We start from the raw sequence: 72089 nt of genomic DNA on the forward strand, positions 1-72089 counted from the left end.
AGTGCTTCTTAGTACCGACCACGTATATATGAGATATTTAAATGCACACACATGTATCTGTGGTCTGATATTAGTGTACAACGAAACGTGGAAACAAAACATAAAACTAGTTGAAAGTGGCACATAATATTTCATTAAGAGTCTGGAAATACGTGCAGACTTCCGAAAAGTCTTTATGCAGATGAAGTATTTACTGCGGAACACATTTGTGGGATATACTGAACGTTAAACAACTCCATTTTAGTAATACATTATTACTCTTTCCGAGGAGAGTGATAATGTATTAAGACTTTACCTGTGAAAGAATCTCAAGGAATATGGCGTATCAAAACATCATCTAAGAACATGAATGACAGAGACAAGAAGGAAGTTGAATACCATGGAGAGCCGTCCTGGGAGTTTGACATACTCACAGCTCCGATATAATAACGCTGTTTCGTCGATACCACTTAAGATAGTGCTTGAGAAAGTCTTCTTAGGAAAGAACAGATTGACAGAAGCCTTATGTTAGAATATACAGACGCCTTATCGGCATTGGTAGCTGGGTGGAAAGAGAAGCAAAGTGACAGAGAGAGAGAGAGAGAGAGAGAGAGTAAGAGAGAGACAGAGAGAGAGAGAGAGAGAGAGAGAGTCTAGAAGGTAAGCAATGTCGGCCTGAAAGCCAATCAAGAACAGAAGTAAGAAACGATGTTTTCCAGAAAAGAACTGAGGAGTCTCTCAATACAAGATGGGGATTTGTGATTGCGTTGGATGGAGAATAATGGGTACCGTCATCTAGGCATTATTCAACGGCAATAATATGATGCTCGAGAATAGAAAACGAATTACTGCCACCAGTATGAAACACATCTTAACTTCAGTCGTTGCTATCAACAACTCTAAAACAAAATTATACATAATGAGTCTCGTGAGACGTAAGCCCTTTTATTTCGTGAACAGTTCAAGATGTCGAAAGGAGGTTGCTGGCAAATGATAGCAAGCACAGCTGCTAGTTACATTATTGCGTATTTAGTCCTCTCAACTCTTGTATCAATCGAGATACTGAAGCAAGTATGTTATGTTAAATGGAATGATATACTTTCTAATGGCAAATGGTTCAAACGGCTCTGAGCACTAAGGGACAACATCTGAGGTCATCAGTTCCCTAGACTTAGGACTACTTAAACCTACTAACCTAAGGACATCACACACATCCATGCCGGAGGCAGGATTCGAACCTGCTACCGTAGCAGCAGCGCATTTCCGGACTGAAGCCCCTAGAACCGCTCAGTCACAGCGGCCGGCTTTTAATGGCATTAGGAAGTCCTTGAAAAGACGAGAGCTGTGGCGACTTTGACGCATAGTTCAAGCGTCGACCGGTAGTTGGCACAGGACTCAACGAGAAATCTAATTTAAAGATCCAAAATTGAATTCGAGGGAAATTTAAAAATCCAAGAACGCATTGGCGGGAAATGTAAGAATCCAAGATAACTTTGGTAAGTAATTAAAAAATTCAGGATGGCCGAACTAACCCAGTTATGCTTTGTAACCACCCACTCCTCTGGTTTAACATCTCAAGGTAATGGCTCGTTCAAAATGTTTATGTCAAATACTGTACCTGTCAAATCACATGTAACAACACGTAAAAAAATCTGAAGAATGGCATTGAAAGTTGCCCATTAGTAGACTCTTCTTGTGTTGTTCATTCTTGACAGAAAACACAAATAAAGATGTGGCAGATGTCCAAGAGCAAGTAAACAATCTCAGTAAAACATGCGAGTCTGTAGTTGCTCAAATTAAAGCTTATCCAGTATTGCATGACAATATAAAAACGCGTATTGCCGATGTCGAAAACAAGGTTGGCACAATAGACAAACAGCTTTGTGATAATGTAAGACTAAGCACTGACAACCATTTCTCGTGCATCAATAGAGAATTTCACAGTTGGATACAGCAAAAATACAAATACTTTGACGAGTGCTTACAAGAAAAATTGCCTGCTGTTGTCCACGACACTGTCACGGATTTTATAAATAACAACAAATGCGTAATCCGTCAAGCACCACAATCTGTCGCTGCGCAATCAAAACAGTTACACAATTACGTACAACCAGTGTGCAATGACGGTAATAGCAACCAAAACACACAGTTTGACAATGAATACAAGTACATTTATGACGCATACACATCGCACACTACGTACTCACAACAACAACAGTACGCACCTCGACATGATACAATGCGTTGCAGTTGTGACAATTATCAACAACATTTTCCTTGCCATTCACCAGTTGAACCTTACAGTAATCATTCTGAAACTAAACATTACTATAATGCCAAGGAAGAAGAGAGCTTCACAAAACACAGACAATTTCAGCCATTCATACGTGAAAAAGAACCGTACATCCTGTCATCTTTCTTAAAGCCTTCATAAATGCATTTCCTCATATGTGGAATGACCGTAAGAGGATAGCTTATGTTTTCGGTCATATCCAAGGCGACGCAGCTGTATATGGGCGTATAATGAAGACGGCAGATGTGTCACATACGAACAATTTGAGAGAGCCTTTTTATCTAAATTTTGGTCACAATCTGTACAGGAACGACTTCGTAGGCAGATTGTGGATCCTGAACCATTCAATCCCAAGCACGGCAATTTGCGCCGGTATTTTGAGAAATATTTAAATGTGAGACATTTCTTTGATGAGATGGTTGCGACGCGCGACATCCTCCGCACATTTAAGGCAAGACTGCCGTTTAATATCAGATCAAAACTTCTGCACACACCATACAACGATGCAGAGTATTTTCTCACAGTGATCGATTCTGCTGATATGCTTTACGAGGACCAGCGTTCCGTACGGCAGAACAATTGCTACAATGTTTATACCAGCGCCATGCAAAATCTAGCCAACCCAATTCTGGCTCGTCGGCTGCTGTCGGACACGCAAGTCAACAGAATTAACCGCTTCAAATGGCAAATGTATATACACAACAGAACCAACATGCTCAACACAACACAAACAGCAATTATAACACTTCTTATTCTTAGTAAGAGACAGCACAACAACAACAACAACAACTACTACTACTGCTACAACGACAACGGTAATAATAATTATCAGAATGGTAACAAAAATTTTAAGAGAAACCAAAATAACTATCAGTCCCCACCAAACCAGCAAAGGACCTGGAGTAACAACATCCACGCAGCTCAGTATCAAAACACTGCAACACTACCGCAGCAAAACAATAACAAAGGCCAGTGGCATTTGCCACCGGCACAAATGCAAACTGAAAACTGGAATGCTTCTACGAACCCGCAGGTGAGGCAAAACATGAAAACGCAACGACCGCCATAGTTCGGAGAGTGAAATAAACAATACCAAAATGTAAATACTATCGAAGTAGCTAGTGATACTCCATCTCCGTCTGTGCCAGTTAGGGGGGGGGGGGGGGGACTTAAATTTAAATTTATTATTTTACACACCTAATTTGCAACAGCGCAATGATCATGCACCTGACAGTTGTATACAGGAACCATCATTATTCATAAGGTATAATAACGACGAAAACTTGTCTGATGAACAGTTACAAAATAACACACATGCAGTTCATCATCCAGTGAAATTGTTTTGGCCTCAATTACTGGTACTGTGGGTGGTATTCCCACTACTATTATTCTGGACACAGGAGAGGCTGTTAGTGTCTTGTCCTACGATTTTTACAAGAAAATGTGCAAGTTTGAGTCCACACCAGAGTATTCTGTCCAGAACTGTAAAATTTTAATTGCCATAGGCAATAATTCTTCTAGGGTTAAGAAACAGGTATTTGCGAAAGTCATGGTAGGTAATGGAATCGTACAACGGCCATTCCTCGTCATCCGAAACCTGATCACTAGTTGCATTTTGGGTTTAGACATATTGTGCGAGAAGGACAACACTATTGACTTGTTGTTGTTGTTGTGATCTTCAGTCCTGAGACTGGTTTGATGTAGCTCTCCATGCTACTCTATCCTGTGCAAGCTTCTTCATCTCCCAGTACCTACTGCAACCTACACCCGTCTGAATCTGCTTAGTGTGTTCATCTCTTGGTCTCCCTCTATAATTTTTACCCTCCACGCTGCCCTCCAATACTTAGTTGGTGATCACTTGATGCCTCACAACATGTCCTACAAACCGATCCCTTCTTCTAGTCAAGTCTTCTCCCCAATCCTATTCAATACTTCCTCATTAGTTACGTGATCTACCCGTCTAATCTTCAGCGTTCTTCTGTAGCACCACATTTCGAAAGCTTCTATTGTCTTCTTGTCTAAACTATTTATCATGCATGTTTCATTTCCATACATGGCTACTCTCCATACAAATACTTTCAGAAACGACTTCCTGACACTTAAATCTATACTCGATGTTAACAAATTTCTCATCCTCAGAAATGCTTTCCTTGCCATTGCCAGTCTACATTTTATATCCTCTCTACTTCGACCATCATCAGTTATTTTGCTCGCCAAATAGCAAAACTCCTTTACTACTTTAAGTGTCTCATTTCCTAATCTAATTCCCTCAGCATCACCCGACTTAATTCGACTACAGTCCATTATCCTCGTTTTGCTTTTGTTGATGTTTGTCTTATATCCTCCTTTCAAGACACTATTCATTCCATTCAACTGCTCTTCCAAGTCCTTTGCTGTCTCTGACAGAATTACAATGTCATCGGTGAACCTCAAAGTTTTTATTTCTTCTCGATGGATTTTGATACCTACTCCGAATTTTTCTTTTGTATCCTTCTCTGCTTGCTCAATATACAGATTGAATAACATCGGGGAGAGGCTACAACCCTGTCTCACTCTCTCCCCAACCACTCTTTCCCTTTCATCTCCCTCGACTCTTATAACTTCCATCTGGTTTCTGTACAAATTGTAAATAGCTTTTCGCTCCCTGTATTTTACTCCTGCCTCGTTCAGAATTTGAAAGAGAGTATTGTAGTCAACATCGTCAAAAGCTTTCTCTAAGTCTTCAAATGCTAGATACGTAGGTTTGCCTTTCCCTAATCTAGCTTCTAAGATATGTCGTAGGGTCAGTATTGCCTCACGTGTTCCGATATTTCTACGGAATCCAAACTGATCTTCCCCGATGTCGGCTTCTACTAGGTTTTCCATTCGTCTGTAAAGAATTCGCGTCAGTATTTTGCAGCCGTGACTTATTAAACTGATAGTTCTGTAATTTTCACATCTGTCAACACCTGCTTTCTTTGGGATTGGAATTATTATATTCTTCTTGCAATACGACGGTATTTCGCCGGTCTCATACATCTTGCTCACTAGATGGTAGAGTTTTGTCAGGACTGACACTCCCACGGCTGTCAGTAGTCCTAATGGAATGTTGTCTACTCCCGGGGCCTTGTTTCGACTCAGGTCTTTCAGTGTTCTGTCAAACTCTTCACGCAGTATCATATCTCTCATTTCATCTTCATCTACATCCTCTTCCATTTCCATAATATTGTCCTCCAGTACATCGCCCTTGTATAGAACCTCTATATACTCCTTCCACCTTTGTGCTTTCCCTTCTTTGCTTAGAACTGGGTTTCCATCTGAGCCTTTGATATTCATGCGAGTGGCTCTCTTTTCTTCAAAGGTCTCTTTAATTTTCCTTTGGCAGTATCTATCTTACCCCTAGTGTGATAAGCCTCTACATTCTTACATTTGTCCTCTAGCCATCCCTGCTTTGCCATTTGCACTTCCTGTCGATCTCGTTTTTTAGTCGTTTGTATTTCTTTTTGCCTGCTTCATTTACTGCATTTTTATGTTTTCTCCTTTCATCAATTAAATTCAATATTTCTTCTGTTATCCAAGGATTTCTACTAGCCCTCGTCCTTTTATCTACTTGATCCTTTGCTGCCTTCACTACTTCATCCCTCAAAGCTACCCATTCTTCTTCTACTGTATTTCTTTCCCCCATTCTTGTCAATTGTTCCCTTACGCTCTCCCTGAAACACTGTACAACCTCTAGTTTAGTCAGTTTATCCAGGTCCCATCTCCTTAAATTACCACCTTTTTGTAGTTTCTTCATTTTTAATCTACAGTTCATAACCAATAGATTGTGGCCAGAATCCGCATCTGCCCCTGGAAGTGTCTTATAATTTAAAACCTGGTTCCTAAATCTCTGTCTTACCATTATATAATCTATCTGAAACCTGTCAGTATCTCCAGGCTTCTTCCATGTATACAACCTTTTATGATTCTTGAACCAAGTGTTAGCTATGATTAAGTTGTGCTCTGTGCGGCTTCCTCTTTCATTTCTTACCCTCAATCCATATTCACCTACTACGTTTCCTTCTCTCCCTTTTCCTACTGACGAATTCCAGTCACCCATGACTATTAAATTTTCGTCTCCCTTCACTATCTGAATAATTTCTTTTATTTCTTCATGCATTTCTTCAATTTCTTCGTCATCTGCAGAGCTAGTTGGCATATAAACTTGTACTACTGTGGTAGGCATGGGCTTCGTATCCATCTTGGCCACAATAATGCGTTCACTATGCTGTTTGTAGTAGCTTACCCGCATTCCTATTTTGCTATTCATTATTAAACCTACTCCTGCATTACCCCTATTTGATTTTGTGTTTATAACCCTGTAGTCACCTGACCAGAAGTCTTGTTCCTCCTGCCATCGTACTTCACTAATTCCCACTATATCTAACTTTGACCTATCCATTTCCCTTTTTAAACTTTCTAACCTATCTGCCCGATTAAAGGATCTGACATTCCACGCTCCGATCCGTAGAACGCCAGTTTTCTTTCTCCTGATAACGACATCTTCTTGAGTAGTCCCCGCCCGGAGATCCGAATGGGGGACTATTTTACCTCCGGAATATTTTACCCAAGAGGATGCCATCATCATTTAACCATACAGTAAAGCTGCATGCCCTCGGGAAAAATTACGGCTGTAGTTTCCCCTTACTTTCAGCCGTTCGCAGTGCCAGCACAGTAATGCCGTTTTGGTCAGTGTTACAAGGCCAGATCAGTCGATCATTGACTTAGAGATATGATATTATACTTAGATATAAGGGCAGTGAACTTTCAATTGACCTGGATACCAGGGCTCTGAAGCACGATAAATATTCTACAGGGTACAATATTAAGTTATACAGGACACTGATGATGTTGACACACAGATACGCGCATCTGATGCCGAGTTTGAGAACTTGAAAACTTTAATTAGTAATAAGTTATCAGAAACCACAACTGTCACACATAATGAACGTAATGAAATTTATGATGTTTTTCCCCAAGTATACATAAATATTTAGCAAACGACCAGGTGTTTTCAACAAGCATGTGTATAAAATAGAAGTTAAGCCTTTGTTCTTTCTTTCGGCGATTTTTACCACACCAACTTTTAAACAGCAAAAATCTATGGAACCTACTCAAAAAGAATCACGTGTGGATATGGTCTGACCAGTGTCAGAAAGACTTTGATAATATTAAGCATGCTTTGGTTAATGCAAACATTTTGGATCAAAAAATGGTTCAAATGGCTCTGAGCACTATGCGACTTAACTTCTGAGGTCATCAGTCGCCTAGAACGTGGAACTAATTAAACCTAACTAACCTAAGGACATCACACACATCCATGCCCGAGGCAGGATTCGAACCTGCTACCGTAGCGGCAGCTGGGCTCCAGACTGTAGCGCCTAGAACCGCACGGCCACTCCGGACGGCATTTTGGATCACCCAGATTTTAATTTAGATTTTTGAATGACATGTGAGGCCTCATCCTACGCTGTTGTTTGTTACAAGTTGTAAAGAATGGAGAACAAGAACATATGAAAATTACTACTTTTGCAAGCCGCACACTTAGTGGATGTGAACGCAATTACTCTACCACAGAACTCGAAACACTCTCAATTTGTGTGGGCCTTCAAGAAATTCAATTATTGTTTGTATGGTAAGCACACTAAAATTTACACTGATCACCAAGGTCTCACATTTCTGTTAACTTGTAAGCTTGTACATCCCTGATTATCACGCTGGGCTTTATCTTTGCAAATCTATTCCTTTGAAATTGAATATATTAAGGGTAAAGACATCATCGCTGCCGACGCTTTGTCTCGTCTGCCTAAAGGCTTGAATAAGTGTAACTCCGACCTGGAGAACGTGAATGATTACCGAATACTTCTTACGCAGGATAGACTATATCACCAGTATTATATCGACTTATGTAGAAATATATTAACGTTGCAGAAATCTAATCCTCTGGAATAAGATAAGAGTTTTACTCACACACCAACCTGACCATCTTCTGTCTAACCGTTATTTGATACATGATGATGTGTTATCTTATCGCCGTCATCCTGAAGCCACTACTTGGTGGATTTGTATTCCTAAGGATTCTGAACACAACCTGATTTGGCACACACATTTGGTATGGGGTTATTATGGCACCAAAAAGTGCCTAGTAAAGCTTAGTACCTACTGTTAGTTTAGCAATATGAAACGTAAGATCCACAGTGTACTCGAGACATGTGTGATTTGTCAAAAATCTAAACCGCTGAAATTGTCTATGAAGACTGATTTGAATTATATTCTACCCAGTAAACCAACAGAAATTGTAAGTTTTCGCATAAGTGGTCCACATCCCACAAGTAGTTGTGGAGTGAAATATATTCTTACATTTCACGATTTATTCTCCAAGTATGTTAAACTGTATGTTATAAGATCTGCTACTGCCACTGCCATCATTTGTTGTTTCTAATGTGACTACATTCCTCATTTATCCGACAGTGCTGGTTACTATACTGGGGCCGGCCGCTATGGCCGAGCGGTCCTAGGCGCTTCAGTCTGGAATAATGCTGCTGCTACGGTCACAGGTTCGAATCCTGCCTCGGGCATGGATGTGTGTGATGTCCTTAGGTTAGTTAGGTTTAAGTAGTTCTAAGTTCTAGGGGACTGATGACCTTAGATGTTAAGTCCCATAGTGCTTAGAGCCATTTGAACCATTTTTTTTTTATACTATACTGGCTGCAAGTGGCGTAAATTTCTCAAAGAAGTGCACAGACACTTTTGAGTGCATCGCAAATTGACATTTACTGCACTGCATATCTGTATATCTGCATCTCTGCAAGTCTGAATGGCAAGAACTGTTTCACTACGGCACCTACGATCGCTTTGCTCCAAAACGATGAAGACCACTCGACGGGTGGAGGAATTTTGGAAGGATCCTCAGGGAGCAAAATGTTCTCGGAAATGACGGACACTCTTACCTGGTCTAAACGAGGATCAACTCCAGCATCGTGCCGTCCGCGGTCCTGATTCCATGCCTTCACGAGCTTATGCTGCGGAATGGAGATCCACCAGTCTTCTACCAGGCGATGTACGACCTAGGGCAAAAAAAGTGACATCATTCTAAATAAACTGTGTAACCAGTGCAAAAATATAAACTGTGGTACGAGTGAGCGCGCACACGCATCTGCAGATGTGTCCTATCGCCTCGAAACTCAGGGGGCAGTTTATAGGCACATTTTTTGCATGCTGAGCTTTTATTAGCAGAAAACGTAATTATAAGTAATGAAATAAAGAAATAATTTGAGCTATAGATACAGTCCACGGCTGTATAAATATTGTACGCAGCTGCTGGAAATATTTGAAGATTTTTGATCGTCAGATGAGTGGAAGATTAAGAGGCACCTTTTCTTTTACGGGTCTTGTCCAGATCGGACGTATTTTGGCACACCGCCATTAATACTACATTATTTTATTAATACATTCACTAGTTGCAACCGAAAGGCACTCGTAATTGCATGAAGCGAGATTCAATTTAAATTTCGTAATTTAATTGTGTTATATTTCAGAATATACTGTTACTAACCTATGTATGTTTTATTTTGTATCTTTAGTCATTGTAAGATTGTTGGGTGACTTGGCATGGCAAAAGGTTCAGTAATTCTAAGAAAAAGTCGTCCATCTGGATCTACCAACGTCTTCGGTTGCTGTCTTAATACGAAGACAGAGAGAAGAAACACGGTTAAAAATACATGAACGGACGTTAAAAAAAAAAAAGCCATGCTCAAGCGCCGAGAGTTTGTATGATACTTAATATTCGTTACTAATAATTCATTGTATTGTCTCGATCCAGAAACGAACGAGATAAAATAAAATTAAAATGCGTCACTGAAGGCTGTTTACTATATCATTTACAACTTAATTTACTTTCGTACAATCTTAAATTATCCAATGTTAGCTGTTCAAGGACTGTCAAATATCTTCTGTACTGATGATTTTGAATGGCATTCTCATTACAACTGACTTGGTTTCGTAATGATATGTGCAGATTATATATTGTGTATGAGTTTGTACATTGTGCTTACTGCTTTTCAAGTTAATACATTTTAAGGTCATGTGTTGCGACTTTATTTAATTGAAACGTATACTCTTGCATACAAACTTTACTTACATAAGCGATTTGCAAAACTGTCATTTGACTTGTGAAACTCAGTGATGTCGTGTCCCCCCCCCCCCCCCCCTGTCCCCAAATACAAATTTGTTCCTAGACAGACATTCAGGCACAGAGTGGTCACTGACTATTATTCTTATTCTCATTATTATTATTAGCAAATACTTCAGTCTCTTTGCATGGTAGTTAGTTTTGTGTAGTTAGAACTGTGTGAGATAAAGCTATGTCTAATCTGTGTTGCTGAATGCTGATATACTGCCCCACTGAACTGCTATCGTTATACGACCAATACACTTTCAGGCAGCTGTTAAATGATTTTTGAGCTAGTTAAAAATTTTCTACATTCTAAATTTATGTGTAAATAGCAGGAGAAACTGCCATAACGCGCTGTTGGAAACAGTAAGAGAAAGGCTAATACGTGCTCACATAATCTGTTGCTTTCACAAGACTGTTCATTCACGTATTAATACTGTCTTGCGATATGCACGCCCCTTTTCCCAATCAGTTGCGCAGGATTTATGAACGTGTGCGCTGTGACATTACCTCAAAGATGTTTCTCGACTAAGATAGCGTTAGGAACTTATTCTTTGCGCTTTAAGTATTTCATTCTGCATATCACCAAAATTTCAGGGCATTTTTATCAATACTTAATAGAGCAGTCTATGATTTTGCAAAAACGCACTACCTTACAACCTGAACTGTGCAAAATGGCACCAAGTTAAAAAAAATTTCCAGTACTACACTATTTCCATGTCAAAAGGACATAAGATTCGACTGAATTGTGCAAATTCATCTCTCTGTCTCTGTCTCTCTCTCTCTCCCTCTCTCTCTCTCTCTCTCTCTCACACACACACACACACACACACACACACACACACACACACACACACACACACATCTGTATTTAGTGCCACGTTCAAAACTATCCAAACGAACTGAATTATTTATCAAAAACCACGAAAAATAATTTCTCCTTCACACCTTCCATAAATATGCATAATGTTACTGCTACACCTTATGTTCACTCTTTCTTTTAAATTAACTGGTAAACCAAAACTGTGCATGTTAAAACCTAACAAACATGTTTTCTTTCATAGTCTGAAATTCTTTCCTCTAATACATCATATGAATTTTTTTCGACAGAATTAAACAACTATCTATGCAAAATGATTACAGCATTAGCATAATTACAGTGTAGTTTCAAAATAGTTTTGCAAGGTTTTTGGTCAGGCACTAAAATTTGTGCGTATAAGCAGGAAACTTTTACGTCACAACTGGGTGTTGCAAATATTATGTTGTTTGCACCATTACCACAAACTGGTATGTCAACAGGTTAACCCTTTTCATTTCCTCCAGCAACAAAGCAAGAAAACAGTTACCTTTTTTACCATCATTAAATACTTGACGAAAAACACTAACATCTTCCATTTCATTACATGAATTAGTTACATTTTCCTCGGTAATGATTATAATAGATATACCCAAGTTTTCAACACACGCTACAAAGTTAATGTCAGCTACTAAAAGTAAATTTGGGTTAGTCACATTTTTGATTACATCTTCATCTTTGTCTTCAGCATTATCAGCATAAACTACTTCATTCCTAAGTAATATTGATGTTCATTTTGCCAAAATCTCCCACGCTTCAGTTACTGATAGATCAAAAATACTTTTACTTTCCGCAGAAATAAAACTGATTGTCGAAGCAAAACTTTGTCTTTTTTTTCAAGTTTGTGAGCTTCACTGTGTGTTGTCTTTACATCTTGCCCCAATTTGCAAGGTATTGTATGGATTGTTTAACTAGTAGGCCTATTTCTTTAATCTTCCTTAATTTTTTTTTAGTACCAAAACTATTCAGCAGCCATCGCTTCTTGATTTTGAACCTGAAAATTTTCCAACAGTTCACTTATCCCTGCCAACGTGTTCTCCACTCCTGACGATCTGCCACCAACTGGATCTATCACGTTCTCCTCTTTTCTGAATACATTATGTACCTCTCTCAGTTCTCCTGGTGCAAAAAATTCATCCTCCTTGATTTTTACGTTTAAGTGTCCCATGTTCGACACTTCCTCACTATCTCCCACTAATTCTGATTCGAAATTTGGCTGTATAATCGTTGTTTTGGCTAAACTTGTCACATAACACAACAGAACAAAACTTTGAAACTAAAAGATATTTTCTGCTTAACTTGATATCTCTGTGTACACTGCCGTTGTTCATGAGACCAGTTCCTTTACTGTCTGTCGCATTTATTGTCCAGTGCTTCTGATTTTAAATGAGTATAAGTCCATACATAATTTTACTGGCGCTGGTTTTCATATAAACTGAAATATAATTTCTCCTTCATGAATGCAAAACATAAATTAAAAGCAGTAGCCCATTTAGTCTTGTAAAACGTCCCAGATCTGAGAGCACAAATTGAAGCTTACCTTACCTGCCATTGCTGCTCCTCGTCGAATCTGTGACTTGTTGAAAATTATGGCTTGCTGAAACATTAGCTATCACGTCTCGAACACTGTTGGTATCCGTTTCTTCATGTCTCGTTTTTATTTTCTTCGTCTCAAGAATATTACCATAAAATTGTGCTAATTAAACTCCATTCTAATATAAACATCATCCGTACATAATTAAATGCTTATTTTACTAATGTTTTCAAGATAAATTATACAATAGGAATAATCAAAATAATTCAAAAATATAGTTAGTATTTCGCGTTAAATTTGGAATAAATCTTGTGTCAATTTTATATATTATGCTTTTCATGAAAACTCTAAGATTGACTTTTGTTTTTTAATTTACAATTTTGATTCCGTTGGATCGCGTTATGAATTTAATGGGAGTATTAAATTCTACTGTATGTGTCGGTGATAGGAGTGCTGACCACTTCAATTACAGTATGCACATGTGAGATGTTAAGTACAGTATTTAAGATAAATATTTTGAACATGCCACCATCTTGGTGGGTTATAAAGCGCAACAGGACTATCTCCACTACCTCTGATTTTTTTAAACTTCCCATTAACACCATCCTGGATTTAAAATATTCCTCCAACGCCATCTGGGGTTTTTAAGTTTCCTATCAACGCCACCTTAGATTTTTTGGTGACTGCAACGCTAACTAGTGATGGACACTTGAACTATGCGCCAATTTTGCCAAAGCCGTATTAGTGAAAAGTACAATGACATAACGTTTCTTGATGGTGGAGTTGAAACTGTTCTCAAAAATGTCCGTGAAACGTGTTCTAATTGAAAGACAAGTCGGCCAGAATCGGTTATTCCGGTGCAAACCCCACCGTGTAGGGTCCTCATGCAAGACTCCATCGTTGTATCAAGCGTTCGACAGTTTCCGCAAAAGTGGTCAGTTTAGCAAAAAAATGGTTCAAGTGGCTCTGAGCACTATAGGACTTAACATCTGAGGTCATCAGTCCCCTAGAACTTCGTACTACTTAAACCTAACTAACCTAAGGACATCACACACATTCATGCCCGAAGCAGGATTCGAACCTGCGATCGTAGCGGTCGCGTAGTTCCAGGCTGAAGCGCCTAGAACCGCTCGCCCACAACGGCCGGCGGTCAGTTTAAGACGGCTACTGAGAAGATACATTTCAAATAGTGTTCCTACGCACGTTCTGATATCTAGAAGCTTTCATAAAGTTCTATTAAGAAAAATCATAGCTGATCCTTTATCTATGTTGCATAAAGTAGACCCAATAGGTAATACGTTTTTTCTCAGTAATCTAGGCGTGTCTCCTTGCTTTATACCAAGTCAAGTAAGAGCAGCCCACTTGGCGGTATTTGCACTGAAATAGCCGAGAGCTGTCGTCTTGCTTTTCAATTTGAGCACGTTTTTTTCGAAATTTTGGCTATCAATTTAAAATTCACAATTAAAAAGCGCTGTATGTCTTTAGAAGTATATCGTTCCATTCCTTCAAAATCACGTTTCATACAAGAGTTAGGAGGATTATCCCTACAACGAAATTACATATAGTGCATATTGTCATTCTTTGTAATAAAAGGCATATTACGTCTTACGCGACTCACAGTGTCTAGTAACATAACATTTCCAGCGGCACAGTAAGTAAATGAGATGATAAGCAGCCCTGCCACAAAGGTAGATGACGAGAAATCATTAGAAATGTGCGAAAAATGCTGATAAGAATTATAGGCGCAGTGCTAGATGTGAATATCTGGCAATGGGAGAGTAAGAGCTGTATGAATTTATGTGAAAACCTCATGTTCTATAGACATTGAAGGCAAGAAAATTTCGGCGGGTAGGACGTACAGATCATATGCATGGTTCGATCCAAAGCTGTGAGCGTGATCTAGTTCAATGGGAGATATACTCTTGGTCGACTCTGGAAACGGCGTGTGGATGAAATCGAGAAAGACGTAGGAGACAAAAATGGTGAAGATGCCTCGACGAGGCCAGAGCGCAGTTATAGTTTGTGTAGCAGGTACATGAGTTTCCGAGATGATCAGTTTGATAAACAAGCTAATAAATTTACAGGCACAAAGAGAAGGAGAAAACATCTCTGTCTGGAACTTCACGACTGTATTTTAGGTGTCAAATGCATTCTTTTTCGAATTGGCTCCTTTTAGGACAATGCACATCGTCCAACGATTTTTCAGTGAGCATAAGTCATACATAAATAGTGATTTTGAGCATGTATTCAAAAATGGACTGTCATAATCTCTTAATTCGAATAAGAACAATTTCCAGCCACAAACTTATTTTGACGTGAGAAAAGATGAGATTTAGCGGGTGCTATATCTGGTGATGGACCATCCACATTTCAGACACTTCAGATTCCCACCGCTGAAGGTTATTTGTGGGTTGGTGCAAAGCTGTGATGCAAGGTTCTCTCTCTCCTTTCATATGAGGTAACCACTGTACATGAGGAAAGTTTTCCTTATATCACATCGTTGGCCCCAGACTCTTAGAATGCGTCATCAGTCTCCCAGTGCCAGCATCCAACACCGCATCCTCACTGGGGTCATCAGGAGACATTTCTCCTGGAATGTTCGAGGAGAACACGGCTCGATTTGCGCGTCCGTAATCTGCCGCAGTTATTCAGCTGGGAAACGGAATCTGTATATGAACGTGGAACCCGAACCAAGTGTCGTTCTGATGACTCCTCACATCGATGAGAGGTGAACACAAGATGAAAGGCAGACTGAAAATTTACATGGTCTGACCGGGATTCGATAACTGACTTCTAGCTTTCCAGGTACGTGACTAACCCACCGCGACGGCACTGTACTAAAAGCTTCCTATAGTACGAGTAATATTCCATTCGGGATGTGACGCAGGTTGAATGTGATATGTTCTTGTGACTTTCTCTGCGAAACTGATGTTTCTATCAATATGGTACTGCAATATGCTTGAAACGCAGATATTGGTACTGGTATTCGTCTGTAAACAGCGGAACAATTTTCTGCCTAACGTCTGCATTTCCCTGATTAATTTTCGTAATATGTGCCAAGAAATTTCGTTACTCGTCGAGAATGACAAATATCTACATGTGTCACTTCTTAGAATGGGGATACCCTCCATGTTTAAAGAGGTATTTGTCACCAACTTGCCATAAAATAGGAATATACTGTCGTATTTTCAGCTACTGTAAGCTTCTGATGTGTGTACCATGTTTTAATCAAATGGAATACGTTAGAGGCTCGGCTTACCATCTTTTTACAGGATTTATGGAATGCAATCACTATATGACATCACCATATACACTTCCGGAAAAAAAATAGTACACTCTTTTAGAGGTTCCCAACACAATCAACATTTACTGTTGGAATAGTGCGTATGGAATGCATGAAATGATTACGTTTACAGATCGATAGCACAAGCGGTTCTGAAGTATCAGGTATCGACCCATGCTGAAACACCCATATTAGTATGTGATACAGCATCCGCGGGCGGCAATGCAGGCGCTCACTCGGGCATCCAGTCTATCGTAGAGATGGTGACTACTGTCCTGAGATACGTTATGCCAAGCATGCTTGACCTGTTCACATAGTTCTGTGAAAGTTGTTGGTTGAAAATCACACGAGTCACTTCTCGCCCCACATGTGCTCGATTAGAGACAAGTCCGAAGATTGTACTGGCCGCAGTTGTTGCTGCACGTCTTGCAGAGCATGTTGAGTTTCACGGGCGTTATATGGGTGAACATTATCCTGATGGAACAACACATCACCTTCGTATTGCAGGAACGGCAAAAGAACAGGTCTAACAACATTCTGCATGAACCGATCGCTGGTTAAGAGTCCCCTCCAGAAACACCAAAGGTGAACAAGAGCTGTAGTTACCACACCCCAAACATTTAGGCTTGGGGTGGGGCCTGTATGTCTTGGACGAATGCTTTCTACGAGATAGCGCTCATCAGGTGTACGTCGCACGCACAAACGACCATCGCTTGTGCACAGGCAGAATCTGCTTTCATCGCTGAAGACCACGGCGTGCTACTCCATCTCACAAGTGATCCTCTGACGGCAGCAGAAAAGCCGTGCACGTCGATGCTGTGGCGTGAGTGGAACATGGGCTAGAGCTGTGCGTGCCCGTAGTCCCACTGCTAAATACCTGTTCGCAACAATTCATGCTAACACGTCAGGATTCACAAGCCCTTTTATATGTGCTGCCCTTACAATACGACGATTCTGGCGCGCGTCTGCGTGGAAGTCGAGAACCTCGTCTGTGGGTGTGAGAATGTTCACGTTACAACTGAAAACAGCATCCACGCACAACTATAGCAGCATGTCCAACTTATGTGGCAGTTCTCCGAAAGGACCATCCCGCCATTCGCAAGGCAACAATTTGACCCCTTTCAGACTCATTCAGTTGGCTGTAGGAAGTATGAATGCGTCTCCCTGGCCTGGTTGCCTGCTTGTTTCACACATTTGCACAAGAATGAACCTTCTGGCTGCAAGCATTCCCTATTAAAGGGTAGACATAGATGACGCTCTGGTAGCTATTCCACTACGCTATCCGTAGGTGTACGACGTTCAAACCATTATCGGTACATCTTCTATCCGCCGGTCGGCATATGGCTTCATCGGGTCAAAATCGACGACTTCTTTCCAGGTGTACTAATTTTTTTCCGGCATCGTACAATGACGCCATCAGTGAATCGACTCCCTTGTAGCATATGTAACAACGGTCCGATTTTAATATTTAAAAAATCTTTAAATGTCCAGAATGAGATTTTCACTCTGCAGCGGAGTGTGCGTTGATATGAAACTTCCTGACAGATTAAAACTGGGTAGCTCAGATGGTAGAGCACTTGCCGCGCAAGGCAAAGGTCCCGAGTTCGACTCTCGGTCCGGCACACAGTCTTAATCTGCCAGGAAGTTTCAATCTTTAAATATGTTCAAATGTGTGTGAAATCTGATGGGACTTAACTGCTAAGGTCATCAGTCCCTAAGCTTACACACTACTTAACCTAAATTATCCTAAGGACAAACACACACACACCCATGCCCGAGGGAGGACTCGAACCTCCGCCGGGACCAGCCGCACAGTCCATGACTGCAGCGCTGAGACCGCTCGGCTAATCCCGCGCGGCTTTAAACATACACTAATCCCTGTAGGTATCCGTTAGAGCAGTGGTCATCATATTGCGACCCACGGGCCACATGCGGCCCGAATTAAGTATTCGTGTGGCCCGCGATTCTCAGCCGTATTTTACAACAATGTGCATCTGACAACTAACAGCGGAATACAAAACGTCAACTAACGTTAAGAGCTGTAGTTTTCCTGCTTAGTAACAAAAAAAAAATGCTTACACAGCCAGTTACTATTTTAAGATGTGATTAATTTTAATCGATGTTGATGAATTCGTCCATGTGCAAAGTATAGTTGGCCGCTTAACTCAGGGGTCTAGGGGTGAAGTAGCGGGGCCACTGCTGTGTTACAGCGGGAAACGTTTATTGTTTTGTCTTCTAGTAACGAAAACTCAAGTGTGCGAGCATCTCTCAGCGATCAGCTGCTACGGTATGAATTATGAGACGGAAGTAACATGGATTTGTGAATGCGTGTTACAGAGACGGTCGTCTTCAAATGTGGTATTTACTTGCACCGAGAACATTACATTGATGATCTTATAATACCGTGCAATGAGTAGAAGAAAACTGACTTTCAAATCATATGTCATAGTGTCTCCTATTGAATAATGCTTTGAAACGTAAGGACAGTTACTTTTATTAACCAATTAAGCATCCATTCACACAGAGAACACAAGACATAGTTAGGCAAAGCTGCGCTACAACTTTGGGGTCGCTGAGGGTGCAACAATCTGAAATAGAAAACAGCTGACACCAAGACTTGCGCCATAGGGTGGTGGGGTTTCGGGTTCCGCTGGATAGGTCAGGAGTCCACTACACGCAGCAAACGGCTACACGGGTAGCAGGGGTTGTGTGGCGTGGGCTGGGCGGTTTTTTAGGTTAGATGGCCTTGGGCAAGTACAGAAAGGGCAACAGCCTCAACGGGTGCGGGGCAAAGTCAGGACATGCGGGGACCAAGCAGCAATCGGAATTGTAATTGTCAACTGTCGAAGCTGCGTTGGTAAAGTACTAGAACTTCAAGCGCTGATAGAAAGCACCGAAGCTGAAATCGTTATAGGTACAGAAAGCTGGCTTAAGCCAGAGATAAATTCTGCCGAAATTTTTACAAAGGTACAGACGGTGTTTAGAAAGGATAGATTGCATGCAACCGGTGGTGGAGTGTTCGTCGCTGTTAGTAGTAGTTTATCCTGTAGTGAAGTAGAAGTGGATAGTTCCTGTGAATTATTATGGGTGGAGGCTACACTCAACAACCGAGCTAGGTTAATAATTGGCTCCTTTTACCGACCTCCCCACTCAGCAGCATTAGTGGCAGAACAACTGAGAGCAAATTTGGAATACATTTCACATAAATTTTCTCAGCATGTTATAGTCTTAGGTGGAGATTTCAATTTACCAGATATAGACTGGGACACTCAGATGTTTAGGACGGGTGGTAGGGACAGAGCATTGAGTGACATTATACTGAGTGCACTATCCGAAAATTACCTCGAGCAATTAAACAGAGAACCGACTCGTGGAGATAACATCTTGGACCTACTGATAACAAACAGACCCGAACTTTTCGACTCTGTATGTACAGAACAGGGAATCAGTGATCATAAGGCCGTTGCAGCATCCCTGAATATGGAAGTTGGTAGGAATATAAAAAAAGGGAGGAAGATTTATCTGTTTAGCAAGAGTAACAGAAGGCAGATTTCAGACTACCTAACAGATCAAAACGAAAATTTCTGTTCCGACACTGACAATGTTGAGTGTTTATGGAAAAAGTTCAAGGCAATCGTAAAATGGGTTTTAGACAGGTACGTGCCGAGTAAAACTGGGAGGGACGGGAAAAACCCACCGTGGTACAACAACAAAGTTAGGAAACTACTGCGAAAGCAAAGAGAGTTTCACTCCAAGTTTAAACGCAGCCAAAACCTCTCATACAAACAGAAGCTAAACGATGTCAAAGTTAGCGTAAGGAGGGCTATGCGTGAAGCGTTTAGTGAATTCGAAAGTAAAATTCTATGTACCGACTTGACAGAAAATCCTAGGAAGTTCTGGTCTTACGTTAAATGAGTAAGTGGCTCGAAACAGCATATCCAGACACTCCGGGATGATGATGGCATTGAAACAGAGGATGACACGCGTAAAGCTGAAATACTAAACACCTTTTTCCAAAGCTGTTTCACAGAGGAAGACTCGCACAAACGAAAAAAATGGCTGACATCGAAATAAGTGTCCAAGGAATAGAAAAGCAACTGGAATCACTCAATAGAGGAAAGTCCACTGGACCCGACGGGATACCAATTCGATTCTACACAGAGTACGCGAAAGAACTTGCCCCCCTTCTAACAGCCGTGTACCGCAAGTCTCTAGTGGAACGGAAGGTTCCAAATGATTGGAAAAGAGCACAGGTAGTCCCAGTCTTCAAGAAGGGTCGTCGAGCAGTTGCGCAAAACTATAGACCTATATCTCTGACGTCGATCTGTTGTAGAATTTTAGAACATGTTTTTTGCTCGAGTATCATGTCGTTTCTGGAAACCCAGAATCTACTATGTAGGAATCAACATGGATTCCTGAAACAGCGATCGTGTGAGACCCAACTCGCTTTATTTGTTCATGAGACCCAGAAAATATTAGATACAGGCTCCCAGGTAGATGCTGTTTTTCTTGACTTCCGGAAGGCGTTCGATACAGTTCCGCACTGTCGCCTGATAAACAAAGTAAGAGCCTATGGAATATCAGATCAGTTGTGTGGCTGGATTGAAGAGTTTTTAGCAAACAGAACACAGCATGTTGTTATTAATGGAGAGACGTCTACAGACGTTAAAGTAACCTCTGGCGTGCCGCAGGGGAGTGTTATGGGACCATTGCTTTTCACAATATGTATAAATGACCTAGTAGATAGTGTCGGAAATTCCATGCGGCTTTTCGCGGATGATGCTGTAATATACAGAGAAGTTGCAGCATTAGAAAATTGCAGCGAAATGCAGGAAGATCTGCAGCGGATAGGCACTTGGTGCAGGGAGTGGCAACTGTCCCTTAACATAGACAAATGTAATGTATTGCGAATACATAGAAAGAAGGATCCTTTATTGTATGATTATATGATAGCGGAACAAGCACTGGTAGCAGTTACTTCTGTAAAATATCTGGGAGTATGCGTGCGGAACGATTTGAAGTGGAATGATCATATAAAATTAATTGTTGGTAAAGCGGGTACCAGGTTGAGATTCATTGGGAGAGTGCTTAGAAAATGTAGTCCATCAACAAAGGAGGTGGCTTACAAAACTCTCGTTCGACCTATACTTGAGTATTGCTCATCAGTGTGGGATCCGTACCAGATCGGTTTGACGGAGGAGATAGAGAAGATCCAAAGAAGAGCGGCGCGTTTCGTCACAGGGTTATTTGGTAACCGTGATAGCGTTACGGAGATGTTTAATAAACTCAAGTGGCAGACTCTGCAAGAGAGGCGCTCTGCATCGCGGTGTAGATTGCTCGCCAGGTTTCGAGAGGGTGCGTTTCTGGATGAGGTATCGAATATATTGCTTCCCCCTACTTATACCTCCCGAGGAGATCACGAATGTAAAATTAGAGAGATTAGAGCGCGCACGGAGGCTTTCAGACAGTCGTTCTTCCCGCGAACCATACGCGACTGGAACAGGAAAGGTAGGTAATGACAGTGGCACGTAAAATGCCCTCCGCCACACACCTTTGGGTGGCTTGCGGAGTATAAATGTAGATGTAGATGTAGAAGTGGTCTGAATGGTACCGATTTTTAACGATCACTACTCGGGGAAGGTCAGTTTGGATTCCGTAGAAACACTGGAACACGTGAGGCAATACTGACCTTACGACTTATCTTAGAAGAAAGATTAAGGAAAGGCAAACCTACGTTTCTAGCATTTGTAGACTTAGAGAAAGCTTTCGACAATGTTGACTGGAATACTCTCTTTCAAATTCTAAAGGTGGCAGGGGTAAAATACAGGGAGCGAAAGGCTATTTACAATTTGTACAGAAACCAGATGGCAGTTATAAGAGTCGAGGGACATGAAAGGGAAGCAGTGGTTGGGAAGGGAGTAAGGGTTGTAGCCTCTCCCCGATGTTGTTCAATCTGTATATTCAGCAAGCAGTAAAGGAAACAAAAGAAAAATTCGGAGTAGGTATTAAAATTCATGGAGAAGAAATAAAAACTTTGAGGTTCGCCGACGACATTGTAATTCTGTCAGAGACAGCAAAGGACTTGGAAGAGCAGTTGAATGGAATGGACAGTGTCTTGAAAGGAGGATATAAGATGAACATCAACAAAAGCAAAACAAGGATAATGGAATGTAGTGTAATTAAGTCGGGTGATGCTGAGGGAATTAGATTAGGAAATGAGACACTTAAAGTAGTAAAGGAGTTTTGCTATTTGGGGAGCAAAATAACTGATGATGATCGAAGTAGAGAGGATATAAAATGTAGACTGGCAATGGCAAGGAAAGCGTTTCTGAAGAAGAGAAATTTGTTAACATCCAGTATTGATTTAAGTGTCAGGAAGTCATTTCTGAAAGTATTCGTATGGAGTGTAGCCATGTATGGAAGTGAAACATGGACGATAAATAGTTTGGACAAGAAGAGAATAGAAGCTTTCGAAATGTGGTGCTACAGAAGAATGCTGAAAATTAGATGGGTAGATCACGTAACTAATGAGGAAGTATTGAATAGGATTGGGGAGAAGGGAAGTTTGTGGCACAACTTGACCAGAAGAAGGGATCGGTTGGTAGGACATGTTCTGAGGCATCAAGGAATCACCAATTTAGTATTGGAGGGCAGCGTGGAGGGTAAAAATCGTAGAGGGAGACCAAGAGATGAATACACTAAGCAGATTCACAAGGATGTAGGTTGCAGTAGGTACTGGGAGATGAAGCTTGCACAGGATAGAGTAGCATGGAGAGCTGCATCAAACCAGTCTCAGGACTGAAGACCACAACAACAACAACAAACAACATGGGGGCCAGCTGCCAACTTATCGCGCCCTTAGCACAACTAGTCTACTGGACGCTTACAACCTACCGATTTGTATAGCTTACCAATTAATAATAAGATTGGCACATATGCGGTCCGACATGTCGGCTCTCGAGCAAAAAGCTTTGACGATCACTGCGTTAGAGGTTCTCCTTGTTGGGTTGGGTTGTTTGGGGGAGGAGACCAGACAGCGAGGTCATCGGTCTCATCGGATTAGAGAAGGACGGGGAAGGAAGTCGGCCGTGCCCTTTCAAAGTAACCATCCAGGCATTTGCTTGGAGCGATTTATGGAAATCACGGAAAACCTAAATCAGGATGGCCGGACGCGGGATTGAACCGTCGTCCTCCCGAATGCAAGCCCAGTGTGCTAACCACTGCGCCACCTCGCTCGGTGATTCTCCGTTTCATTTTTTCTGTGTCGATTTTCCTTTGCACTACACTGCCGTGGTAGTAGATCATAAAATTACTGTAGAGGGATCTAGGAATGTTCCTTTCCCAAGCCGCGCAAACAGAACAGGCCATCATAAATTATCTAATTCTACGATCAAATCTTTCACGATCTCAACAACAATTTTTACTTTGTGTTGTGGATAACAGTCGTAATGTAATTACTAATTTAGGTGGTGACAGAAACTCGCGTAAGGTGAATGACCAGTAACGACGTATAACGATGGTCTCACAGCAAGCAGCCAGGTGCCTACATAGCCACTGCAGTGGGAGACTCCTGCCATCGTACTGTAGAAGTATGTAGCAGCTTCGCTCTCTCCCGTCGCCACTTCACTGGTGAGACGCGGCTTCGCCTTTTGCGGAGCGGGGGCAGCGATGCTATGCCGACTCGCGGCAAAATTCCTCCAGAAAAGCTAAAGAGAAAGTTTTGCCTGTTTGTCAGTGTGAGTAGAGAGAGCACATCTGTGGAACGTGCGCCGCTGCCTACACAATCCGTGCACTGCAGTTTACTTCCTTTTATTGGTTTTATGTAATTGGCCTTTCACTTTCAAGCACCACTTCAATAGATAGTTAGTTATTTTAGTAAAACTGTGCAAGACATGGACTGGGGAGACAGTGGGCGAAGAAGGAACTGGAAGCTTCGAAAATGTATTAGGCAAACTAATGATGTACAAAATCGAACGATACTGGAAGAAATGGTCTAGGAAATCTGGTTTTGAAAAATCGTTACTAAAACTGGGTAACGTTTAGTAGCGATTCAGTTAAGACAGCCATGAATAGCCATGAATAACTACCTTGACACAGTAGGGAATACTAGAGGAGTGAACAAAACTTAAGCTACACTCTCTGATCTTTCTGTGGGGAAAGTTGAAAGATATTTGCTATCGTGATCCACTGACAACGCCTGACAACATGCGTCATGTCCGAACATTTCGGAAGGCGAACCACTCGCTGTTGAGAGGAATATCGTTTAACGTATTGCCAAATGCATTGAGGTTGACGGACATCATTTTGAGCATTTATTGCATTAATGTGGTATTTACAGGTAATCACGCAGAAATGATTAGTTCACAAAGGTACATGTATCACATTGGAACAACTGAAATAAAATGTTCAAACGTACCTACGTTCTGCATTTTAATTTAAAAATCCTACCTGTTACCAACAGTTCGTCTAAAATGGTGAGGCATATCTTTGTGACTATACAGCGCCATCTGTCACAAAGCGAAAACAGTGGTCCAACTAAAACATTCATATTTCTTTACGTACTTCACGAATATGTAATAAAAAATGGGGGTTCCTATTTAAAAAAACGCAGTTGATATCCGTTTGACCGATGGCAGCGCCATCTAGCGGGCCAACCATAGCGTCATCTCGTTTTCCCCTTCAAGCTGGACAAGTTTCGTTCTTTGTAGTTTTTTCGCTTGACGCTCATTTCGTGAGATATTTGGTCCGGCCACGATCAATGGACCAACCTCTCTCTCTCTCTCTCTCTCTCTCTCTCTCTCTCTCTCTCTCTATATATATATATATATATATATATATATATATATATATATATATATATTAAAAATCGTTTTGCATAACCTCGGTTTCCAAGAGTTGCGGAACCTGGACAGAAAATTGGATAAACATAAACATCATTTCCGCCCTTTTTATTGCCCATGAAACCACACATTGCATGTTGCACCACAATACAGCGAGACCTTCAGAGGTGGTGGTCCACATTGCTGTACACACTGGTACCTCTGATACCGTGCAGCACGTCCTCTTACATTTTGCATGCCTGTATTCGTCGTGGCATACTATCCACAAGTTTATCAAGGCACTGTTGGTGCAGATTGTCCCACTCCTCAGCGGCATTTCGGCGTAGATCCTTCAGAGTGGTTGGTGGGTCACGTCGTCCATAAACAGCGCTTTTCAATCTATCCGAGGCATGTTAGATGGGGTTCATCTCTGGAGAACACGCTGGCCACTCTAGACGAGCGATGTCTTTATCCTGAAGGAAGTCTTTCACAAGATGTCCACGATGGGGGCGCGAATTGTCTTCCATGAAGACGAACGCCTCGCCAATATGCTGCCGATATGGTTGCACTATCGGTCGGAGGATGGCATTCACATATCGTACAGCCGTTACGGCGCCTTCCATGACCACCAGCGGCGTACGTCGGCCCCATATACACCTCAAAACAGCAGGGAACCTCCACCTCGTTGCACTCGCTGGACAGTATGTCTAAGGTGTTCAGCGTGACCGGCTTGCCTCCAAACAAGTCTCCAACGATTGTCTGTTTGGAGGGGTATGCGACACCCATCGGGGAAGAGAACGTGATGTCAATCCTGAGCGGTCCCTTCGGCATATTGTTGGGCCCCTCTGTACCGCACTGCATAGTGTCGTGGTTGCAAAGGTAGACCTCGCCATGGACGTCGGGAGTGAAGTTGCGCATCATGCAGCCTATTGCGCACAGTTTGAGCCGTAACATGACGTCCTGTGGCTGCACGGAAAGCATTATTCAACATGGTGGCCTTGCTGTCAGGGTTCCTCCGAGCCATAATCCACAGGTAGCGGTCATCCATTGCAGTATTAGCCGTCGGGCGGCCTGAGCGACGCATGTCATCGAGAGTTCCTGTCTCTCTGTATATTCTACACGTCCGAACAATATCACTGTGGTTCATTCCGAGATGCCTGGACACTTCCCTTGTTGAGATCCCTTCCTGGCACAAAGTAACAATGAGGAGGCGATCGAACCGCGGTATTGACCGTCTGGGCATGGTTGAACTACAGACAACACGAGCTGTGTACCTCCTTCCTGGTGGAATGACTGGAACTGATCGGCTGTCGGACCCCCTCCGTCTAATAGGCTCTGCTCATGCATCTCTGGGTGGGTGCAGTGACATCTCTGAACAGTCAAAGGAACTGTGTCTGTGATACAATATCCACAGTCAACGTCTATCTTCAGGACTTCTGGTAACCAGGGTGATACGTACATATATATGCAGTTGCAGGGAACACAAACGCCTCCGTGAATCGCGTAAATGAACGGATTAATTTAGGTTTGTAGCCGGGAAAAATTCAGTGTCACAACTCCAAGGAACGCATATCCGATAAACAGTTAGGTTACCTTGTTTATCTGCAGCTGTTTCTGCCAGATCACGAATCACATAGACGGACCCCCCGACCATCGAGACTACAGCCTGGAGACCCATTCCACAAAGGAGCCAACATTACAAAAATTGAAAGTAAAAATTTCCTTTATTTTAATACTGTGGTGTAGGAATTTTTATAATCGTAAAATGTGTGAATCTATCAGTGATGCATGACTAAAAAAATGAAGCACCGAGAAGACATGATCGGATATTAATGTAACTTCGTACAGCGATCGGCGACTGCGTAAATGATTAGAGCTGCAATTCTTTGTGACAGGTAGAACGGTCTTAAGATTACATTAGTACTGTTTATTTCTGATGCTGATACCAGGCCTGGTGGGGTATCTGGTGGGGTATTTAAGGGATGTGACGGCACAAGGTGTTGATTCATTACTGTGAAGTAGGAGATATCACGTAGCAGTATCAGAAAGCGTTATCAGCACCTGATAAAGTTTGAAATGGGACTCATAGCGCGTCTCCATTTGGCCGTCTACAGATTGTGTGATATCCAGATTTGCGGGGCATTCGGATTGAGAATGGCCAGATGCCCGACTGCACAGCAATGGGAGCGCAGGCACGTTCGGCGTCAATGTTTCGGTACACCACATCTTACTGTAACGATGGAGGATCCCCGTATTGCCGACGAAGTAAAAGGGCTTGCTGAAACGTAATGCCTCCAATTTTTTTAATTCTTAAGAGTTTTTAAATACAACAAGCGCAATTGACATTCTATGTCTTTATTCTTCATATCTAGATATTTACTTCTCCACATAGACACCCTGGCGACGAACACATTTCTCCCAACGAGAGACCAGTTTGTTGATACTTTCACTGTAGAGTGTTTGACTTTGTTGACGGAGCCACAACCTCTCCATGGCTTGCACCACTTCGCCACTATCACAATTAAGTAATCGAAGACGTTTTCTTACTTTTGGAAGCAAATGAAAATCGAATGTAGTCATGTCGGAACTTTAGGAAGATGATGGACGAGACTGAAACCAGGGCGTCGGATTGTTACAGAAGTTGCAGCGCCCGTGTATGGTCTGGCATTGTCATGCTGTAGCAGAGGGTACGCCGTATGTGGACGAACTCTTCAAATTCGAAACTCGATTACAGCAAGCTGTTTCTCATGCACCGGCATAATTACGTTACAGAGCGCCAAGTCACATGCTACAATTTGGAGCCCTCTGACGACAGACGTCTGCAGATATTTAAGAACAAAGATGTAGAAAGTTAATAAAGTATGTTTTATTTAAAAAGCTTTAAGATTTTTCACTTAAAAAACTCGGAGGAATTATTTTTCAGCACCCCTTCGTACGTCATAACCTCCTCACATTTGCACCTGCCATCTGAAAACAAGTAACGGACTCCCTGCGACGTTCTGTGTCAGCCCGCACCATTGGTCGTAGACTGACAGTAGCAGCCACACTCCGGTATTACCGTCCCATGCGTAGGCTGCCATTAACACAATATAAACGACTGCGTCTGGAGAGGTGCTGAGACTGTGGAATATGCGCAGCTGACGTGTTTAGCGCTGAAACGCCGTTCCGCCCCATCCAAATGTAAGGCGACAGTTTTAGAACAGCTTCCATTCTTCCAAAGTTTCGGAGAGGCACAGCGGTGTTACTCCTGGCATCATGGTGTGTATGAATACCGCCTTGCAACCCTCATGGAAGTATAAAAAAAAAAAACGCCACACTACTATACAGGAACTCGAGACACTTGAACAATCTTTTCATCCTTACTCTGGGAAGCGGCCAAAGACACTATTACCTAGGGCATAACCCCCTGTGGCAAGCTAACATACACCAACAAGCTACAAAACGTCGGCAAGCCCCTGCATATCAGCAACGTGACTGGAAATACCAGGCGCTTTTAAAGCCGACCAACAGGCTACAGCAGGGAAATCGACAAGCTCGCCCATTGACGCACAAACAAATCGCCCATATCACCCTACAATGTGCATCCGATATATGACCTATCGGACACAAAAGATGATAAACCTAACTGTTGCAGGTTGCTGACGCTGACCGAGAGTTCAACACCGGCACCCAGCGGCAGCCGCCGAGCAACAGTACCGCACAACGTCAAAGGTGTCGACATACATGATACCCACTACTAACAAAGCCTACCATTGCATGACCTATCGCAGGCAGCAAGACATCCTCTTGTGCTCTTACCACCCTACCTAACTATCGCAGAGGTTTTTTCCCCTTGTCTCTTGCCTTGGCACTTTTTTTTCCTCTGCCCTTCAAACCGCTACCCTTCGTTCAACTTTCGACTCTATCTATCTCCAGATGAGCGAGTATTAATGGTTAACCTTAACAAATGGTTCAAATGGCTCTGAGCACTATGGGACTTAACTTCTGAGGTCATCAGTCCCCTAGAACTTAGAACTACTTAAACTTAACTAACCTAAGGACATCACACACATCCATACCCGAGGCAGAATTCGAACCTGCGACCATAGCGGTCGTGCGGTTCCAGACTGTAGCGCCTAGAACCGCTCGGCCACCCTGGCCGGCGGTTATCCTTAACCAGACACGTACGCAGACATCGCAGTACCCACATCCTGCGACACCTCACTTTAATGAAAACTAACCCTTATGCGGAGATGGCAGTAGACCTTTTGAGTTGGCCATGAAGCCGGTGTGGGCGTGGAGGGGCTCCACCTCTTTAAAAAAAAGTCATGGTGTGAGGAAAGCCATTGGGTATGACAGGTGACGACTGGTGTAATAACTGAGGGAACTTCGACGACACAGCTGTACATCACGGACATTCTGCATCATAATGCGTTATCTCTCTTGCGATAGTACCGTGGAGCCGTTTTTCAACAGGACAATTCTTGAGCCCCCATGACTCGTGTTTCTATGAACTTCCTGCCTTTATGTTGAGGTACTCCCGTGAGCAGCAAGATGCCCAGATCTGACCCCGATGGAATATGTGAGGGACCAAGTCGGACATCAGTTCCGATCCAGGCCAGTATCCAGTACATCAAGGAGTAGTTACAACAATTGTGGGCCAGTTTGCCTCAGGATAGGATAGAACGTCTTCATAACACCCTCACAGCCGAATTAGGGCGTGTATCCAGGCAGGAGGGGATACGAGGTCATATTTGTGAGTAGACTCAATCTGCAAACTTCTTTATAAATTTGACTCGACTCTGTAACTACTGAAATAACAACGCACACCCTCTCAGCCTACGACGTTTCATTTAGCTTTCTACTTCACTTTTTTCTCACACTGTATTTTGTGTGGACGTATTTGGCTGAAGTCTTTACTGGACAAGTGATAAAAGTTAATTCAGCAGCTGCTCCTCAAACCTACGCTCTGGTGCGTCAAATTCCGAGAGGCAACCAGTTAGACGCGTGGCACTTCAGTTGGCGAACTCACTGAGCTTTCTAATAGAATGGATAAAGGAATTTTGGTATCCTGAAGTGAGTTCAGTTTCGTAGAAAGCCGATATATTCCATATCTAAATCTACATCTACGTGATTACTCTGCTAGTCGCAATAAAGTGCCTGGCAGAGGATTCAATGAACCACCTTCAATCTCTCTACCGCTCCACTCTCGAACTGCGGGCGGGGAAAACGAGCACTTAAATTTTTCTGTACGAGCTCTGATTTCTCTTATTTTATCGTGATGATCATTTCTCCCTATGTAGGTGGGTGCCAACAGAAAGTTTTCGCAATCGGAGAAGAAAACTGGTGATTGAAATTTCATGAGAAGATCCCGTCGCAACGAAAAACGCCTTTGTTTAAATGACTACCACTCCAATTCACGTATTATGTCTGTGGCACTATCTCCCCTATTTCTCGATAATACAAAACGAGCTGCCCTTGTTTGAACTTTTTCGGTGTCATCCGTCAGTCCCACCTGATGCGGATCCCACACGGCATAGCAATACTCCTGAACAGGGCGGACAAGCGTGGTGTAAGCAGTGTCTTTTTAGTAGACCTGCTGCACCTTCTAAGTGTTCTGCCAATGAATCGCAGTATTTGGTTTGCTCTACCCAAAACATTATCTATGTGATCATTCCAATTTATGGTATTTGTAGTTGCAATCCCTAAGTATTTAATTGAATTTACAGCCTTCAGATTTGTATGACTTATCGCGTAATCGAAATTTAGCGGATTTCTTTTAGTACTCACGTGAATAACTTCACACTTTTCATTCTTCAGGGTCAATTGACACTTTTCGCATCATACAGATACCTTATCTAAATCATTTTGCAATTCGTTTTGGTCATCTGATGACTTTACAAGACGGTAAATGACAAAATCATCTGCAAACAATCTGACGGCTACTGAGATTGACTCCCATGTCGTTAATATCGATCAGGAACTATAGAGGGCCTATAACACTTCCTTGGGGAATGCCGGATATTATTTCTGTTTTACTCGATGACTTTCCGTCCATTACTACGAACTGTGACCTTTCTGACAGGAAATCATGAATCCAGTCGCACGACTGAGGCGATACTCCATAGCCACGCACTTTGTCTAGAAGACGCTTATGAGGAACGGTGTCGAAAGCCTTCTGGAAATCTAAAAATATGGAATCAATTTGACATCCCCTGTCGATAGCACTCATTATTTCATGAGTATAAAGAGCTAGTTGTGTTTCAGAAGAATGATATTTTCTGAAATCGAGCAGACTATGTGTCAATAAATCGTTTTTTTCGAGGTACTTCATAACGTTCGAATACAGTATATGTTCCAAAACTGTACTGCAGATCGACGTTAGTGATATAGGCCTGTAATTAAGCGGATTACTCCTACTTCCCTTTTTGGGTGTTAGTGTGACCTGAGCAATTTTCCAGCCTTTAGGTACGGATCTTTCTGTGAGCGAGTGGTTGTAGATAATTGCTAAATATGGAGCTATTTTATTAGCATACTCTGAGAGGAACCTGAATGGTATACATTCTGGACCGGAGGCTTTGCCTTTATTAAGTGATTTAATCTGCTTCGTTACTCCGAGGATATCTACTACGTTTCTCATCTTGGCAGTTGTTCTTGATTGGAAATCAGGAATGTTTACTTCGTCTTCTTCGGTGAAGGAGTTTCGGAAAACCTTGTTTAATAACTCTGCTTTAGTGGCACTGTCATCAGTGACTTCACCGTTGTTATCGCGCAGTGAAGGTATTGATTGCGTCTTGCCACTGATGTGCTTTATGTATGACCCGAATCTCTGTGGGTTTTCTGCCAGATTTCGAGACAGAGTTTCGTTGTGGAAATCACTGAAAGCATCTCGCATTGAAGTATTCACTATATTTCGAACTTCTACAAAACTTTGCTAGTTTTGGGGATTTTGCGTTCTTTTAAATTTGGCATGCTTTTTTCGCTGCTTCTGCAACAGCGATCTGACCCAGTTTGTGTACCATGGGGGATGAGTACCATCACTTATTAATTTATGTGGTATATATCTCTCAAAAGCTGTCGATACTATCTCTTTGAAATCATACCACAACTTTTCTACGCTTACATGATCAGATCAGAAGGAGTTCAGCCTGTACCTTAAAAAAGCGTTAAGAGCATTTTAATCAGCTTTTTTAAATAGATATACTTCACGTTTCTATTTGATGGTTGTAGGAGTTACAGTATTAAGCCTAGCAGCTACTGCCTTGTGGTCACTAATCCCTGTATTCGTCACGATACTCACTATTTGTCCAGGATTATTTATTGCAAAGAGGTCCAGTATGCTTTCGCAGCTATTTATGCTTCGAGTGGGCTCATGAACTAATTGCTCAAATTAATTTTCTGAGAAAGCATTCAGAACAATTTCGGATGACATTTGATGCCTGCTTCCGGCTTTAAACGTATAATTTTTCCAGCATATCGAGAATCGATTAAAGTCGCCACCGACTATAATTATATGTTTGGGGTACCTATTTGAACTGAGACTCAAGTTTTATTTGAACTGTTCAGCAACTATACCTTCTGAGTCGGGGGGTCGGTAAAACGACCTAATTAATAGTTTAGTTCGATTGTCAAGTGTGACATCTAGCCATACTATTTCGCAGGAAATATCTACTTCAATTTCACTACAAGGCAAACTACTTCTGACAGCAATAAATACTTCACCACCAATTATATTTAATCTATCCTTTCTGAGCATGTTAGATCGTTAGAAAAAAAATTTCTGCTGAGCTTATTTCCGGCTTTAGCCAGCTTTCTGTGCCTATAACTATTTGAGCTTTAGTGGTTTCTATTAGGGCTTGGAGCTCTGGTTCTTTCCCAACACAGCTACGACAATTTACAGCTACAATACCGATCGTTTATACAACTAACGTGCTGTGTTTTACCTGCTCCCTTTTAGACGGACGCCCTTTCTGTGGTTCATTGAGGCCCTCTAACCAAAAAACAAAAAAACAAAAGAAAAACACGCCCAGTCCCTTCCACACAGCCCCCACTACCCGTGTAGACCCTTCTGTGTGTAGTGGACTGCTGACCTATTAAGCAAAACCCTGAAACCCACCACCCAATGGCGCAAGGCAGCCTACAAGGTCACAGAAAAGCCTGAGCCTCTGATTCAGACCCTCCATTCGGCTCTGCACCAGAGGACCACAGTCGGTTCTATCGATGATGCTGCAGATGGTGAGCTCCACCTTAATCTCGCAAGCAAGAGTGGCAGTCCTTACCATTTCCACTAGCTGCCCGAAACCAGAGAGAGTCTCCTCCGATCCAAAGCGACATACGTCATTTGTAGCGACATGAGCCACCACCTGCAGGTGGCTGCAATCTGTACTCTTCATGGCATTCGGAATCACCCTTTCCACATCCAGAATGACTCCCCTCGGTATGCACATGGAGTGCACACTGGCTTCCTTCCCCTCCTTGGCATCCATGTTCCTAAGGGGCCCCATTACGTGTCTAACGTTGGAGCTCTCAGCTACCAGCAAACCTACCCCAGACTTTGCGGGCCAAGAAGCTTCTTCTGGAAGAGGGTGGACGACTGCATCCGGCTCAGAGACATAGTCAGCCACAGATAACCCCCGAAACCCGTTCATCAATCGAACTGGGGGCCCCTGCCCTACGATCGGCCCCTCGGGAAGTTTTTCGCTGTCTACCAGGCTTTGGAGTGATCTCCCACTCGACCACAGGTGAGGGGTCAACCTCAGTGCAGGCAGTACCCGGGGCGGCCACAGCAGTGGACCAAGCGGGGGAAACGTGGGACGTGCTCGGCGTCTCTCGCATCCCCGCGTCCGATCCCCCACAGTGAAGCCCCTTGGCAGAAGCCTCAAGCTGTGTATGGAAGCCAGTGCAGCCTGGAGCTATGAGCTAAGGGTGGCCAACTCAGCTCGCATCTGTACACAGCAATCACAGTTCCTATCGATTACTGCAGTCGCTCCCGTTTGAAGCTCGGAAAAATATAGAACAAACGAACGGTGTACTCGCCTTCTTAGCAGAAGGAACTCGAGGTGCTCTGTCATTCACGGTCCATCCAACACATTCATCCAAATCGACAGTCATATTTTTGTCTTAATTACTGACAACAGACCAGGGTAAACCATTTTCACATGACTACGTTCCTTAACTAGATACTTCGGAAGACGTAAATAAAGTCTTACAGATCCATAGTTTCAGGCAGATTGCTAACTGACTCTTCATGTGACAGAAAAGTCATGTGATCACAGTGAGCGTTTCATTATGAAGATTTTATAAGCAGCATAATTACAACGAAGTGTAAGTGGAAACCAATTAGCCAACAAAATTATTTGAAATTTTCATATTAAGGTTGATTGTTTGGGAAAGTACAGTATTCGAACTAAATACAGTATGTTTCACAGTTCTTACTACTGGCTTCTAGGGATTGCAGATGGGCTTAATGAAGTTTTGACAAGGAACCCATCTCAGGAAATGTATCGTTTGGATGTAAAATAATTTTGAATATCGTATCCCTTTCAAATTTCCAGTTTCGTGGTGTGCGTTATTGGCTACCATCGGATTTTTTTTTAATGCAAACCATTCGATCTGACCGTGCTATCGTGAAATGTAGAAGACTGGCTGTTCTCCTTATTGTACATATTTTTCTGTACTGTTGGATGGACTATCGACTGCAAGGTTGTTATTTGTAAGAACTGCACGATGATAAATGGCAAACATAAATTTTGCATCACAAATTCATTTCTTAACCAACGTAGGCAGCTTGACTACTTCACTCTTCTTAAATTAACGCGTCTTCATAGCGTAGATCACAATGAATGGTTGAGACGACTCGTCAGTAGCCCCAAGACATGTCGAGAGAGGGCAGAAGCAGTCACGCCGATCCCTTTTACGACCCATCCAGGACCATCACAACAGTGTTTCACTTTCGAGGCAAGTTAGCACTCCTAACAAGGACAATGTCTTCATTGTCAGTTTGTTTACGGAACATAATTAATGTATTCGGTATTACGTCCATGAAATGACTGGAAGGAAACCGAAATTTGTCAGTCAAACATTTAAGGGTCTCTTTTGGGTGCGTAAATTAAAAAAGTGTCACACTGTATGGCAGAAAGTGAGGATTTAATGAGAAAAATCACGATTTTCAAGGCAGGAGCTGAGAAACTGCATACAAAAATTACAAGTTTAATTTAAAAAATATGGATAACTTCAAAAACATGCTGTAAGGTCATCGGACGCTGATGACCGAAAAGAGCAGATTTTGTTCAAAAACTTGATGATAGTTTTGACAAACCGCATGCTGATGCACTAAATATCATTACTCTTTGTGCTGCCGTAAGATTTCGCCAGCACTCCGATCGGCAAAGACAGAGACGCAAACAACGCGGATCGCCGCCGCGGACCAGAGGGCCAGTCAGTCAGTCATCCAGTGAGTCATCGAGTCATCAATCGCAGTCGCAGTTAGCTCAATCTGTAGCTCAGAGTCAGTCAGTACCTAGCGACCAGAGTAGTGTGCGTAGCTGGACGTATATTTCACCATTAGTGAGACTAACGTGGTTTATCACGGAAGAGCTTGTACCACGACACCTGGACCCTCTTAAGTTAAGGAACTTCTTGTTCTGTTGATAAAGTACCCTGATAATACGTGCGTGCAGTTTGTGTTGTACGTGAGAATACCTGCCACCAAACGACATCTACTCCTCGCTTCTCTTGGTACAGCTCTACAGTGAGAACGAGGCGACACAAAACTCTTGGAGAAGAAAAACTGTTTTTGAGTGACCAGTGGTTGGAACGACGGTCAGAGTTCATGCGTAGGACGATTGACGGTTACATTAGAAAGAGAGAAAGAGAATCTAAACGAGAAGAGGCAGCTGGGGAGAGGCGAGAGTGAAGCGAATATGAAATCCGATAATTCGGTAAATCGTTTATCTACGAATTTATAACGTAAATGTTTCATAAATACATTTGAAAGTAAAATAAGAGAAAATACCAAAACCTATTCAGTGCTGTTAACTTTACCCATATTTCGGTCTCTTAAGTTGCTATCGTTAAAAATCATTCTTATCATATTATCTCAGACCGACTTGCCGAATTGGTGACCTCAAGTTCAATACGGTTGAATTAGAGTTACTTGATTTCCAGGAAGCGCAAGAAATCTTAACTGATAACATTTTCTCATAAATTCTATCGCTTCAAGTAAATAAAGAAAACAGGACGTCAAACACAACGACTACCAAGCGTCTTTCAGTATTTCAGGAGCTATCCATCACGCAAGACGGACGGCGAAAGCCACTTGCTGCAAGAAAATCTTTTCCATGACGAATATGAATTATCACCACAAGACGACAATGCAGTCTGTGATATTCATATTTTCGTTGTCAGTGTGGTTCTCTGCCCGTTCTGCAGCCAAAGCAACTTTTACGGATTTAAGCAATTTTTTTCCACAGTTTTATATTGTAGAGGATGTTTTGAGGAACAAACTGAGGACAGGAAATAGTGTCCGCAAACGTTATCCAACGACGCTATTGAACGTCGGAGCAATAGGTGTTACCGCATACCGTTGGATGCCCTTTCGGCACGAAGCGTGGCTTTGTACCTTGACGGACACATACCCATAACAAGTTCTCAGCATAGTCACCAAGTCTCTGTTAGCAACTGCCGGAACGTTTTACCAGTCTGAAGTTCTCCGGCAATATAAATTCGTTTCTTGGTCATGGAGCCATTCGAGAAATTTTGTGTGAACGTCCTCATGACTGGAAAATCAGTCTTCCTACAGCCTTTCCCTCAAATTACCAAAAAGGTGCAAGTCCCACGGTGCAAAACCTGGGCCCCCCGATCAGCATTACTCACGTCTGTTCCACCTAGGCCAAATTCTTGGCACCATTTCACTATGGCTGAACGTGACATTGGATTTCTTCCACACATCAGCAGAATTTCACAGTGAACCTATGTGCTATGTAGACGTTTTGTCGACGAGAATCACACTGTCCCGTGTACTTCAGTTGTGGAGTACGCTTCCAGTTACCCCGTCATTTCACACGCACACTGTGGTGCATCTGTTATCTGTACCACAGCAGAACAATGTTTACAGGAAACGCGGAATACAAGCTCTCTTCTGACAAAGCGCTAGTCTTCTTATGCAATGGTCATATCGTTGTACGACGTATGTAACTTACTTTCTGAAGTACTTATGTATTAATCCAGTTATCACATTTTTAGGTAGGCATTCCGCAATACTTTTTGTACGTTATGTGAACTTTCCCAAGCTTATTGCTTTGGCTAGGCACATTATTCAATATATAAGTTTACGCGTCGTGTATGACAGTACTGCGATTCCCTGATTCGTGCATAAAGGGATGTACTTTGTGTAACGTTGGCTAGTGTGGTGAAGATATGCTTGTATGCCAGTTCGTGTCGCTTTATCGCAAGTGTTCTCCCATTTATCGATGAATAACGTAATTCAGGCCTAGGCTACATCAAACATCATTTTAAATACCACGCTGTATGCATGTTTTCCAATTTAATTATTTCATTGCATGGCCTCGTATCATCATATGATAGTGAAACATCCTGTACAGTACTTCGTGTTTGTAGGATACGTTATTCGGAATATCATCACTCAAAAGTTATTTTCTGCAGTTAGTCGATACTATTCAGTATCATCGCCATCATCATCATATCATCTATATCATCACCGTTTTATAGCTACTGTACCTGGGCGCTGAAGACCTTGCTGTCGTGCGCCCCCAAAACCCATCTACTACTACTACTAAAGCTACTGTACCCTAAGGCTCTACGCAACAAATGGACTTTCCAATTAAAGTTCTTGGAGCTTTCATTAGATGGCTCTCTTAATGTCAATTTCTTCAGAGTGTCGAAATCGAAATTTGTGTAAACTCCTCTTTGTTGTACTAGACGTGGTTCCCCTGAACGTATTATGTCCTTGCCTTTTACTGCGCAGATAATGAGAAAGATGGTAGTGGGCTAAAAGGCCTCGCGTTTCTGCTCGCTAAAAATGTTGAAGGGTGAATGTGACGTAACATTTGAGGAGAAAATCTGCAAACTGAATCACGAAGCTCGAAATTAAATAATAGTGTGTGTAGACTATGATGCACATACAGGGTGTTTTTAAAGGAAATAGTTTTGATACTCTGTCAGATTGCGACCCACACTTCACTGTCAGTTCACTTCGACTGAAAAATGGAGAAAGGGGGTGCAATAAAATTTCATTAATAACATAGGCTCCCTCTCTACGTTGTAGAGAGTTCAGGACTCAAGTGGTGTTGCTAAAAGTTTTGGCAAACGTGAGGCCCTTGCGTCCTTGTCATCAACAGATTCATTTGGAAGTTGCCACTGTTCCTGCACTGAGGGGCGGCACACAGAAAGAATGACCTCATTGGAGAACCGCTCTGGGAAGTGGTGGTGGTTGTTGGATGTTTAAGGGGGACTAAACAGCGAAGGTCATCAGTCCCCCATTCCAAAATCAGGCGAGCCGAAAATCTACGAAGCAGATAAAAACCAAAGGGGGAGGAGACGTCCCCCCAGGCGCTAAAAGCACACAAATGCAGCAACAAACACTACAGACAAGAACAGGACAGAGGAACACCAGACAGAAAGAAACAGAAGAAAGGAAGATGGCCGGAGACTGGTTGACTGACCACGAGATCAAAAATGGGAAAGAGTCAACCATCTCACGGCACACCAGAACAGCAACAGACACAAGGACAATAGACACAGAAAGGGAAAGGCGCAGGACCTCCCTAAATCGAACCATAAAACGGACTACCACGGATAAAATTTAAAACGGTATCAGCCATGGAGGCATCGTCGGATAAAACCAAAGCCAAAGTGCCCGGGAGATCAAAAGATTGCCGGAGTGTGCGCAGTCGAGGACACTCCAGCAAAATGTGGCCGACCGTCAGCCGGGACCCACACTGACACAAGGGGGGATCCTCCTGACGTAACAGATGGCCGTGCGTCAGGTAGGTATGGCCGATGCGCAGCCGACACAGGACTACCGAGTCCCTGCGAGAAGCCCGCAGGGAGGAACGCCACACATTGGTCGTCCCCTTGACAGCCCGTAGTTTATTCGGGGCTGTCATGCCACGCCACTCAGCAGCCCACATCCCAAGTACCTTACGGCGCAACACCAGCTGCTGGTCGCGAGCCGTAAGGCCGATCTCCAAAGCTGGGGTGTCCATCGCCCCTTTGGCCAGCCTGTCAACACGTTCGTTCCCCGGGATGCCAACGTGACCTGGCGTCCAAACAAAAACCACCGAACGACCAGAGTGGGTAATGGTGGAAACAGACTCCTGAATAGAGGACACCAGAGGAGAAGAGGGATAGCAGCGGTCGATGGCCTGGAGGCTGCTCAGGGAGTCACTGCAGATGACGACGGACGCATCTGAGCAGGAACGCATATGCTCAAGAGCTCGCAAGATGGCCACCAGCTCTGCAGTAAGAATACTGCAGCCAGCCGGCAAGGAGCGTTGCTCAACATGGTCAGCGTGAGCAAAAGCGTAGGCAGTGCGACCATCAACCAGGGAACCATCAGTGTAGACAGGCTCACAGCCCGGAAATGAGTCGAGGAGCGCAAGAAAACGGCGACGGAGGGCCACAGGCGGAACCGAGGCCTTAGGTCCCTGTGCCAAATCCAGATGGACGGACGGCCGGGACAAACACCAGGGAGGCGTAGGTGTACGGACCCGGAAGGGAGGCAGAAGAGGGAATGACCCCAGTTCTGACAGCAGGGACTGGACACGGACAGCTACGGAAAGCCCAGACCGAGGTCGCCGTTCGGGCAGGTGGTGGACCATGGCAGGGAAAAGCAGGCGACGATTGGGATGGCCTGGCGAGCAATGTACGTGGACAGCATAGTCGGCGAGCAGACGATGGCGGCGAATCCGCAGCGAGGGAACCCCGGCCTCCACCAGTAGACTATCCACGGGGCTGGTGCGAAAAGCGCCAGTAGCAAGCCGAACCCCACAGTGATGTATGGGGTCTAACAACTTCAACACTGAGGGTGACGCAGACCCATAGGCCAGGCTCCCATAATCAAGCCGGGACTGCACAAGGGCTCTGTACAATTGCAGTAGCGTGCAGCGATCTGCACCCCAAGACGTGTGGCTAAGGCAGCGGAGGGCGTTGAGGTGCCGCCAGCATTGTTGCTTCAGCTGAGTAACATGAGGAACCCATGTGAGCCGGGCATCAAACACGAGTCCCAAGAAGCGGCAAGTGTCCACCACTTCAAGCAGGTGGCCGTCGAGGTAAAGGTCAGGATGAGGGTGGACCGTCCGACGCCTGCAGAAGTGCATAACCCGAGTCTTGGCAGCAGAGAACTGAAAACCATGAGCCAGAGCCCATGATGCTGCCTTGCGAACGGCGACTTGCAACCTGCGTTCGGCGACTCCCGTAGTCGTGGAGCTAAATGAGATGCAGAAGTCGTCGGCATACAAAGAAGGAGACACCGACGACCCCACTGCTGCAGCCAGACCATTAATGGCCACTAGAAATAATGAGACGCTCAACACCGAGCCCTGCGGGACCCCATTTTCCTGTATATAAGAGGAACTAGAGGTGGCACCGACTTGCACCCGGAAAGAGCGGCGCAATAAAAAGCTTTGAAGAAAAGCCGGGAGCCGACCACGAAGACCCCACCCATGCAACGTGGCGAGGATGTGATGCCTCCATGTGGTGTCATACGCCTTCCGCAGATCAAAAAATACAGCAACAAGGTGCTGACGTCGGGCAAAAGCCGTACGGACAGCAGATTCCAGCCGCACCAAATTGTCCACTGCAGACCGGCCCCGACGGAAGCCACCCTGGGATGGAGCGAGGAGACCGCGCGACTCAAGGACCCAACACAAACGCCGCCCCACCATACGTTCGAGCAATTTGCACAAAACGTTGGTGAGGGTAATGGGACGATAGCTGTCCACCGCCAGTGGGTCCGCACCGGGCTTCACGATGGGGACAATAAGACCCTCTCGCCATTGCGACGGGAACACGCCCTCGCTCCAAATGTGGTTAAAGATGGTGAGGATGTGTCTCTGGCAGTCCCTGGAGAGATGCTTCAGCATCTGCGCGTGGATGCAGTCCGGTCCTGGTGCTGTATCAGGGCAATCGGCGAGGGCAGCGAGGAGTTCCCTCTCGCTGAAAGGAGCATTGTATGTTTCATAATGACGCATGTGGAATGAGAACGGCGTCTGCTCGGCTCGCTCCTTTAGAGAGCGAAAGGCGGGGGGATAGGATGCAGTCGCAGAGCTCTGAGCAAAGTGCGCGGCTAGCCGTTCAGCAATGGCGGCAGCGTCCGTGCAGACAGCGCCGTCCAAGGAGAGCCCAGGGACACCCACAGGGGTCTGGGAGCCATAAATCCGCCGGATCCGGGACCACACGTGCGAGGACGAGACACGGGAGCCCAGGGAGGAGACGTACCTCTCCCAGCACTCCTGCTTACGCCGTGCAATAAGTCGACGGGCGAAGGCACGGAGCCTCTTAAAGGCGATGAGGGTCTCCAGAGACGGGTGCCGCCTATGACGCTGGAGAGCTCGCCTACGGTCGCGAATAGCCTCAGCAATCTCCGGCGACCACCAGGGCACAGCCTTCCGCCGAGGGAGGCCAGAGGAACGGGGGATGGTAGCCTCGGCCGCTGAAAGGATGGACGTGGTTAAAACACGGACCACCTCGTCAATGTCACCCTGTGGGGGAGACGCAATGGTTACAGCGGAAGTAAAAGCTGGCCAGTCAGCCCTGTGGAAAGCCCAGCGGGGCAAGCGCCCAGAAGAATGACACTGTGGCAGTGACAAATAGATGGGAAAATGGTCACTACCACACAGGTCAGGATGCACCCTCCAGTGGAGGGATGGGACAAGTCCAGGGCTGCAAATAGAGAGATCGATGACCGAGAACGAGCCATGGGCCACACTGAAATCCGTGGGAGCACCGGTGTTTAAGAGGCTAAGGTCGAGCTGAGCCAACACATGCTCCACGGCCCGACCACGATCATCGGAGACAGTCCCACCCCATAGAGGGTTGTGGGCATTGAAATCGCCCAGCAGCAAAAAAGGTGGCGGCAGTTGTGCTATCAGAGCAGCCAGGACATGCTGCGCGACAGTACCATCAGGTGGAAGGTAAATACTGCAGACGGTGATAGCCTGTGGCGTCCACACCCGAACAGCGACAGCCTCTAAAGCTGTTTGTAGAGGTACAAACTCGCTGTGAAGAGAGTTCAGGACATATATGCAGACGCCACCAGACACCCTTTCGTAAGTTGCCCGGTTCTTAAAATAACCCCGATAGCCACAGAGGGCGGGGGTTCGCATTGCTGGAAACCAAGTTTCCTGCAGAGCAATGCAAAGGAAAGGATGACGGCTGATAAGTTGGCGGAGCTCAGCTAAATGGTGGAAGAAACCGCTGCAGTTCCACTGGAGGATGGTACTGGCCATTGCTGGGAAAGGCGTGACGGGACGGGGAAGGCAGATTACGCCACTGGGTCACCTGCTGCCTCCAAGTGAGCACCTGTGCCAGTGCTTTCCATGGCGTCGGAGGGACTGGCGAGATCGAGGTCCTCAGCGGACGCCAGGATCTCCACTTCGTCCTCAGACGCAGAGGTTGAAGGTTGCGGTGGGACAGGTGCCACCGCAATGTCAGGATGCTTGGGAGCCTTTTTCTTCAACGGCTTCGCACGCTGTGCCTTGGGAGGGTCTGGCTGGGAGGGCCCCACTGGGTCAGTCTCAGGGACGGACGACGACCGTGAAGCCCTATGACCAGCGACCGGTTGTTGCTTCAAAACTTTGCGGGTATCCGCTTTGACACTGGGCAAAGCCTGGGAAGGGAGGGCCCCAAGGGACCCCTTCCTGGCTAGAGTAGCCGAAGAAGCCCTACGCTTCTCCGGCTGGGAAGGGGGGACGAATGTCCCCGATGGTTGGGGTGGTGTCGCTCCTGGAGTAGATGGAGCAACAGAGGGCGAAGTGCTCCCCACAACCAAGGGGGCCGGGTCATTTTGACATAGCTGAGAGGCAACAGTACGTGACGACACGGGAGAGGATCGGACCGCTGTTGCAGCAGTGGCATAGGTGGATGTCATGGGCACAGGATGTAGCCGCTCATATTTCCGCCTTGCCTCTGTGTAGGTCAGGCGGTCCAGGGTCTTATATTCCATTATCTTCCTTTCCTTCTGGAAGATCCGACAGTCCGGTGAGCAGGGGGAATGGTGTTCTCCACAGTTAACACAGACGGGAGGCGGAGCACATGGAGTATCAGGATGCGAAGGACGTCCGCAATCCCGACACGTGATGCTGGAAGTACAGCGAGATGACATGTGCCCGAACTTCCAGCATTTAAAACACCGCATCGGAGGAGGGATATATGGTTTCACATCACAACGGTAAACCATCACCTTAACCCTTTCGGGTAGGACATCACCCTCAAAGGCCAAGATGAAGGCACCGGTGGCTACCTGATTATCCCTCGGACCCCGATGGACGCGCCGGACGAAGTGAACACCTCGTCGTTCGAGGTTGGCGCGTAATTCATCGTCGGACTGCAGAAGAAGATCCCTATGGAATATAATACCCTGGACCATGTTGAGACTCTTATGCGGCGTGATGGTTACTGAAACATTCCCCAACTTGTCACAATTGAGCAACCTCCGTGACTGGGCAGAGGATGCCGTTTTGATGAGCACAGAGCCAGAGCGCATCTTGGACAAGCCCTCCACCTCCCCGAACTTGTCCTCTAAATGCTCCACAAAAAACTGGGGCTTGGTCGACACGAACGATTCTCCATCAACCCGCGTACACACAAGGTACCGGGGTGAATATTCGCCACTGCCTTCTTTAGCAAGACGTTCCTCCCATGGAGTAGCTAGGGAGGGAAACGATCTCTGATCCAATTTCTTCCCGTTGAGGTTAGACCTCGATCGCTTAGAGACTGCTGGTGGAGGCCCACCAGCGAGAGATGATGTACCACGCTTCATTGCGGGTCATCCGCCCTGATGCCACCTACTCCGACCAAGGGCCCTCCCCACGGGCGCCACCCAGCCACAGCAAAGGCCACCTGGCAGGATGGCCATTGCTGGGAGTCCCGATGCCCCAGGGAGATGGGCATCTACTCCTTGGCATACGTGGGGAGTGAACGGCGCAGGCATCAGTAGAGCGATCCCTGTGTTGTCAGGGGGCTACAACCAAGAGGGTACATGGCGGCCCCACCACAACGGACTGGCTACCGTGCTGGATGTTAGGTGACATGCGGTCCATGGGCGTCGTCAGTGCAGAAAATGGCCCTGCACAGTGCTTGGCAGAAAGTGCACGCAGGGGCGCATCGATGCCCAAGAGATGGAGAGCGGGCAAGACTGCAATGCAACGACGAATAAGATGGCGAAAGTTCTCAACACAACACGGACACAATGCACCAAGTAAGGCGCCCTTCCCCAATCGGCTCGCTCTTCGGAAAAATTTTGAGGTATGGAGGTCAAACCCGACAGGGGACCATCACATAAGGCCGAAACGTTTGAGACTCCTTTTAGTCGCCTCTTACGACAGGCAGGAATACCGCGGGCCTATTCTAACCCCCGAACCCGCAGGGGGCGCTCTGGGAAGTGGATATCTTTGTTGTCGACAAGTACCACTAGTCATCCCTTCCCCTCAAGACTCCTTGTAATTGGTAAATGTTACATTACGCTAGTCGAAGAGTGTAACTATGTGTTTCCTTTTCCTGTTGTAGTATGACGCCATAGACAAACGCTCTTAATGAATTCGTCACACGTATTCCATTATCCTTCATCCTTTGCTGAGACTATAGTGCACAAAATGTTCAGTGGAGTGTTTATGGTCACGCCGTATGCTAAATGTCGCCTGGGAAACTTTCTGTGTGGGATAGGAGACAGGAGTATGGAAACCCACTCTGGAAAACCTTCGGGGGGGCCCCATTCATGATCCGAGACTTAAGAGATAATCGCAGAAGTAAGTGGGGTATCAGGTTGTAATCAAAAGAGGACGCAACCTTCTACAGTAGATTTGCTCAGTTAGTTTTTGATAAACGCTTAGCAGAACAGTGTTAATAAACTACAAGTAGAATACAGTAAGATAATAAAAATATGGAACCACAGACGTTGGGGTTATTATTGGGAAGCAGCCAAGGAGTCCGGAACGTTTGCGTACAGACTTGTCTTGTTACTTCTCACCAGTGCATTTTCACTCGAGTAGGCGCTCGGCATGCGAAAATGTGAATATGTTGCCTAAAGTCTTACCACTTATTAGTTCTGTCGTTTTCGAATTGCAATTTCTGCTTCAGGGATGAAAACAACTTAAATATGGAGACAGTCATATCCTTTCCAGCGCCAGCTCGCCGGTAATTCTAAAACATACGTAATAAGCACATTCTGGTATTTCATAGATTTTTGAATCCCTTCTCATTGCTGAATCTCACACTTCGCTATAACTTTTACCACCTCCTCTTTAATAAACTACTACACTTGAAGAAACTGCTTTTTCTATGAGTTCTCTTCCAACTCTACGTAGACTATACAGGGTCCTGTGGGAAACCTCCGGGGAGGGGTAGGGGGGGTGGGGGGGGGGCGTAAAGTGGATAAAGGACTTACAACGACGCAAAAAAATTCATATGCACATATGGACAATTTTGTATTGTTTTAGTTACCGAGATTTGTTGTTATTACTTGTTTGTTTCATTTCTGCCTTGCTGTTATCAAATTTCCAGCTTGGTTCTATGAATATCTTTTTCTTTTCATAGGTTGTCTTCTGATGGCTAACAGAATTGCTCAAAATGTCTACCATTAGTTCTAACATAAGCTTAAAAGCCGCGTCATGGATTGTCTAACTCGCTTCCACATTACGGGTGTCTGCTGTATCTTCTGAAATCCTTCTTGAACACTCTGACGAAGAGTGTCAATATTCGCAATGTGCCTTGAATACACCATACACATACATGTACAAAACATCAAATTATTGCAGTACTATCAGAGCATTAATGAGACACTGAGATTAACTGCACACAAAGTAAAAATTACAGAAAAAATTAAGTGAAATAAAGAAAGTAATAACAGTAAAAGTACAAGGATTAACGTATAAAAATAGAATTTGTAAAATACATACATGAAGGTAACAAAAACCGCAAGATAATTCTCTTCATCTTCAACACTTCTGACCGATGTTTTGATAGGTACAGTAAGATTCCACAGATTCCTGCAGACTAGCAGTGAGTAGTGGACAGTGGTCATGTGTTACAGCACACTATAAATATCACACTAAAATTATACCATTTCCCTTCGAATGCAAGCTGGAAATCGCTCTAAAATTATGCCAGTTCTGTTCAAATGCATGCTGGGATGCAAATAAAACAGACAAAAGCAGCGCTCTTTCCACGATAACTACGAACCAGTGTCGATTGCTAAAATGATGGTCAGCCGCACTAGTAACAACTCAGAGAAGAAACACTGCTGACCGTTTTCAACTGTGCCTGCTCTGATCTGACGTCATTTCTGCTGGCATTGAAGGTGCTACGTTGCTCACAGCACCAGGTCATTACTTTTCCTTGAGCAGTGCCTGTGAAGTATTGCGTAAGTGTAGAGTATGAGAGATTTTAGAGGACCAGCTGACACACAGGTGCCATAACCCAGGATCAAATGCACTAATTGGAATTGGTTGGGTCAGTTTCTATTTTTTTCCATTTTATGTTATTTCTCGCAGTGTTAAACTATGGATTATAATATTTAATTCTGAGTGCTACAGATGTCCTCTACTATTCCGCTAGCCTAATGCTGCTACTTTTGCAGAGAGAGGCAGCGTTCCAGCCGCATGAAATACTTATCATACGATTTTAGGAAAAATATTTAGTAAAAGACTTGATTTTGCAAATCTTACAAGCTGGTATCCTTGCTCAATAAAAGACTTGAATTTCTTTGTGTTATTCGACATATTTACTGTGCTGCATCAAACTGAGTAAAGCACAATACGAAAATTTAAAGATTTTTTCAGAGGTGAAAACGCACTGCATACGGTTGATTTTAGCCAATACGCTGCTGAGTATGAAATGTAGATACGATATTAAAATCTTATTCAAAATTGAAAGAAAACTGCATCTCATTTCGTTTTCAAGTCATTGATTTTATATGTTGTGGATGGTCAGCTGCGACGCATACATTTCCGTCCCTGTGTAACGGAAATCATGTGGTCATAAAAATCGTCATATTTCATACGGGGTTCAAGATATCGAAACGAGGGTTTCTTTCAAATGATAGCACACAAAGAGGGCACGTATGTTACATATTAAATACTCGAAACGTTTTTATTCACCGAGATATGGAAATAGCTGACAGCAGAAATGAGAGGTTCGGCAGGACAGTACGCATAAACAAGTCAATAGCACTCGAGTTATCTAAAGATTTACACCTAGAATATGAGGGATTTTTGAGCAGCGGTTTCTGTATGAGTTCCGCAGCTCAGAGGTCAAGTGCGCCGACTCAATTCAAAAAATGTCTCTGAGCACTATGGGACTTAACATCTGAGGTCATTAGTCCCCTAGAACTTAGAACTACTTAAAACTAACTAACCTAAGGACATCACACACATCCATGCCCAAGGCAGGATTCGAACCTGTGACCGAAGCGGTCTCGCGGTTCCAGACTGAAGCGCCTAGAACCGCTCGGCCACAGTGACGGGCGACTCCATCCACTGACTTACTTTCGATTCCCGCTGTTACCTCTGTTTCTTTATTTCATTCCCACACGTCACAGTTGTAAACGATTAATGATAAAATTTGAATATATTCAGACATTTCAATCTAACATTTCAGTCCAGTTTCAGCCAATTTCTCCCTTTTCTACAACAATACACTTCCATTAAGACAACTTTTACCAACACATTTAAAATTATAACTTCTCCATTATTTCTTTTTTACCAAGCGCCTTAAAAACTGCGAATTCTAGCATTTCCAACTAACAGCTCCTGTTAACCCTCTTCGTCTTCATGCATTACTTGAACACAGATTGTATTTAACCCTAAGTGAGGGTAGTACGTCATAATTATTTTACAATTAAGTCGATCAGTAAACATCATCTAATCAGAACAGTTACACAGGCCTGCAAAAATATATTTTTTTAAAGTTGTTTGAAATTTGATAACTGATAACTTTTCAGCGCTGATTTTAAAAATGCAACCCATTTTTTCTTTAACGTCAGGTTTTCTCACAACAAAGGGAGTATTTTTGAGTATAATAACAAAATTTAAGCAATTTATCACATTTTTTCCAATGTTATAAAATTTTATTTTATTTATAAATCATGTTCTATACCACATTTCCAGTACACTTCCATTTCTCTTTAAGCTCATGAGTCCTTATAATAACGCTTTCGCTTTCTGTCGAAGCTTCTTTTATTGCTTTTCCGGCTGTGGACTCGTTGAGGATCATATCTTTTCATCATCCAGCAGTAGTCCGCTGTCATGTTGACGTTCCATCTTCCTTGATATCTTCTTTCCATTTCTTTGATGTCTTGGTGGAATCTTTCGCCCCGCTCTTCGCTTACATCACCAAGGTTTGCAGGGAAGTAGTCAAGATGTGAGTGAAGAAAATGAACTTTAATGCTCATGTTACAGCCCAGCTTCTTAAAATTGTCGAGCATGTCTGCCACGATTGTCTTTTAGTTTGGATCTCTTTTGTTTCCTAGGAAACCGGTAACAACTAATTTAAAAGATGTCCATGCTGCCTTTTCTTTTGTTTCCATTTTGTCCACAAAGTTGGGATCTGTCATTAGTTTTCTAATGTCTGGTCCGACAAAGATTCCTTCCTTTAGCTTTGCCTTGGATAAACCAGGAAACTGTCCACAAAGATATCTGAAACACTCCCCTTCTTTTGGCAATGCCTTAACAAATTGTTTCATCAGCTCCAACTTAATGTGAAGTGGTGGAAGTACCACCTTTTTGGCATCCACAAGGCTTTTCCTCTCAACATTCTTAACCGCTACCTGTAAGGTTTGTCTCAAGGGCCAAGCTTTTTTTTATGTAGTGTTGCTTTCTGTCTCTACTGTCCCATTCACAGAAAAAACAAGGGAGCTTTGTATAGCCACTTTGTTGACGAAGCAGCATTGAAATCACTTTCAAATCACTACATAGTGTCCACTTGTGGACTGGATAGCAGAGTTTGCTTAAAACCAGTTCAAGGTTTTCGTAACATTTTTTAAGTGAACCTAGTGTCCAACTGGTATAGAAGCATACTTATTGCCATTATGTAGAAGTACTGCTTTAAGGCTTCTTTTTGAAGAAACAATAAAAAATCTCCACTTATCAGGAGCATATTCTTTTTTTAAACATGTCATAAGTCCAGGAACATCACTGCAAAACACCAGGTCACCCTCTTGAGAGAAGAAAGAAACAAATTCCTTTTCCCTCGAACGATACCAAGAAGAGACGTACCCGGAGCCAACATATGTTTATCTTTCAATCTAGATCCTAAAACCTCTGTCGATTCGTTAGAAAAGCCTATGTCTCTAACCAAATCGTTGTGAGAATAGAATGGGATCGGTCGTGCCAGGATCGTAGCAATCTCTGTCTTCTTCGTTATCACCTTGCTGAGCCAATGGATCGTGATCGTCTATATCATCCGAAGAATTTGGAGGAGAGGGTATTTGAACTTCAGGTCCATGAGGAACAGGGCGAATGGTTGATTTAATGTTAGGGTAAGAAATATCATTATTGTTTTTCAAATTGAAATCTCGTACGTTTCAAGGATAAAAATTGCAGTCATCACTATGATTTTTGGGCTCCCTCCAAACCATTGGTATTCCAAAACGTTAAGGACTGCTTTTTACGTTGAAACCATTGCCTTAGTTCTTCAACACACACTGAAGAAACTTTGTGTGGGGCCCAAGGCTTATCTTGATCGCCTAACTTTATACCAAAATAGGCGAAATATCCTTTTTCAACAAAATCGGAAATGTTTCTTTGTTGCTTCTTAACGGTATAGTTACCACAAATGTAGCAGAAGCAATCTGGCGAGTTTATAAATCCTCTGGTAGCCATTGTCCATTGTCCATTGTCCATAAAACAACTTCACAACACAAGAAAGCAGTCACTACTTTAAAGCAGTAGTAACAACAACACGTGAACAGCACAGAGTGAAGAGGTACTGTGAACTGAAAGACAATAGCAGAAGCTCACTGCTTGGTGATGGCGGGGAAAGGAGCAGCTCGGCAGACAGGCACTGACATTATAATACTGCTGGTTTCTCCTAATTACTCTTTATTTTACGTATATCTAATATAAAGACGGCTAAATAGCAGTTTATGGAGATCCTGAAAACCGAAATTCAAACTCACTATAGTGCTGAAATATCGAAAAAGCTCAAACTAGACAAGCAGTTTGTGAAATAACTGTACGTGATGGAACTTTTTGACTATTTTTCCCGAAATCAGCGTTGAAATCACTATAAAAATCACTCAATAAATTTGAAACAATTTTTATGTCGCAGAGGTGTGTTATTTATCTGTTAACAAAATATCTCTCTCGACACAAACAGGTGTGCATTATCACATGCGACCTCACGTCATGAGAATCCGCCAGGCAGGTGCCACAGGGATGTAAGCACCCCCAACGGATGTGTGCTGCCGTTTCACTGAAAACAGTCGTCCATAGATCGAGATAAAACCTGATACACAGATATAATATATCGCGTGAACATCTGTACTGTACATACTGTTGGTATGATACATGATATAAATGTTAATAAAGACTACCACAGCCGTATTTCAGGTACATTTATTACACCACAACTAGTTTCGTGTTAGATGCACGTCTGCAGGGGCCCCTGAAGTTCACCAACACTCTTCGTAACTTATTTTCACAAAGTGGATAAACTAGATCTGTCTCATGACTCAAAATGACTAATACGCTGCCTAACAAATAAAGCGAAGCACCCAAAAGACGTAGTCGAATGTCAATGTAACTTAGTACACGTACACGGCATTGGCAGATGTGTAAATACTTAGAATTGCACTTCTTTGTAGCAGATAGGAAGGCCACCAGAGCGTACTAGGGCTGTTTGTGTTTAGTGTTGTTACGTGGTAGGTTAGATAAGGTGCGTTAACATCATCAGATTATGAGTGATCACTATGAAGGACACGGAGATGCAGCGTACTCGTTTGAGACAACGTTACCAGCACCTCATACAGATTGAATTAGCCGGCCGCGGTGGTCTAGCGGTTCTAGGCGCTCAGTCCGGAGCCGCGCGACCGCTACGGTCGCAGGTTCGAATCCTGCCTCGGGCATGGATGTGTGTGATGTCCTTAGGTTAGTTAGGTTTAAGTAGTTCTAAGTTCTAGGGGACTGATGACCACAGCTGTTAAGTCCCATAGTGCTCAGAGCCATTTGAACCATTTTTTTTTTAAGATTGGAATACGCCTCATTGTTGGTCTCCATTTGACAGTCTGGTCAATATCCAGATTAATGACGCATCAGGTTGTGGCTGCGGCAAGATGTTGGATGCATGGGAACATAAGGGCAAGCACATTCATCAGCAGGATTCCAGTCGACCATTGACCACCACAAGGAAGGATCGCCGAATTGTGCACATCGTAACAACTTCACATCTGAATCTGCCATCCGAGACCAGATAATGGACTGCCTGTAACATTCTGTATCATCCCGCACCGCTGGTTGGAGACTAACAGCAGCCGGACTAGGGAATTACCGCACCACAGGCAGGCTGCCGTTTTCACCACAACACAAGCGGATGCATGTGGAGTGGCGCATTGATCGAGAATCTTTGCCTCCTGATGAATGGCTTTCCACTGTGTTCAGCGAAGGTGCAGACCACCCAAGATCACAGTCCTCGGCAAGTGTGGCGGCGAGGCATAGTGCTGCCACTCCTGGGGGATAGTAGTGGCTGGTAGTGACTGAGGGAAGCATCCGCCCGTCCTCATGTATTAGCTCTCCTGCGACCGTATCATGGTGCCATTTATCAACAGCACAATGCTCGCCTACACATGGCACGTGTCTATGGACTGCATGCGTGATGTTGAGGTACTCCTGCTACCAACAAGGTCCCCAGGTCTGCCCCGGTAGAACTCCTGTAGGTCCAGCTCGGATGTCAACACTCTCTCATTTCCAGTAACGAGAATGCCAAGAAAGAGTTAGAACAGTTGCGGACCATCTCGCTTCAGGGGATACAACAGCTTTGTGACACCCTTCCCAACCAAATCAGCCATACATCCAGCCCACAGGAGGTGCAACGTCATACCAATAAGTGGGCTAATTCCGGCAAATACTTTGTAAATTTGACCTGAATTTGTAATTACTGAAATAACGTTACATATCCTGTCAACCGAAAAGTTCTGCTTCTGGGTACTTCATTTTGTTTCTCTCAGGCAGTATATCATATTATTATTCTCTGCGTGTACTGAAGACTGTGCTTGTGACGGACGGTCGGTGAAGTGATTGGGTGAGCTCATCGCGCTCCAGGAAGTGCCTGTTAGCGTTGTGTATGTCGATTACACAGTTCTGAGTAATGACACAGGCACATTCCTGCCACTTGTCAGATTTAGTTACTGAGACTGTTATTGAACTGTTGGTGTCACCTGCAGACGTTTATTTACCGCGAAACCGACTGTGGTGTAATAAACCTAACTGAAATGCGGCTGTGGCGATTTTATCATCATTTATATTATTCAGTTATGGAGTACAGAACTATCAAGATTATTTCGTGATACATGATATCTATTTTTCCAGTTTTGTTTTATTTATTTGATTTTGATGACAGGTAAGGCCAAGAAGATTCATAATAAATGAGAAACACACTGCGAACGAGATAAATATTTTGTCGAAGTATACGCGTCAATTGTTTATCTACAGCCACAGTTGCGCGAAGCGCGTGCGCACAACGCCGCTGATGCATCCATCTGAAAGTCTTCAATCCACCCAAAAGATCACGTGTTCTAGGAAAAGTGCCCTACTGCAATCAAAGGCAGGCATGTGGCTCTGTGAACGATCAAATGCAGGACGGCAGCGAAGTAACACCGCAGGCCTTCGTGTAGCGTGCGCAGAATGCTATCGAATTATTAAGGAGAATAAGTAGATGTTTGAGATGTGAATTCGTGGAAAACGTACCAGAAGTTCCAAGATAATGCATTAGGTCGTTAGACGAGGTGCCAGACGCCTAGTTACTGCTGTAATGAAGAATAGCTGCTGCTACAGGAACCAGCGAATCATTTATTTATTAAACGTGGCAAGATTAGCAACACCATGTCCTCCCTTACATCTAACCGTGAGTTCTAAATATTTTATAATGCATGTGTTACGATAAGCATACTATAATTTAGATTTAATGTAGAGCACTTAATTCAGAAATTGCTGCAGGCATAAAAAAGGAGTTTACATTCTTTAATGAGAACTACAACAACATTAGGAATTACATGAAGGTAGATTTAAGCTATGAACGCTAGCATGAATAGACATAAGAGAAATGTTGGAGAAGGGAGGAAGAGGAACATGATGAAAACACAATTAATGAAGATCGGGGAAAGAAAGTGCCTTGACTTATTAAAAGAAAATAAAAGAGGAAGAAGCATAACTGAGAAAAGATGGGAGCATTTGGTTCACTCTTTGACGGAGGGAAAAACTTTCTATGCACTTTAGTTTTTGGGGAAATGTATGACAGACGGAAGTGCTTCTACTTCTTAAAAGCAACAAAGCACAGAGATGTTGGCATAGTGCAAGGCAACTTGATACAGGCACAGACGTCAACAGCAGAGAAGGGGTCTGTAACCTTTCTGTTTTGTGAATGGCTATGGTAGTAGGTTAATAAGACCTTGTGTTTAGATTATGGTGAGGTGAGGGGTAATTAATATCTTGAATGATATTTTCACTCTGCAGCAGAGTGTGAGATAATACGAAACTTCCTGGCAGATTAAAACTGTGTGCCGGACTGAGACGAACTCGGGACCTTTGCCTTTCGCGGGCAAGTGCTCTACCAACTGAGCTACCCAAGCACGACTCACGCCCCGTCCTCGCAGCTTTACTTCCACCAGTACTTCGTCTCTTACCTTCCAAACTTTACAGATGCACTCCTGCGAACCATGCAGAACTAGCACCCCTGAAAGAAAGGATATTGCGGAGACATGGCTTAGCCACAGCCTAGGAGTGTTTCCAGAATGAGATTTTCTCTCTGCAGTGGAGTGTGCGCTGATATGAAACTTCCTGCCAGATTAAAACTGTGTGCCCGATTTAGACTCGAACTCGGAACCTTTGCCTTTGCCTTTGCCAGGTCCCGAGTTTGAGTCTGGGTCCGGCACACAATTTTAATCTGCCAGGAAGTTTCAATTAATGTCTTATGCGACCTACTGCGGTGCATACTAGGCCAGTTGATATTTTTAAAAACATCGGGTCCGCAGCTCGTGGTCGTGCGGTAGCGTCCTCGCTTCCCATGCCCGGGTTCCCGGGTTCGATTTCTGACGGGGTCAGGGATTTTCTCTGCCTTGTGATGACTGGGTGTTGTGTGATGTCCTTAGGTTAGTTAGGTTAAAGTAGTTCTGGGGAACTGATGACCATAGATGTTAAGTCCCATAGTGCTCAGAGCCATTTGAACCAAAAACATCGGAATACCGATATATCGATATTTACAGAATTACACTATGGACCATCGACATATCAAAGGAACTATTGTTTTTGCTATATATTGACGGAAAATATATCAGCGTGCCGGTCAAAAAATATCGACTGCATATTGTAAATATACTGCCAGTTTTAGAGCAGTATATTCAAGTATTGAGTTATTAATAGATATTCTGTACATCAACAACCTAGAAGTCTGCTTATCCCCGTTAGAGCAAGAATTGAAAGGAAAAAGATGCACGTTCACGCTTGTTGATAACCACTTTGCTAACAATGGTAATTTCAGGTGAATGGCGCAATACAAGGTCTCCGATGGGTCCGTCGTTCGGTTTCGTTACCTGTCAGATTTGTCTGAATTACTTCATGTCGGCTTCCCTGTTTTCTTTCATTTCTGCAAATGCGAGCGACCCAGCAGTTTAGTGTCAAAATTGCTTCGTGAATTTAAACGTCGTAGTTTCTGTTGGTAGTGCCGAGCGCCGATTACATCAGCATTTCCCCTCACACGTCTCCGCCCACCGCAAAGAGCAATCTTCACGTTAAGATTTTATTCAACAGTTTTAGTAATTATTTTTGAAGGATGCCGATGTGAAGAAATAGCAAAATCCTTGCGCTAAAAATTGGTTTTTAACGCAAAGGGCGTGCTATTTCTTCACATCGGATATCTTGTTATTACAGCAACATTGCCACCCCCCCCCCCTCCCCCCAGAGGAATCGGACTTATTCTTTGTGCCCTCTACATTTGCTTCACACAGTCAAAGACAAAGACTGGACGTGATGAAAGCTCAAAAAGTAGTATAACTCCTTCACACAATGAAAGTATAATTAAGTTGTACTACAATTTCGAAACAACAACTTCAAATATTTATCTAAAACTGCAAAAAAGTGTAATATAAAATAGAAGTATCGGCACTCGATATCGCCATTTCGATAATGATATGTAGATATATCGATGAAAAAAATATCGCCGATACATATGGACACCTTTTCAAAAAATATACATACAGAATATTTTATCAACGGGCCTAGTCCATAGCCTACTCTCCTATGTAGCATTTTGCTGAAGCGACCGCCACAATGAGGCGTAACAGTCTGCCTTCACAGAGCTAAATCCTAAAAACGAAGCAGTTACTGCAGTCGCTGTTGTTTCTTTCTAAATCTACATCTACATCTACTCTGCAATTCACACTTAAGTGCTTGGCAGAGGGTTCATCGAACCATTTTCATACTACTTCTCCACCAGTCCACTCTCGAATGGCGCTTGGGAAAAAGGAACACCTAAATCTTTCCGTTCGAGCTCTGATTTCACTTATTTTAGTATGATGATCATTTCTCCCTACGTAGGTGGGTGTCAACAAAATATTTTCGCATTCGGAAGAGAAAGTTGGTGATTGAAATTTCGGAAATAGATCTCGCTGCAAAGAAAACCGCCTTTGGCCTTTGTTTCAGTGACTGACACACCAACTCGCGTATTATATGTCCGCATCTCGTGGTCGTGCGGTAGCGTTCTCGCTTCGCACGCCCGGGTTCCCGGGTTCGATTCCCGGCGGGGTCAGGGATTTTCTCTGCCTCGTGATGACTGGGTGTTGTGTGCTGTCCTTAGGTTAGTTAGGTTTAAGTAGTTCTAAGTTCTAGGGGACTGATGACCATAGATGTTAAGTCCCATAGTGCTCAGAGCCGAGCGTATTATATCAGTGACACTCTCACCCCTATTGCGCGATGACACGAAACGAGCTGTCCTTATTTGCACTTTTTCGATGTCCTCCGTCAATCCTACCCGGTAAGGATTCCACACCGCGCAGCAATATTCCAGCAGAGGACGGACAAGTACGATGTAGGTTCTCTCTTTAGTGGGTTTGTCGCGTCTTCTAAGTGTTCTGTCAACAAAGCGCAGTCTCTTTTTCGCCTTCCCCACAATATTATCTATGCGGTATTTCCAATTTAAGTTGCTCGTAATTGTAATTCCTAGGTATTTAGTCGAACTGACAGCCCTTAGATTTGTGCGATTTATCGCATACCCAAAATTTATCGGCTTTCTTTTAGTACCCATGTGGATGACCTCGCACTTTTCTTTGTTTAGTGCTAATTGCCACTTTTCGCACCATACAGAAATTCTCTCTAGATCATTTTGTAATTGGAATTGATCTTATGATGATTTTACAAGACGGTAAATTACAGCATCATCTGCAAACAATCTAAGAGGGCTGCTCAGGTTATCACCTAGATCATTTGTGTAAATCAGGAACAGCAGAGGGCCTATGACACTACCTTGCGGAACGCCAGGTATCATTTCTGTTCTAATCGATGATTTGCCGTCTATCACTACGAACTGTGACCTCTCGGAGAGGAAATCACGAATCCAGTCACACAACTAAGACGATACTCCATATGCACGCAATTTGATTAATTATTATTCTCGAATCAGAAACATACAAATTTACAGTAGCCATACACATCAATAAATATGTACGTATATATACACAAATTGTATTTATATTACATGTGCCCAGTACTTTGCAACCTCCAAGGCGTTTGGAGTGGCTTGCAGGAGATCAGTCTTCGTGCAGGATGTAGGGCACAAAAGGCACTGGAGCATGTGGCTTGTGGTTTGTTCTTGTCCACAATCACAGGACGTATCTTCTGTTATGAAGCCCCATCTCTTCAGGTTGTCTCTGGATCGTCCAACTCCTGATCGTAATTTGTTTAAAAGATTTCCACACCAGCCAGCTCTCGTTGTGTCCAGGTGGTAGTTCTTCAGCTTCTGGTGTCTGCAGGTGAGGCGTCGACTTCTTCCATAACTCCAGCCTTGCCTTCTCTGGTGAAATGGTGAGCTCCTCGGATGTTCTCAGGAAGCTCTTTCGCGATCTCAGGCGTTGCTGTGGTGGATTATGTCCGTGCAGTGGATGGGCACTGTCCTGTTCCACTTTCAGTCTCTCCTTTTTGGCAGCCACTGTTCTGCGTATCCATGGTTGCGCTATTCCAGCCAGGCAGTAGAGCTTATCAGTTGGGGTAGGTCTTAAGCAACCTGTGATCAACTTGCAGGTTCCGTTGAGAGCAATGTCTACTTGTCTGGCATGAGATGACCTGTACCAGACTGGAGAAGCATATTCAGCAGTAGAAATGCACAGTGCCATTGCAGAACAGCGAATAGTTTGTGGATGTGATCCCCGCTGTGTCCCCGCTAGTTTGCGAATTAGGTTGTTTCGAGCGGAGATTTTCATTTTGGTGTTCTTGCAGTGAGTTTTGAATGTCAGAGTTCTATCGAGAGTGACTCCCAAGTATTTAGGTGCATGATGATGCTGGAGTTGGATTCCTGACCATGCAATATGTAGCTCACGATTAGCTTCCCTGTGCCTTAAATGAAAGGCACACACTTGTGTTTTCGAAGGGTTTGGTCTGAGTTGGTTCCTATTGTAGTAGCTTGACAGTGTTCTAAGTGCTGTTGTCAGGTTTCCTTCCACTCTTTGAAAGCGTGAGCTCTGCGTAGCAAGGGCTAGGTCATCTGCATATAAGAATCTCCTTGTGCCTGGGGTCAATGGCTGGTCGTTGGTATAGATGTTGAAGAGAAGTGGAGCCAAGACGCTTCCCTGAGGTAGACCATTTTTCTGCGCTCTCCAGCGACTGCGTTGTCCTTGAAATTCAACAAATAACCTGCGGTTGTCGAGGAGGGTGCCGAGTAGTCTAACGAGGTGGGCGTTGTTGATCGTATTGTATAGTTTTGCATGGAGTAACCGATGATGGACGGTATCATACGCTGCTGTGAGATCCACGAAGGCCACGCCCGTTACTTGACGGGTTTCAAAACCATCCTCTATATACAGAGTGAGATTCAAAAGTTGCCCTGTGCAGCTTCTGTTTGGTCGAAATCCTGCTTGTTCGGGTATGAGAAGAGGGTCATTACTGGTAGGATTCTATTCAGAATCATACGTTCGAACAGTTTATAAAGGTGACTCAAAAGGCTAACTGGTCTGAAATTATGGGATGATTTGCTTCCTTTCCAGGTTTCCGACCAAGATAAGACTTGAATCGGGCGTAACCTGGGCGTCAGGTTTCTCTGGCGGCTGATCCTTTCACACCAGAAACATCATCTTGGTCCTTTTCAGGACCACAGTTGACCATCATATCGATGAATATAGAAGGTATATCATCACCAAAAGAAGATCTGTTACAAGAGCTGTGCAGACAAACCAAGTGCGATGTACTCTGCACACAGGAGCCCACAGAAGCTGTGAAATGCGCAGACCAAAAGTAAACGGAATGCGACTGGCTACGGAAAGACCCCACCCAAAATATGGAAGTGCTATATTTGTACAACCAGATACACAGATAATATCATCAGCCTTTACTGAAGCAAATGATATTGAATTTGATTAATAGTCGCTTGTGACGAAGGATATCAAAAGCCTTCTGGAAATCTAGGAATATGGAATCGATCTGAGATCCCTTGTCGACAGCACTCATTACTTCATGGGAATAAAGAGCTAGCCGCGTTGCACAAGAACAATACTTTCTGAATCCGTGTTGGTTATGTATCAATAAGTCATTTTCTTCAAGGTGATTAATAATGTTCGAGTACAGTATATACTCCAAAATCCTACTGCAAATTGAGGTCAGTGATATGGGTCTGTAATTCAATGGGTTGCTCCTATTTCCTTTTTTGAAAATTGGTGTGATCTGTGCTACTTTCCAGTCTTTAGGAACAGACCTTTCGTCAAGTGAGCGGTTGTATATGATTGCTAAGAAAGGCGCTATTGTGTCTGCATACTCTGAAAGGAACCTGATTGGTGTACCATCTGGACCGGAAGACTTGCCTTTCTTAAGTGATTTGAGCAGTTTCGCAACACCTAAGATATCTACTTTTACGTCAGTCATGCTAACAGCTGTTCTGGGTTCGAATTCTGGAGTATTTACTTCGTCATCTTTCATGAAGGTATTACGGAAAACTACATTTAGTAACTCCGCTTTAGTGACACCATCATCGGTAACATTTCCATCGCTATCGCGCAGTGACGGTATTGACTGTTTTTTGCCACGGGTGTACTTTACATACAACCAGAATCTCTTTGGGTTTTCTACCATATTTAGAGACAATGTTTCATTGTGGAATCTATTAAAAGCATCTCGTATTGACGTCCGCACTAAATTTCGAGCTTCCGTGAAACTTAGCCAGTCTTGGGGATTTTGCGTTCTTCTGAATTTGGCATGCTTTTTTCGTTGCTTCTGCAACAGTGTTCTGACGTGTTTAGTGTACCATGGTGGATCAGTCCCGTCTCTTATTAACTTGTGCGGTGTGAATCTATCTATTTCTGTTCCGTGAGAAAGCTTGATGTGCCATTGTCTGCAGCCCATGCATCAAGATGAGGACACAATAAAGTCTATTACATCATGTTGTAGTACCCTACAGGAAGCGCTAAGAAAATCCTTGTGCTGTTCAACACGATATAGACTCTGGTAGGAATGCGCTCCTAGTACCTGTCCTGAAACCTTGGCAAAACTATAGTCTTTGTCGTACTATTGCTCTCAACAGCCGCGTAGGAAAGATCTTGGACAAATTGTGAACAGTCATCTCATCCTGTTTCTCGAGAGGTGGCGCTGATTCAAAAATTTCATTGCAAGTTGCGAGGTAAATACATTTGTGTAAGTGACAACTGAACAGATATTTCTCATTGTGATTTGCAGCTTTACTTTCCTGGTGACTCAACCACAAATCATGATAAAAACGCTAAAAGACAACTGCATTTCCACTAGACTGCTCCCATTCCTGTGGTCGGCTACTTGCGCGGTGCAAGGCCTCGGCCTCAGATCAGATGCTGCAACCTATCCAGCGTCTCCGCTGGACGTGACGGACTATTACCTGCCTTACATATTTAATGCAAGGAGTGTAGGCAGAAACCAAAACAAGAAAAAGTTTCACACAATGCTGTGTGTTCCATGTGAAAAAATCATCTTGGTGATTGATGGCTCAACAATGAAGTGTCATAATTCTAAAGGTTGGTGGTTCCATTTCCAATTTATTGGTGTCAGTAATTTCTTTATGAGAAAAATGAAAGGCGCAATTTCGGCCCAGCAGTTAGTCACTTCCTGAACAAGATATTAAATATTTTCGAGACGTCAAGCATTTGTCAGTGTATACTTTCTTCAATGGTTGCTTTGACTGCCTCTAAAACATCATCACTGCCGAGATCCTGTAGCGTTTTATCGTCCGATAACATTTGTAATTATTTTCATCTTATTAAAACACCTTCTTTGTTTATTTGAAGTACGTTAATAATGGAATTTCATTAATGAAAGTAACAGGTAAACGTTAGCAATGATACCGACTTTTTAAATTTCTCAGAAATCCTTTCTTCGGTAATTTATATACTGAATTTCGAAGCCCGTACCGCGGTCTCTGCGTGACATTCTATAGCTACATGATTATTGTGCAATTCACAGTTAAGTGCTTGGCAAAGGAGTCAACTAAACACCTTCGAGCTATTTCTCTGTTGTTCCATTCTCGATCAGCACGTCGGAAAAACGAACACTAAAATCTTTCCGTATGAGCTCTGATTTCTCTTATTATGTTATGATGAACGTTCCAGCCTATGTAGGTGGGCGCCAAGAAAAGAAATTGAGTTCAAAGGAGAAAGTTGGTGATTAAAATTTCATGAGAAAATTCTGGCTCAGCGAAAAACGCCTTTGTTTTAATGATTCGCACCCCAACTCGAGCATCATATCCGTGACACTCTCTCTTCTATTTCCCGACGGTACAAAACGAGCTGCCCTTTTTCGAACTTTTTTGATGTCCTCCGGGAATCCTATCTGATACACATCTCACACCGCGCAGCAATACTCCAGAAGAGTACGGACAAGCGTGGTGTAGGCAGTCTCTTTAACACCTTCGTTATATCTTCTAAGTTTTCTGCCAGTAAAACAATGTCTTTGGTTCGCTTTCCCCACAACATTATCGTTCTGGTTCAAATGGTTCAAATGGCTCTGAGCACTATGGGACTTAACACCTGAGATCATCAATCCCCTAGAACTTAGAACTACTTAAACCTAACTAATGTAGGGACATCACACACATCCATTGACCGAGGCAGAATTTGAACCTGCGACCGTAGCGGTCACGCGGTTCCAGACTCAAGCGTCTAGAACCGCTCGGCCACTTCGGCAGCCACATTATCGTTCTCATGTACGTTATTCGTAGTAGTAATCCCGAAGTATTTACCTGAATTCACAGTCTTCATATTGATTGATTTATCATGTAGTCAAAATTCAGCGTATTCCTTTTAGTACTCATCTGGATGACATCACATTTTTGATTATCAGAGTGAACAGCCACCATACTGATCTCTTTTCTTAGTCATTTTGCAACTGATTTTGATCATCTGATGACTTAATAGGACGATAAGTGACAACATCGTCTCAAAACAGGTCACATTGTCTCTTAAATTGTGTATGTAGATCAGGAACAACGGAACGCTTCCTTGGGGAATGCCAAATATTACTTCTGTTTTACTCGGTGACTTTCTGTCAATTACTCCGAACTGTGAAATTTCTGACAGGAAACCACGAATCCAGTCCAGTCGCACAACCGAGACGATACTCCGTAGGAAAAAAAATTATGAAGAATTTACAATTGACACCCTCTATCGATAGCACAAGAACGATATTATCTGAATCCGTGTTGGCTGTTAGTCAATAAATGGTAGCAGCGTACTCTGAAAGGAACCTAGCTCTTATATAATATGGACTGAGGTTTTGCCTTTATTATTTAACCTGCTTCGATAAAACGAGGATATCTACATGCTAGTTACTTATCTTCGCAGAAGTTCTTGATTCGAATTCTGGAATATTTACTTTGTCTTCTTTGACGAAGGAATTTCGAAAAACCGTATTTGGTAACTGTGTCACTGTCATCAGTAACATTAACATAGATATCTCGCAGTGAAGGTATTTTTTGCGCGTTGCCGCTTGTGTACTTTACATACTACCATTATTTCCCCACAATATTAGGACTCGTTTGACACTTGCATCCGACAAAATTTGTTTCGTTCTTATGTGTAGTCTGGCGTAAGAATACTCTTTGACCGATTTAAGATTCACTGTGTTTACAATGAATGTGATAGCATATCTTAAATAATCTGAATCATGGGCGTAAGCTGTTCAGTAGTGATACGCGCAACAACATAAGTATGATTGAGACACTGATAAGTCAAAACATTAATAGCGTGTTTGTCAATCTTTAGTACGCAATGCAGAAGAGATTTTGCATTGCGTGGATGTGAAAAGTCCTTGGTATGTTTTTGGAAGCATGAGGCAAAAATGTGATTAATGTAGTAAATTACGGGTTGAGGATATGTGGGCACCTAGCCACGTCCCAGATGTGTTCTATCGCGTTCACATCAGTAGAATTTGCTGTTCAAGACATCAACGTAAGTATCACACTCCTGAGACTACTGTAGCAGCAACCTGGCGTCGTGACGCTGACAATAATCCTGCTAAAACAAGCCATCGCCGACGGGGAAGACTTCAAGCACGAACAGGTGCAGGTGGTCCGCAGCGGCAGATCAGTTTCTCCGTTTCCGAGATGGTCGTTTCCAGGCGCCGTCCCATAACAATCTGCCCTTGAGCAAAGTCGTATATACCAGTGTTTCTCCCCATTTATGGCCAGAATCGTCGCTATAATAATTCCCCATTCGTCTCTACTGCGAATATCATATTCACTCACACACTTTGAAGTAATTCACTTTCCTTCTCGCGTCACATTCAAGCAGCCCCACCGGCTGGCAGTCAGTCTTGCGGTGAGAAGTGGTCATGATTTTTTGGCTCGTCAGCGTGCGTTTTCACATCAGCCTGAATTTCTCAGTTTCTGTGTCCTTCAGTGCTCGTAACGATAAATGTAGTTTTCATGAGAAGTGTGCTCCTTCCACACTGTTGTGTATGTTGTTGCTGATGCTGAGTGCGTGTTTAAGGAGACTAAACAGCTGATAGGGTCATCAGTCTCCCAGCCACTCCATCCCCCCCCCCGTCCTCCCCCCCCCACCCCCCCGCAGGACCTAAGGAGTGTACCTAATCTGTCTGCATACAGAGTAAATTTTGTGTGCAAGTGTGAGAAAGTGTGTTCGAAATTTTGTGTAGCGTGAGTCTCAGTAGTAACATGGAAACAAGCCCGTATTCACCTAGCGGGATGTGGGAAACCACCTAAAAACCACGTCCAGGCTGGCCGAACATCGGTCCCCGTCGTTAATCCGCCGGGCGCATTCGATTTCGATACGGGGCCGGCATAACTCCCCGTCCTGAAAGAGCTCTTGTTAACTCTCGCGGCTACCCGGGCATGTTTTGTGTATGCAAACAGTTGGGCATGATGAGACGGCTACAGCCGGCCGGTGTGGCCGAGTGGTTCTAGACGCTTGAGTCTGGAACCGCGCGACCGCTACGATCGCAGGTTCGAATCCTGCCTCGGGCATGGATGTGCGTGATGTCCTTAGGTTAGTTAGATTTAAGTAGTTCTAAGATCTAGGGGACTGATGACCTCAGATGTTAAGTCTCATAGTACTCAGAGCCGTTTGAACCATTTGGGACGACCACATTATTCTAAAATCTTTTGAAACCTGGTTGGTAGGTACTCAGAGAGCGCACAGGATAAGGTTACGATTGCGGATGGGGATGTAAACAGTTACTGTGAGTTGCACAATCAAACACACAACTTTTTTTTTCTAAGAACCACTTATTTACACATTGCTTTAAAAGATCGCAATCAGACAATACTGCTGAAGGCCTAGTTAAAGAAAACTTGAGATGCCTTTTTGGCTGAAGGCCCAAAGCCACACCAAAAACAAGAACGGCTGAAGGCCTGGCTTAGAAATCAAAAGCAATTAAAAATACAAGGTAATTAAAAAAAACTTACAATTGAAAACAACTAGCAGCTGAAGGCCTACACTACACGTCTGAAAGACAACTATAATCTAAACACATTAATAAACATTTTTCTAACGAAGAAATTTCTTTTTAAACTTACAAGAGAACAGCACGGCTGAAGGCCACAAACAAATTTGAAACAACGGCTGAGGGCCTGAACAACAAGTTAGACATACAATTTAAAATAAGCCCCTTCCTTCTTACAAAAAATTTTCCTTTAAAGAATTCACACGGCTGAAGGCATTATTAAAAGAGGTTCATGTAAATCCTTGGCTGAAGGCCACACATAACACATCGCTCAACTAATGGCTTAAGGCCTGGATTACAAACCATTTCAGATAGAACAAATTTTAAGGAAATTTTTTTAAACAAAATAAAACTTCAAAAATTTTAACACTGCTTAAGGCCTTTATGTAAAATTTAAAAGGAACTGAATTAATACACGGCAGGAGGCCTCGCACAATACTTCAAACTAAAATGAAAATCACAATAGAAAACAAACAGATTAAGTGGTGCTCAGTAGTGTTCCAAGGGTCGTCCTGAGAAGGTAGCTCGAACGTAAAGTGAGGTGATACAGGTAGACAAGAGCTGAAGTTAAATAATCGGATGGCAACCCAAACTAGGGATGGCCCAAGGACCGACCAACAATTTAATCAATTCCCTTCCCTCCGACAAACGGCACAACGATGGAAAATATCGGCCAAGGACGAGGATATGAACAGCGCTACATCTTCAGAAATTGTCGTCCAAAAACAGCCAAGGGAACAATAACCACTCTAAGGAAAATATGAACCAAACACTTAAAAGGCTGTTGAACTACACGCCACGCCGGACAGCATCAACACGACGAAGAAAGGCATACCGCGGGAAAACTACACCAACGACCAGGGCAGATAACTGGGGCGTTAGCGGCCACAGAGCAGAAAATACCGCTGGTGCACTCCACTTGCAAGTAACAGTCAATTTAATAATTAATCACAATATAGGAAGACAGCTGCAAGATTTCGCCAACTCCAACACATCATACATTGCTACTAGCCGGAACGGCCCAGGGAGTAACAAATTGCAAATGAACGAAGAGATAACACAATATTTGAGGTTTCATAACAGGTTAACTGATCACTCAACTTCAGCGTTCGGGTTCGGTGGGCAACGAACTTTGTCACTCTCGCAGCTAGCGCCTCTCGATCCGACAGCGCGTGCATTCCGCAAGCGGTCCCGGCTTGGCCCTCGCGTCGCGGAGACTTTCTCGCTGCTACGTCCCAACCGACTGACCACCATACACACCACCACCACCCGGAAATACTAGTGGTCGTACGACAGTACTACTAACGATAAGCACTGCCGCTGCCGCTGCCACTCAAGGAGGCAAGCCAACAACTTCGTTACGTCAGTAAGTGAGGAAGAAACAAGACGGCCGGCCGGTGTGGCCGAGCGGTTCTAGGCGCTTCAGTCCGGAACCGCTACGGTCGCAGGTTCGAATCCTGCCTCGGGTATGCTTTTGATGTTCTTAGGTTAGTTAGGTTTAAGTAGTTCTAAGTTCTAGGGGACTGATGACCTCAGATGTTAAGTCCCATAGTGCTCGGAGCCATTTGATTTGAAACAAGACGCCACTCTATGCGGCAAAATGCCAAAGAACAAACGGCATGAACGCGAGCCGCACACGGCTCATCTTTGTCTTGCAATTGGAAACCTTATAATTGCGACTGACAAGACGTAAGACGATGGGCGAGCTCACATACACATACACAAACACACACTCACTCACACACACACACACACACACACACACACACACACACAACACACACATACACAGAGAAACACATGTATGCTCGCTCGTGCGCTCACGGGCATACACAATTAAAAACTTTCACTCACACCCTTTAAGTACTTCACATTGTTGACATCAATCAACATAGTTTATTCACCATCATCATCATCCAGTGGCTGCTAAAGGCTTCTCTCATACTTTGCAATGCAGTGCGGTCTTCAGCAATACACATCCATGTTGTCCTGCAGTTTTTCTAGTTTCATCTACCGTTTGGACTCAGTCTTTTCTTACATTCGGAATTCTGGTTACATTTTTCTCCCAACCATTTTCTTCTACTTACAGCCACACAGAACATAATTCACATGTTCTCTCTGTCCGCAAGACCAGTTTGGTGTACCTCATACATCTATCAGGAAAGTGCGTATGTTTTGTTACGTGCATGATTATCTTCAGTCGTGCAAACATTGCCGAAAAGTTATGGGGCATATACACACATCAAAAAAAGTTTTGCATTACCCCGGTTCCCAGAATTCCTGAACGTTGACTGTGAATATTGTATCACAGACACAGTCCCTTTGACTGTTCAGAGATGTCAATAAACCCACCCAAAGATGGAAACAACCATGCATGAGCAGCGCCTATTAGACGGAGGGGGTCTGACAGCTGCTCAGTTCCAGTCATTCCACCAGGAAGGAGGTACAGGGCTTGTGTTGCCTGTAGTTCAACCATGCCTAAACGGTCAATACCGCGGCTCGATCGCGTCCGCATTGTTACTTTGCGCCAGGAAGGGCTCTCAACAAGGGAAGTGTCCACGCGTCTCGCAGTGAACCAAAGCGATGTTGTTCGGACATGGAGGAGATACAGAGAGACATGAACTGTCAATGACATGCCTCACTCAGGCCGCCCAAGAGCTACTACGGCACTGGGTGACTGCTACCCACTGATTATGGCTCAGAAGAACCCTGACGGCAACGCCACCATGTTGAATAATGCTTTTCGTGCAGCCACAGGACGTCGTGTTACGACTCAAATTGTGCGCAATAGGCAGCATGATGCGCAACTTCACTCCTGACGTCCATGGCGAGGTCCACCTTTGCAACCACGATACCATGCAGCGCGGTACAGATGGGCCCAAAACCTTCTGAATGGACCGCTCAGGGTTGTCATCATATTCTCTTCATCGGTAGGTGTCGCATATGCCCTCAATCAGACAATCGTTGGAGACGTGTTTGGAGGTGACCCGGTCAGGCTGAACGCCTTAGACACACAGCCAGCCAAAGCAGCGAGGTGGAGGTTCCCTACTGTTTTGGGATGACATTATGTGTGGCCGACGAACGCCGATGGTGGTTATAGAAGGCGCCGTAACGGCTGTACGATACGTGAATGCCATTCTCCGACCAATAGAACAACCATATTGGCAGCATATTGGCGAGGCATTCGAATTCATGGACGACAATTCGCGCCCCCATCGTGCACTTCTTGTGAATGACTTCCTTCAGAATAACGACATCGCTTGACTAGAGTGGCCTGCATGTTCCCAGACATGAACCCTATCGAACATGCCTGGATTAGATTGAAAAGGGCTGTTTATGGACGACGTGACCCACCAACCACTCTGAGGGATCTACTTCGAATCGCCGTTGAGGAATGAGACAATCTGGACATACAATGCAGTGATGAACTTGTGGATAGCATACCACGACGAGTACAGGCATGCACCAATGCATAAGGACTTGCTACTGGGTACTAGAGGTACTGGTGTGTACAGCTATTTGGACCACCACATCTGAAGGTCTCGCTGTATGGTGATACAACATTCAATGTGTGGCTTTTGTGAGCAATAAAAAGGGCGGAAATGATGTTTATGTTGATCTCTATTCCAGTTTTCTGTACAGGTGCCGGAACTATAGGAACCGAGCTGATGCAAAGCTTTTTTTGAAGTGTGTATATAAGCTACGTTCCATTCCTTCTTTACCACCGACTCTTGGATTATCTCAGTTGAATGTCCATATTGCCCATATCTCCAATTTTACGTGGAACATAAAATCAAGGGCCAATACTCAGTTGTGGTATTGCAGTTCATGGACTCTGTTCGGCATCTGTTTTTCGTCACTCCTTACGTCGATATTGTTGACATACCCTTTTTCGTTTCCTCTGAGATACACTACGGACACGTGAATTTGACAGTATGTTGGAAGTACTGTATATCGTTTCCTGTTATGCTGTGCGGCAGATAGTAAAACCTTGCACTTCACCATAAGAAAAACAAAAGGCGTCTCGCGCAATCTGTCACCGACATTACACGTAATTCGGCCACTTTTGGGCTTTAATGCGGTTCTAGTTTTTTTCTAGCTTGTTACGATGTTCATAATTCCGAGTTTTGAACAAAACTTAACAGATACGCATGTAAATGATATTTTGAGTCTGCTCCGCTCTATACGAAATGCAAACAGTTGTAAAACAGCGTCTGAAATGTTCAGTGTGCCAGATGCGCTATGATATCAGATGAACAGACGATTGCGGGATATCGAAAGTCTCATGGCTGTCGAATCTCCGTCCGCAACGGTGATTCGAAGTCGCCGTTAGGCCATCAGCACGTAGCGCGTCGTGAACTGCAACTGAATGACTGCCATTAAACCCGCACTTCTGCTTCGTTTGGAAGCAGCACATACCGTCCTTCACGGAAGTACAGTAGCAAAAACCATCGGGAGATCGTTGTACCAACACTCTGTGCATAGAAGCCCCACACAAAGGACAATATTACGCTGCCTGTTTTCGTCCTTTTGCCTGAAGTGTCTATGTGCCAAGGACGGAGTTGTCGAGACTTCCAGATTATCTTCGAACAAGCAGCCATGATTCGCCCTTCGAGCAAACGCCAAATGGAAAAGCGTGTGATGCATGCAGGATTATCGTTGTGGTATACAGCGAAAATATATTTTACAGAAAGTAAAAAGTCAGTGGTCCAAAATGATTTGTAATTAACATTTTCTAATCATAGGTAAACTCTTTGTGCTCACATTTAGTGGTGCTGTGACTGGCCTTCAGATAGTAAAAAGATTAGTTTGAACACCACAGTGCTTTACTAGGCACGGTCCTGTGGAGATGGCATGCCATGGCCTTCCTACGACCTCTGAAATAACTTAGCCAGTCATTTTATAGGAACATCTACATTTTATTGTGTGCCCCAAACCACGACGCAATTCGGCATTTTTCTCATCGACAAACGTTGCAAGAAGTGAAAGAAGTAATAAGTGAGAGATAAAACTGCTAGGACTGACAGTGCATTGAACCAGAGACATTGTACATACGTTATTTCGCACTTTGCCACTCAACCACCGAGTTACAGATACGTGCGTAGTTTTTCTGTTACAGATAACTATTGATAGACCTTATCGCCGTTCCTTACATCACTTAAAATTTTCTCTCGTCGTTAAAAAACTCGTTACTTGTTTAAATTTTTATTTCTTTTCTTAATTTGGCAATTTATATACTGTATTCGAAATATTTTGCTTTATTAATGTACAGTTTGAAGGTAATGATAAAAAAACGATGAGCGAGAAAGATTCGTGAATGGCACACTTTTCTTTTATTGACCTTTCAACCTGTTAACAGTTGTTCAGACTACCATTGGCAAAAAGGGACTAGTACTGGCAAGAAGGGCATTCCTGGCCAAGAGAAGTGTACTAGGGCGAACATAGGCTTTAATTTGAGGAAGATATTTCCAAGAATGTGCGTTTGGAGCACAGCAGTGTATGATAGTGAAGCATGGACTGTGAGAAAACCAGAACTGAAAGGTGTCAAGCATTTAGGATGTGGTACTACAGAAGAATGTTGAAAATTAAGTGAGCTCATAGGATAGGGAATGGGGAGGCTCTCTGGAGAATCGACGAGGGAAGGAATATAAGGAAAACACTGACAAGAAGATGAGACAAGGTGGAAGCACATATGTTAAGACATCACGGAATGACTTGCATGGTACTAGAGGGAGCTGTAGAGGGTAAGATATGTAGACAAAGACAAATATTGGAATACATCCAGAAAATAATTGAGAACGTCGGTTGCAAGTGCTACTCTGAGACGAAGAGGTCTACATCTACATCTACATCTACATCCATACTCCGCAAGCCACCTGACGGTGTGTGGCGGAGGGTACCTTGAGTACCTCTATCGGTTCTCCCTTCTATTCCATTCTCGTATTGTTCGTGGAAAGAAGGATTGTCGGTATGCCTCTGTGTGGGCTCTAATCTCTCTGATTTTATCCTCATGGTCTCTTCGCGAGATATACGTAGGAAGGAGCAATATACTGCTTGACTCTTCGGTGAAGGTATGTTCTCGAAACTTTAACAAAAGCCGGTACCAAGCTACTGAGCGTCTCTCCTGCAGAGTCTTCCACTGGAGTTTATCTATCATCTCCGTAACGCTTTCGCGATTACTAAATGATCCTGTAACGAAGCGCGCTGCTCTCCGTTGGATCTTCTCTATATCTTCTATCAACCCTATCTGGTACGGATCCCACACTGCTGAGCAGTATTCAAGCAGTGGGCGAACAAGCGTACTGTAACCTACTTCCTTTGTTTTCGAATTGCATTTCCTTAGGATTCTTCCAATGAATCTCAGTCTGGCATCTGCTTTACCGACGATCAACATTATATGATCATTCCATTTTAAATCACTCCTAATGCGTACTCCCAGATAATTTATGGTATTAACTGCTTCCAGTTGCTGACCTGCTATTTTGTAGCTAAATGATAAAGGATCTATCTTTCTATGTATTCGCAGCACATTACACTTGTCTACATTGAGATTCAATTGCCATTCCCTGCACCATGCGTCAATTCGCTGCAGATCCTCCTGCATTTCAGTACAATTTTCCATTGTTACAACCTCTCGATACACCACTGCATCATCCGCAAAAAGCCTCAGTGAACTTCCGATGTCATCCACAAGGTCATTTATGTATATTGTGAATAGCAACGGTCCTATGACACTCCCCTGCGGCACACCTGAAATCACTCTTACTTCGGAAGACTTCTCTCCATTGAGAATGACATGCTGCGTCCTGTTATCTAGGAACTCCTCAATCCAATCACACAATTGGTCTGATAGTCCATATGCTCTTACTTTGTTCATTAAACGACTGTGGAGAACTGTATCGAACGCCTTGCGGAAGTCAAGAAACACGGCATATACCTGTGAACCCGTATCTATGGCCCTCTGAGTCTCGTGGACGAATAGCGCGAGCTGGGTTTCACATGACCGTCTTTTTCGAAACCCATGCTGATTCCTACAGAGTAGATTTCTAGTCTCCAGAAAAGTCATTATACTTGAACACAATACGTGTTCCAAAATTCGAAACAAGAGAGGAATTCGTGGCGGGTCGCATCAAAAACTGATGTTAAAAAGAAAATAAATAAAAAAAGCTGCTAGATTTAAAAGCAGCTGTGTGCGGCTCGACCCTCGACTCTACGACATTATCTAGCTGGTGCTTCACGTCTGGACGTGAAATGTAACGCTAGTGTTTGGAGAAAGGTTATCGTGACTTTGACACATGAAGACGATAAAAGATTGTGTAGACAAGTTGTAATCTAAAATAAGTATACAGAAGCTGGGAAAGGCCGACTTCGTTTGATCTTTATTTTCACTTGTTTTCTGAGAACATCCAGATCACTCGAGAACATCGTAAAAATCAACATTCTAGAAATAAGAATAATATTGTTTCACACTCAAAAATTCTCCCGAATACTAAAAAATACTCTGAAGTACTCTTAAATTCACTGAAGTGTTCACAAATGGTCACATTTTTCTACAGAACTAAGCAGAGAACCGAACAGATGTTCTTCTC

The sequence above is a fragment of the Schistocerca americana genome, chromosome 5 (genome assembly GCF_021461395.2).
Source record: "Schistocerca americana isolate TAMUIC-IGC-003095 chromosome 5, iqSchAmer2.1, whole genome shotgun sequence".
Taxonomy (NCBI): domain Eukaryota; kingdom Metazoa; phylum Arthropoda; class Insecta; order Orthoptera; family Acrididae; genus Schistocerca; species Schistocerca americana.